This window comes from Zingiber officinale, chromosome 11B, assembly GCF_018446385.1.
Source record: "Zingiber officinale cultivar Zhangliang chromosome 11B, Zo_v1.1, whole genome shotgun sequence".
In the NCBI taxonomy this organism is placed as follows: Eukaryota; Viridiplantae; Streptophyta; class Magnoliopsida; order Zingiberales; family Zingiberaceae; genus Zingiber; species Zingiber officinale.
The window spans coordinates 56043622-56104569 of NC_056007.1; the positions used below are offsets into that span (position 1 = coordinate 56043622).

At 38.4% G+C, this 60948-nt stretch overlaps 1 protein-coding gene across 2 annotated transcripts; it reads right to left on the reverse strand.

Annotated features, from left to right (window-relative positions):
* Positions 1-36857: 36857 nt before the first annotated feature.
* On the reverse strand, positions 36858-49269 carry LOC122034387 (protein transport protein SEC16A homolog). 2 transcript variants are annotated; one of them, XM_042593621.1, is made up of 14 exons: positions 49058-49269; positions 47016-48980; positions 46600-46923; positions 42426-42554; positions 42210-42332; positions 41761-41925; positions 41400-41525; positions 41182-41316; positions 39099-39226; positions 38928-39039; positions 38522-38836; positions 38250-38366; positions 37822-38150; positions 36858-37737 (listed from the first exon to the last, which is right to left on the reverse strand). In XM_042593621.1, exons 2-14 carry the CDS (start codon positions 48657-48659, stop codon positions 37224-37226), a joined length of 4161 nt encoding a protein of 1386 aa, XP_042449555.1. In that variant the 5' UTR covers positions 48660-48980; positions 49058-49269; the 3' UTR covers positions 36858-37223. The 2 variants fall into 2 exon arrangements, with proteins under 2 accessions (XP_042449555.1, XP_042449556.1); XM_042593622.1 differs by having other exon boundaries at positions 47016-48998.
* Between the last annotated feature and the right edge of the window lie 11679 nt (positions 49270-60948).

Below are 60948 nucleotides of genomic sequence, written 5' to 3' on the forward strand. Positions count from 1 at the left end.
AGAAATATTCTCTAGTCCTTCGTAAGTACTTAAGAATATTCTTGACCGCTATCCATGACTTGGATCTGACTGGTATCTGCTCGTCATGCTCAAAGCATACGAGACATCAGGTCGAGTACACAGCATGGCGTACATGATCGATCCTATGGCTGAGGCATAAGGGATCTGATCCATGCGGTCTCTCTCCTCTCTAGAAGAGGGACCTTGAGTCTTCGAAAGACTCACGCCATGTGACATCAGCAGAAATCCCTTCTTGGAATTCTGCATGGCAAACCGAAGGAGTACCTTGTCAATGTATGTACTCTGACTTAGGCCAAGCAACCTCTTAGATCTATCTCTATAGATCTGTATCCCTAGAATGCGGGATGCCTCACCTAAGTCCTTCATTGAGAAGCAACTCCCTAGCCATGTCTTGACAGACTGAAGCATAGGGATGTCCTTCCCAATGAGTAGTATGTCATCCATATACAATATGAGGAAGACAACTATGTCCCCTACAAACTTCTTGTAGACACAAGGCTCATCTTCGTTCTTGATGAAACCAAACTGTTTGATCACATCATCGAATCGAAGATTTCAGCTCCGAGAAGCTTGCTTTAGTCCATAAATGGACCTATGCAGTTTGCATACTCTACTAGTATGCTGTGGATCTACAAAACCCTCAGGTTGTGTCATGTACACATCCTCGAGTAGGTTTCCATTTAGAAACGCGGTTTTGACATCCATCTGCCATATCTCATAGTCATGGTAGGCTGCAATAGCAAGCATGATCCGAATGGACTTAAACATCGCTACTGGAGAAAAGGTTTCATCATAGTCAATACCATGAATCTACTTGAAACCTTTAACTACCAAGCGACCCTTATAGATAGGTCCATCCATGTCAGTCTTTCTCTTAAAGACCCACTTGCACCCAATGGGTTTTACCCCTTCAGGTGGATCAACCAAAGTCCATACTTGGTTGGTGTACATGGATTTCATCTCGGATCTCATGGCTTCTAGCCATTTCTCGGAATCTGGTCTCATCACAGCTTCTTGATAGGTGGTAGGCTCATCCTCTATGAGCACAATGTCATCATGGTCAGACAAGAGAAATGAGTATCTCTCAGGCTGACGACGTACCCTATCAGACCTGCGAAGAGGTATGTCTACATGAACCGGTTGTTGTTCCTCAACTCCTTGTGGAACAACATCATCCACAACACTTTGTGGTTCCAGTTCAATTTCCATCGTGGCATTAGTGCTATTGTTTGCATCTTGAACTTCTTCAAGATCGAACGCGCTCCCACTAGTGTTTCTAGAAACAAAGTCCCTTTCTAGAAAGACCCCAGTCTTTGCCACAACTACCTTGTGCTGACTGGGAATATCCCTTAGTTTCCTTGGGATATCCGATGAAATAGCACTTGTCGGATTTGGGTCCTAATTTGTCTGAGACTTGACGTCGTACGTAAGCCTCACAACCCCAAATCGTCATGAAAGACACCTGGGCATCTCTCCCAGTCCATATCCTATATGGTGTCTTTATCACGGCCTTTGATGGAACTCGGTTGAGTGTGAAAGCTGCCGTGTCTAGAGCATATCCCCATAGATATGTCGGAAGATCTGTGTGACTCATCATAGATCGTACCATATCTAATAGGGTACGATTCCTCCTTTCGGATACACCATTCCACTGTGGTGTTCCAGGAGGAGTGAGTTGGGATAGAATCCCACACTCAGCTAGGTAGTCACGAAACTCATGGCTAAGGTATTCTCCACCTCGATCTGATCGAAGTATCTTTATACTCTTGCCAAGCTGGTTCTGTACTTCATTCTTGAATTCTTTGAACTTTTCAAAGGATTCAGACTTATGTGTCATCAAGTACACATAACCATATCTACTGAAGTCATCAGTAAATGTGATGAAGTATCTATAACCGCCTCTAGCAGCAACATTGAAAGGACCACATACATCACTATGTATGAGTCCTAACAAATCAGTTGCTCTCTCGCTGTGCCCACTAAAGGGAGTCTTGGTCATCTTGCCTCGTAGGCATGACTCGCATATCTCATATGATTCAAAATCAAATGAGTCCAGCAAACCCTCCTTATGGAGCTGGGATAAGCGCTTGTCATTTATATGACCTAAGCGACAGTGCCAGAGATAGGTGTGGTTCATATCGTTCGATTTGAACCTCTTAGTACTAACGTTATAGATAGAGCTCTCAAGGTCTAGAATATAGAGTTCGTTCATCAGAGGTGCACTACAATAGAACATATCGTTTAAATAGACAGAACAACATTTATTCTTTATTATAAACGAAAATCCTTTCTTGTCCAAACAAGAAACTGATATAATGTTCTTAGTCAATGTAGGCACATAACAACAATTGTCTAACTCTAGTATAAGCCCAGAGGGCAGAGATAGAAAATAAGTCCCTACAGCAACAGCAGCAACCCGTGCTCCATTGCCTACTCGTAGGTCTATCTTGCCCTTTGTCAATGCTCTGCTATTTCTCAGTGCTTATACATTAGTACAAATGTGCGAAGCACATCCGGTATCTAATACCCACGTCGAAGAAATAGAGAGGTTGACTTCTATAACATTTATACCTGAAGTAGAAATCTTATTTCTCTTCTTGTTAAGATCTTCCAGGTGTCCTGTGAAGTTCCTCTTCCAGTGCCCTGCTTGTCCTTGATATAGTTGACGAAGATGTGCAACCATATCGTAAGCACCCATCAACTCATGTTGCTTCTGAAGCTCAGAATTCATGGTTGCGAGCATTAGACAGGACACATCTAATGCATCATCTTGATGCTTCTTATAAGCATCCCGGTCAGCTCGCGTGGCAGTGGCAGGAGGAGCCTCCGGAATGGGCTAGTTTACGTTCCTGAGTGAGAACTATTCTCAGGTTCCTGTACCAGTCCAGGAAATTTACTCCGTTGAGCTTGTCCTTCTTAAGGACAAATCGCAGAGAGAAAGTGTTCGTATTCGACGTCATGGATATTCTACAACAGAAATAAATGCAGAAATAAATATCATATTCTTTTAAAATCATTTAATTAGGCTTTTAATTAAATGATGCTCCCACTGAATTCTATAATTCTTATGGGACAAGATCCACATCATACTAACCCTTGAGTTAGCTTTGGCTAATACGCCCAAGGCTTAGTATGATCGGTAGGTAACGATTACCAATTACATCTCTATGCAACTCTTGTTTATAGAATCAATATCCGCATTTATATTAAAACTCGAGTTAGCTTTGGCTAATACGCCCGAGAATTAATATAAACGTGATTTTGTCCTACCTTTCCAACTATTGGAAGAATGCATATAGTTGACTCGATCCAACCGAGTAACTAGGAATACTCAATCTAATTGAGTTTGTATTCACCCATGCGTTGATAGGCGGGACCAAGATTGTCCCTCCGTACCCTACCAAGATAATATGTATTGCTCTGCTTTGGCAGATTCAACAATACATGTGATTGAGGTAGTGATAGGTATCACGGCACGGTTAGGCATTTAGAGTTGGTTCGATCTAGATCTAATCTAATCGAGAAGGATGCATCTTGTGCACGACTTAGATCTAATCTAATCGCAAGGGTGCATCATGTGCACGACTTAGATCTAATCTAATCGTTAAGGCACTAATTAATTAATTAATTATTAAACATGCATCAGATACATAACAATTAATTAATTAATCTATTTGTGATTTAGTCATGGCCCTACTACGATCTTTTCAAGCCAATGAGAAGATCGATTGGTCAACCTAGGGTCAACAGCTTCTCCAAGCTCCTCCCTTTGACCACCTTGTGTTGCTCGTGCCCGCCTCGGAACTCCTTCTCGTGTGGACCCTCCACCGCTCCAATTTGTACATTACAATTTGAAACTCGAGTTACATTCGAGTCTAAATCTAATTTACAACCAGAATAAGAGAAAGACATGACGCGCAGGCCGTGGGAAAAAATAAAAATACAGCACACACAATCATATGACGGCACGCAGGCCGTATTATGAATTACAACACAAATCCAATCTTATTGGGTATTTTGGGCCATGACTATCACAAATTAATATATAATTCAAAATTATATATTTTTATAATTTTTCTATAATTTTAAAAATAATTTTTTACAATTTTTATAAGTAAAATTTCCCGGCGGTCCCGTTTAGCGGTTTCTGGCGCAATCGCGGAACGGATCCCCTTGCGGGGCCCAGGGGCAGCGCCCCTACCCGCGATCTAACCATCGCGAGGGTTCCTTTGCGATCCAACAGTGCCTAAACCCGCTTTCCCAAAACGATTTGGGTCGAGACATTGCCGTTTCGGAAAAATCTTCCCGGCGGGTTCGTTTTTAGCGATTTCGGGTGCAATCGCGGAGCAAATTCCCTTGCGGGGTTAGGGGCAATGCCCCTACCCATGATCTAATGGCACCCGACCCCGTTGTCCCAAACGAATTTGGGGCAAAACGAAGCCGTTTAAAAGAAAACTTTCCGGTAGCCGAAGCCTACAAGTGCCGAGACACTTGTGCTTCGCTTCTACGGAAAAATTACTCATAAAAACTCTAAAAACTCAATTTTTACAGAAAATCACAGAAGGTATATTTTTCATAAAAATACAAACGAACTCGTACAAGTCTTTGCACGTGGCTCTGATACCACAGTTAGGTTCGTCGGGCCGCGAAAACCGCTTTTTCGCGTCGCGGAAACCCCGAGTCACCCAAAGCCATGGATCTCGTGCAAAGATTCGTAAACAAAATTTTTCGAAAAACCTTTTTCTTGTACGAGTTTGTAAAAACTTTAGATCTACACTAAAGTTAAGATCATTACCCTTGATGCGCGCCCCACGCGAATCCCGCTCGTCCAAATGGTGCCGGATCTCAAGACCGTCAAGCGTACGGTCCTCTAGAAGTATCCACACGGACATACTAGATGGAGGTGACCAAAAACCAAGGTGTGCTAGCACCTATGTGGTTCGGCCAAGGAAGGAGGAGAGGGAGAGAGCAAGAAGAACTCTAGGAGGAAGAAGAAGGAATGAATGATGGAATAATTTTCAAAATGAAAATTATTCTCCTCATTCAAGTGGCCGGCCACCTTCTCATGTCTAACTCCCATTTCCACATTAAATGCAATTAATGTGGAGCCATTAAAGAGTTGTAACCCCCATGAGGTGGCACTCCAGGATGATGTGGATCAACACTATTGGTCCACATCTTGCCACCTCACTAAATGACATGGCAACAAGTGTAACCTCCTCATTTAATGTGGGCCGGCCACATTAAATGCTATGGAGGCTTGTAACCTCCATGAGGTGGCACACATTGATGATATGGAGCAATCCTATTGGTCCACATCTTGCCAACTCACTAGTGATGTGGCAAAAAGTCAAGTCAAACATGACTTTTTCTCTTCCTCTCAAATCAAGTCAAACTTGATCAAATCTCTCTCATGGTTGATCTAATCCAATCATATGATTCAAGCCAACTTAATATAATGAATCTAATTCATTAAATTAAGTTGATTTAATGAGTCATAATCTAAATTAGACTCATTGAATACATGAATCAACTTGAGTCCAACTCAATTAGCCCAATTTGGATTACTCTTAATCCAATATGATTCATCAAATAAATCTAATCCTCTTGGTTCATCATATGAACTAAATCTCCATCTAATTGTCCTTAGTGTGTGACCCTATAGGTTCTTGTAACGTTGGCAATGCCCTAAACCTATTTAGGAGCATAAGTAATGAGCGGTATCTAGCAACACATCATTACTACCCAAGTTACAAGAATGTCGAGATCCGACATCACCTTGTGACTACTAATTATGACTCCTCACAATATATGACAAGTGTCCTTCTATCCTAGACATCTAGATTGATCAATATGAGGCATAGACCGTGTCATCCTCTAATCAATCTAAATCTTGAACTCCAAGTAGACTCACTCGATCAAATGAGCTCAACATCTAATGTTGACTCATTTGGGCATGGCCATGCACTTAGTGGTCTCACTCTATCAAGAATACCGATGTCGCTCCCGTCATATGGGAGGGATAGATCCCATCTACATCACTCACATCCCTCTACATAATTCGTTATATACCCAGTAATCACCTTTATAGTCCACCCAGTTACGGGTGACGTTTGACGAAACCAAAGTACATAACTCCTTATGTAGGGATCCATGGTGACTTCAGGTCTAAGGACTAATAGTCATACTAATAGCCACATGAGAAAGTATATGACACTCATATAACGATCCATGATACTTTCTCATGGCGGGTCATTCAGTATACATTCTCTAATGCATACCCATGTGTCAGCTTGATATCTCTATATCCATGACTTGTGAGATCAAGTCATCGAACTAACCTACATGCTAGTCTTATTGTATTAACATTGTCCCTGAATGTTAATACTCGACTAGGAATGATTTAGAGTAGTGTTCCCTATATCATCTCACTATCGATTCAACCAATCGATTGATATAGGTAAGAACCTTCTACTCAAGGACGCTATTATACTTAGTCTATTTGGCACTAATATAAATAAGTATAATAACCAAACAAATGTCTTTATTAATATACAAGAATATGATATACATGAGTCCATACAATCATCAAATGATTGGCTCTAGGGCTCTAACTAACAGAGGAATATGGTAGAAGATCAAGAGGTCGTTGTATACAAAGAAAGGCATTACTAGTAATTATTTTCCGCATTATGCTAGTTTTTCTTTGTATGAATTCCAAACACAAGAGGCATATGATTCTAGATTTTCGGATTAGATATTCGAGTTTGTGTTTTTTTTTTTGTTGATTTTCGAATTTGTGATTCGATTGTTCTTTTTGGTTAAACCTAATGTTATTTTAGGAAATTAAATATTGAATTTCTATAAAAGGCTTTGTCGAGGTAGTGGTGGATGATCTCATTGTTGGTGCAACCTTAGGTCAAGGTTGACTTGGTTGACCTGACTCGAGTTGACCTGACTCGAGTTGTATTTTGATGTTTGACTTAGGAAGATTGTTGGTGCAACCTTAGGTCAAGGTTGACCTAGTTGAGTTGCATGTTGATGTTTGACACTCGTGAGAGAGTTCTATTCTTGATGTGAGACAAGAATAGATGGTTGGGAGATTATTGGTCCAACCCTAGGTCAAGGATTGACCTGGTTGACCTGAAAAGTCCAAGTATAGAGACTTGGCACTGGGAAAGTCCAAGCAGGGAGCTTGGCACGCAAAAAGTCCAAGTATGGAGACTTGGCACTGGAAAAGTCCAAGCAGGGAGCTTGGCACGGGAAAAGTCCAAGCAGGGAGCTTGGCAAATGGGAAAGTCCTAACTGGGATGTTAGGCAGTGTGGAAAGTCCTGGTGAGTGAAGCCAGGTGAAAATCCTAGTGAGTGAAGCTAGGTGAAAGTGGAAGTCCTGGTGAGTGAAGCCAGGCAGTGGGAAAGTCCTGGTGAGTGAAGCCAGGCAGTGAGAAAGTCCTGATGAGTGAAGCCAGGCGGTTGGAAAGTCTTGGTGAGTGAAGCCGGGCAGATTGGAAATCCTGGTGAGTGAAGCCAGGTAAAAACCCTAGTGAGTGAAGCTAGGTGAAAGTCCTGGTGAGTAAAGCCGGGCAAGGAAAAATCCAGATGGATCAAGGGTGATCGGACATCTGGTGTTGAGAAGGTCAAGTAGGTCAAGGGAGTGACCGGATACTTGACACGAAGAGAAAAGTCCAAGTAGGTCAAAGGGATTGACCGGACACTTGGTAGGGAGTCTTAGCAGGTCAAGAGAGTGACCAGATGCTAAGCATGAGATACCAATAGGTCAAGGTTGACCGGATATTGGTTTGGAAGACTTGGAACTTGGTTTGGGCAAAAACCCAAGCTCGGATCGATCGGTGGATCGATCCGATCTGTTGGTATCGATCGGTCGGTGACCGATCGAGATAACGATCGATGGCTTCGAGGTTCTTGATCGGTGCGGACCGATCGAGCAAAAGGCAAAGAGAAAGGAGGATCGGTCGTGGACGATCCATACCTCGATCGGTCCACGGACCGATCGAGACGATCGAAGAACTTGGGCGAGTTCTGCTGAAGAGAGCGATCGATGCGGGGACCGATCAGCCAGTCTGATCGGTCCCAAGACCGATCGAGAGATCTGGACCGATCATGCTTGACTGATCGGTCCACGCCTGCCGTTAGCAACGCAGCTAGTTCTCTCTTCTTCTTCGCGGTATAAAGAGGGCTACGGGACTTGGTGAAACTCTCTTTTAGCTACTTCTTCTTCCTTCCGAAAGTTCTCTCCTGCAAGCTTCTTCTTCTTCCTGCTGAGCTTTGTTGAGCTCGTTGGGTGCTAAAGCTTCACGTGAGCTTCTTCCTGTTGCTGGTTTTCTAGCTAGGCTTGGATCCGAGAAGCTGCTGCTTCACCAGGGTTCCTGCTGACTTCAAGAAGGCAAGCAAGTGTTGTTTACATTTCTGTTCTTGTTTTCTTGTTCCTATTTGTACTCCTATTGCTGTTGCAAAGATTGTGGTGAGGTTTCTCCACCCACAAGGAGTATCTATTAGCCGGGTTTCCGGGGACTCATCCACCGACGGATTGGTAGGCTTTGTCCACCTTACGGACACGCCGAGGAGTAGGAGTTCATCTCCGAACCTCGTTATATGGTTTGTCTTTCTTCTCCTGTTTTCTTTCTACGTTGTATTTCCGCTGCACTAACCTAATCGTAGGAAGAAACGCGAAAGATTGGGGTCGGCTATTCACACCCCCCTCTCTAGCCGTACAAAGGATCCTAACAAGTGGTATCAGAGCCAGGTCGCTCTTCGCCGGATTAACACCCGAGGGAGCACAAGCTAGAGATGGATCAACTCGGAGAGGACATCACCATTCCACCCTTCTACGATTGCGACGACTTCGCGTTTTGGAAGGTAAGAATGAAATATTATCTTATGACTAATCTTGAGAATTGGAGGTGTGTGCAAGTAGGTTTCACTCCTCCGGAGGATGAAGAAGGAAAACCTCTCAAGAAGAAGAAGTGGACGAAGGAGCAAATCCACAAATCAACCGTCAACGATGAGGTAACGAAAATCATTGAATTTTCTTTACCTAATGATGTTTTGTGTAGGATAGGTGGGTATAACGATGCCAAGGAGTTGTGGAATAACTTGGCAAAGCTCCATGAGGAGAACTCCACTTCAAGTCATGAAAAGGAGTCTAGTGAGCCAAGGAGCTCACTTCATGAAGGAATGGATTTAGAAGTTGAGGGCCACTCAACATCTAAAGAAGAAGAGGAGGAGAGTTCTTCTTCAAGTTCGGAGCAAGAAGAAGAAGAAGCGTCTACCACCGGAAGGGATGAAGAAGAGAGCTTTCATCCACCCTCAAACCTAGGTAACTCAAGCATTTTAATTTCTAGCAAATTACACATAATGTTCTTTGAGTGTAGGGAGTATGGACATTACAAGAGTAAATGTCCAAAGAGAGTTAGAAAGACTCCACCGGCGCCAAAGGTCAAGGAAGCCGGAGTCCCAACACGCAAGGGCAAGGAGCACGTGGTGTGCTTCCAATGCAAGCGAAGGGGACATTATCGGAGCCAATGTCCGAGAGGGAGGCAATCTCACAAGGACAAGAGATCGAGCACATGTATAGGGGGAGCTAGGGCAAACCCTAAGGTAATCTCTAAGGCACATTCTTGCAATTCTAGTAGGATGCATGCTAGTAGCCTTATTGCTATTGTCAAGAATGATAAGCATGTTAATTATAGAAATCGATACACATGCTTAGGTGCCAAACATGTGAGCCTAGATAAGGATAACACTAGGAAAGCCAACCCTAGAATTAACCCATCTAAGGCTAAGGAAAACCTAGGTAGGAATCCAAAATCATCTAGACATATGCCTAGGAATACCTCAAAGAAAAATGACAAATTAACACTTGAGGTATTAGAGAGGGAAAATCAAGTCTTGAGGTCAAGACTTGATAATTTAGAAAAGGCTCTTAAAAACATGGAGAAGTCATCTCTAGGGTTTAAGAGTCAAAAACCCAAGTCCAAGGACAAGAAAGGTTTGGGTCACAAACCTAAGTCCCAAGTGGTCAAGCCCACTTATCATAGTGTTCCATTCGATTACGGAACAAAACCTAGGGCTAGGAAGACCATTACCAAGGTCACAAGGGAAGTCACCCCTATAGTTGACCTTGATGAGACCTAAATGACCAAGGCTTTAAAGCCTAAGAGGGTCATTAGGAGGGTTGCTAGGGAAGTTATCCCTAGTGAATATTTAGTGAACCCAATGAGCTCTAATAGGTATTGGGTTCCTAGGAGCATCTTCTCTACCCCATAAATGGGTTAGAGAGTGTCAACTCCAATAAGAAGGGTAGTTAACCTAACTTTGAGGAATTGACACTCAAGGAGCATTTTCAAGGTTTTGTGAACCTTTGAAAATGAAATGGAATTATCATTTACTCTTTGGAAGAGTAAAATGTGCCATTATGGAAAAGAATGATTTTAATTGGCACAATTTGGGAAAATCTAGAGAACTCTCGAGGAAAAATGAAACATGCCAAGTTTTGAGGATAAATTTGATCTTTAAGTGGCATGAATTAATCTAGAGTTCAAGAAGTGTCAAAATTAGGATTTTGGCATTTTAGGGCAATCAAGGGTTAAATTCTAGGTTAGCAAAGTGGTTAAGGATACTTAGATAGATAATCTAGGTATATTTATTTATGCTAAATCTTGCCATAATTGTTTGCCCTCACATGTCATGACATCATGTTTAGTTTTATTATCATTTGAAATGTCATGATAATGCTTAGGCTAGTTTATATGTCATGTTTATTTAAGTTTCAAACTTTATGCCATGACATCATGACATTAGCACATATTTTCATTTATGATACCATTTTATGCCATGTCATCATCTCTTGCATTAATGATCAATGAAATTGATTTAAGGATGAAAAACACATTTTGATATTGAGATCAAATTTGTGTTTAGAAAATGCATGAGAACTTAGCCTAAGTTGACCTTAATCCATATCTCACATCAAATTGACTTGAATGTGGTTTGATACACCTTAGATGTGTGTGAGATATTAGGATCATGAGTTAGGATCAAGGTGCATAGTCCTTGTACCTAGATGACTCTAATTCAAGAAATTGAGGATCATAGGGAAAGCTTGTGTACAAGTCATGTACATCTAGCCCTAAGATTATGGTCCCAAATTCAAATAGTTTTAAAAGCATTTTAAAATTGATTTGAAAAACCTTGATGAAACTTTCCTAGTGATAGCATTCATCATTGAACATTGTGATACAAAGTTGAGTTAAACTTGAACTATTTCAAAGTTTTTGAACTTTGTATCAAGATTGAAAAATGGAAGTTATTTTCATAGAAAACTATTTTTCCATGATAGTATATGTTATGAGGAATGTATCCTCAAAATTTCACAATTTTTCGAATTTTCTGGAATTTTCTAGGAGTTTCTGAATTTCGGGAAGGAAATTTCAGAAATCTGCCTATCAGAGTCTGGATCGGTCTGGGGACCGATCCAGGTAAGTCCTGATCGGTCTGTGGACCGATCCAGTGAAGCATGGATCGGTCTGCAGACCGATCCAGTAAGAACCAGAGAGCTTGGTGCGATCTGGTGAAGGCCTGATCGGTCTGGGGACCGATCCATGGGGTTTCTGATCGGTCTGGGGACCGATCAGAGCGTGCCAGTTTCTGATTTTCAGCTGTTGTCTGAAATTTCAGTTATGGAAATGGTGTTTTTGGATTTCTAAAGGTTTGAAACTCACCAAGACATTGTTGGTGCAATGGTCAAGGGGGAGTTAACCTTTAGGGGGAGTTTTACCTATTAGTTAAGGGAGAGTTGACTTTTAGGGGGAGTTTTTACTCCTTAAGACTTTTGAGGATTAGTGATATGGGATTATCACTAAGTTGATTGTTGAGTTTAGTATAAAGGGGGAAATTAAGAGTTTCAATGAAAGGTATGGGACTTTCATTAGGAAGAATCTCTTGACCTTGATACCCTCCTTTTTCTTTTTGATGTGCATCAAAAAGGGGAGAGTGTTCATTGGAGAATTATTGGAGAACCCAAGTTAGGTTATCGGGTTAACCTAAGCTAGGGGGAGAATGTCAAGGAATGTTCAAGGAAGAACATTGGAATTCTTTTTGATGTGTGTCAAAAAGGGGGAGAATTATTGGAGAACCCAAGTTAGGTTATCGGGTTAACCTAAGGGGAGAATGTCCAGAGAATGTTCAAGGAAAGAACATTGGACATTGGAAGATGGTTGGAAAACCTAAGTTAGGTTATCGGGTTAACCTAACTTGATTATGGGTTTTGTCAAACATCAAAAAGGGGGAGATTGTTGGTGCAACCTTAGGTCAAGGTTGACTTGGTTGACCTGACTCGAGTTGACCTGACTCGAGTTGTATTTTGATATTTGACTTAGGAAGATGGTTGGAAAACCTAAGTTAGGTTATCGGGTTAACCTAACTTGATTATGGGTTTTGTCAAACATCAAAAAGGGGGAGATTGTTGGTGCAACCTTAGGTCAAGGTTGACTTGGTTGACCTGACTCGAGTTGACCTGACTCGAGTTGTATTTTGATGTTTGACTTAGGAAGATTGTTGGTGCAACCTTAGGTCAAGGTTGACCTAGTTGAGTTGCATGTTGATGTTTGACACTCGTGAGAGAGTTCTATTCTTGATGTGAGACAAGAATAGATGGTTGGGAGATTATTGGTCCAACCCTAGGTCAAGGATTGACCTGGTTGACCTGAAAAGTCCAAGTATGGAGACTTGGCACTGGGAAAGTCCAAGCAGGGAGCTTGGCACGCAAAAAGTCCAAGTATGGAGACTTGGCACTGGAAAAGTCCAAGCAGGGAGCTTGGCACAGGAAAAGTCCTGGTGAGTGAAGCTAGGCAGTGGGAAAGTCCTAACTGGGATGTTAGGCAGTGTGGAAAATCCTGGTGAGTGAAGCCAGGTGAAAATCCTAGTGAGTGAAGCTAGGTGAAAGTGGAAGTCCTGGTGAGTGAAGCCGGTGGGAAAGTCCTGAGTGAAGCCAGGCAGTGAGAAAGTCCCGATGAGTGAAGCCAGCGGTTGGAAAGTCTTGGTGAGTGAAGCCGGGCAGATTAAATCCTGGTGAGTGAAGCCAGGTAAAACCCTAGTGAGTGAAGCTAGGTGAGTAAAAGTGTAACAGGAAAAATCCAGATGGATCAAGGGTGATCGGACATCTGGTGTTGAGAAGGTCAAGTAGGTCAAGGGAGTGACCGGATACTTGACACGAAGAGAAAAGTCCAAGTAGGTCAAAGGGATTGACCGGACACTTGGTAGGGAGTCTTAGCAGGTCAAGAGAGTGACCGGATGCTAAGCATGAGATACCAATAGGTCAAGGTTGACCGGATATTGGTTTGGAAGACTTGAAACTTGGTTTGGGCAAAAACCTAAGCTCGGATCGATCGTGGATCGATCCGATCTGTTGGTATCGATCGGTGCGGTGACCGATCGAGATAACGATCGATGGCTTATCGAGGTTCTTCGATCGGTGCACCGATCGAAAGCAAAAGGCAAAGAGAAAGGAGGATCGGTGCGTGGACCGATCCAAATGATCGGTCCACGGACCGATCAGAGACGATCGAAGAACTTGGGCGAGTTCTGTGAAGAAGCTGATCGATCCGGGACCGATCGACAGTCTGATCGGTCCCCAAGACCGATCGAGAGATCTGACCGATCGGGCCACCGATCGGTCCTGCCGCGTAGCAGCTAGTTCTCTCTTCTTCTTCGCGGTATAAAAGAGGGCTGGGACTTGGTGAAACTCTCTCCTTTAGCTACTTCTTCTTCCTTCTAGAAGTTCTCTCCTGCCTGCTTCTTCTGCTTGAGCTTTGTTGAGCTCGTTGGGTGCTAAAGCTTCGCGTGAGCTTCTTCCTGTTGCTGGTTTTCTAGCTAGGCTTGGATCCGAGAAGCTGCTGCTTCACCAGGGTTCCTGCTGACTTCAAGAAGGCAAGCAAGTGTTGTTTACATTTCTGTTCTTGTTTTCTTGTTCCTATTTGTACTCCTATTGCTGTTGTAAAGATTGTGGTGAGGTTTCTCCACCCACAAGGAGTATCTATTTGCCGGGTTTCCGGGGACTCATCCACCGACGGATTGGTAGGCTTCGTCCACCTTACGGACACACCGAGGAGTAGGAGTTCATCTCCGAACCTCGTTATATGGTTTGTCTTTCTTCTCCTGTTTTCTTTCTACATTGTATTTCCGCTGCACTAACCTAATCGTAGGAAGAAACGCGAAAGATTGGGGTCGGCTATTCACACCCCCCTCTCTAGCCGTACAAAGGATCCTAACAGATCTCATACCCAAGAAGGCCTAGTGCCTCGCCATGTTTGACCTGGGAGTCAATTTTAGAAATAAATATTTAATCAACTTTATAACATAGGTCGAACTTGGAACAATAGTGTTAAGTTCCGCTTGCGATCTAAGTCTAAACCATTAAGAATAGATAAGTTAAATTTGGAATCAAGAATGTTAAGTTCCATTTGCGATTCCGAATTTAATTTCTAAAGAACACAATAGGTTGTTAGGAAAGGTTCGACACTTGTACAAAATTTTTGTACAGTTGGAACCAGTACGATCTTCCTAGGACCAACCAACAGGAGGAAAGGAGATGAATAATGCATAGGGACATTAACCAACATCATAATGAAACTGAAATCCTAGAATTGCTTCCCAAACTATTTCTCACATCCTCTTAAGCTCAACCCCTCTCAAGATCAATTCTCTCTCAACCTCCTCTCCCTCTCTTCAATCACTCTCGTTAGTTTGCAAGCACCAAAGCCAACTTTCGACCATTTAGATAACTTACTTTATGACATATCCAGTGCTTAATCAACAGTCCTCATAGGATCAATATTTTTTATCACTTGATAATATCCATGTACTTGTGGGCACACATCAAGTTTTTGGCGTTGTTGCTAGGGATTATTTTCGATTAACATTAGTTGATTAACATATGAGTTACTCTAGGAATTTTTTTCCTTTTGCTTTTTGCATTCTCCTTCTTATTTTCATTATACATTTTATTTCTTGTGTTTAATTTTGCATTTTTATTTTTTTCATAATTTTTTTAGATATCATGAGCATTAATATGTCAAGCAGGCCTTTAAGAGAATTTTTCACACCCATGAGTGCAAGATCAAGATCTCCCATTGATGAAAATTATAATTCAGAAGATGATTAATTTGAGTTTCTTTGTACAGTGTGTGGCAGTACATCTCATCCATCTGCTATTTGTCACTTCTTTCAAAAAGCTGCTAATACTCTGGAACTTTAGTATTTGGTAGATACATATGAGCAAGTTCTTGATACTTCTGGCTATGACTGGGGAGATTATCAAATTCAGAACCTTTAACCCCAGCTAATTCTAGAGTAGAGTGAGCAATCACTATCCCAGTAGCAAAACCCTAACCTGCCTCAACATGACAATCAATTTTGGATGGACCATCAAAATTTGGACTACAACTGCATATGAAATGTTGAGCATACTTCCCAAGTAAATCAGAGTCTGTCAGAGTTTCTGGATGATTCATCATTAAATGGAACACATCATTCACAACTAGATAAGCCGACTGACTGGGAGAACTCCCACCGCCCAAATACTCTTGCTCTCAGTCAGATGAAGACCACAACACAAGCATTTGAAGAGCTAATGGTACAATAGGGGATCCTAGTTCTACGGATATTACAACAAATTTTTGATAATGTTGTTGATCCTTCTATTGATGATATTGATGTTAGTAGACTCTTCACTACTTATGATGGTGATGTGGTGGATAAAAGTGTAGGGACATCGTCCCAAGAATCACCTCCTTTGATCACACAACCAATTGATACTATGGAATTTATAAGAATAGAATTGGTTGATGATAAATATCTAGAGACTTGTGCAATGGAAGCAAAGTCCTAAGAATCACCACTTTCAGAGGCACCACCACTTGAGCGAGAGCTAGAGCCACTATTAGATCTAGAAGTAGTCACATCCACTGGTTTGGAACTTTCTGGTACCTTTCAGCAATGCAAGATTAGTTGTCACGCCCCCAAAGGAGTCTCTGCCAGACAAAAATCCGGCAACATCTCCCCTGTACCGGTGACAATCTGAAGCATCACTACAAGCAAAATACATCAGCCACATGCGGCTGGAATATTTATATACACAACCACGCAGTTATAATAACAGCCCACACGGCTGGAATGAAACAATCACAACCACGCAGTTATATATATAACAGCCCACACGGCTGTACCAAAACACAGCGGAAAAACGAAGGAAAGCCCACACAACACAAATACATACAATGCATGTCGGCACGGCTTAAACACAAATACAACACCAAAACCATAGGATAGCCACATGGCTATACACAAATACAATGCCAAAAATAAGAAAAGAACATACAAAAGAAAACAAGCACGGTCTTCGGATGTGACGTAGGACCCGGCAGACAGGATACTCCAAGCGACACACCAACCATCTACCTGCTACTTGAAAACATAAATGTACAAATGCGGTGGTGAGTATAGGTAACTCAGCGGGTAATAGACAAGATAGTGCATGGTCCATAAACAAACATGGAGATCACAAGTATACAGTCTCAGTAGGGAATAAAGAACATGATCATACTATCATAATCAATGCACCTAAACATATCTGACATAATAACCTGACATATAAACTGTACAAACCACAACCGACATAATGATAGATACATACCCAATCTGGAATCAACACCTGGTACAATGGTCAGTAAACTCACCATATCTGCAACAGATATACCCGTGACACCTGTGCAATATAAATACGACTGCATATACATGTAAAATAAATGACATGTATGCAGCATGGCAACCAAATGCAACAATCATATCGCAAACAAATGCAACATACCACAAACACATGCAACTAGTATCTACTAGGCATGTATGCAAATATATCTCCAACGATGCACCGCGCATCAAATGCAAATGTGCATGCATGCTCCATGGTCACCCCCGCCACCTCTCTAGACACCACGACCCCTGTATGGCCGAGAGGCTTGGGTCCGTGACAAACCGTACTAGCCTCCAGTACATGCACCGCTATAGGCGGCCGAAGAGGGCGGTCAGCTAAGTAGTTATATAACTACATAGCTAAGGGTCCCTGACCACTCATAACTCAAACCCTCTGCCTACTGTACCCTCAAGACCCACTACTCCAGAGTGGTCGAGGCTGACAGAATACTGAGCGGCTGAATGAGCACGACAGGACTAGCTCCACTCCTAGCTACCACTCTCCAACAGTGGCCGAATGGGCAGCTATAAACAACCAACAACTCTCTCACCACAAGGGAGACAATAGTCATCAGTATGCAATGAATGATAACATGATATATATACATATATAATCATGATACCGACACTGTCATCATCAATGCAATCCCCAAACCACATGAGTACACCACAATATGAGTAAAATCGTCATGATAAATCCACACATCCCACCGAACACATGTACACAACTACACAAGTATAATCAACCAAAAATCTCCAATAATCCCCCTGAACACATATGCACAGATCGTAAATACAATCAACATGTATCCTCCAATAATAACACAACGGACATGTGTATAAACCACAAACATACAATCTACATAACTCCTCCAAAAGTACATAACCAAACACGTATGTACATACAACATGCAAATGTAGGGTCAACATGATGACTCCTAAAACACATACCAAGCTACATACAATCCGCATTATGTACCCAATCAGCATGGTAATACTAACGCCCGACAGTCCCTACAAGACCTACTCTACACGTGTAATCACAATAGAGTAGATATCAAGAGCTGAGACTATATATGAATTAAATAGATCATCTCTAAGCTCAAGCAAAAGAAACAAGCAGGAAAAACAACAACCGAACACGATATAAGGTAAAGTAACCTAATCCGTCAAATAACAACCATGCACTAAGCTCAAAGAAAATCTACATAGAGGCAAAGGAAGAAATACCCGCCTTTAAAAGTCTCGTATCCAACAGAACCACCCCATGTCACGCTGCTCGTCCAGATCAAAGTCCTGCGATCACATGATATATACATATATTATTTAGCTAATCACATAATCAACAACTAGCTAAACTCATAACCTAATCCTACGTCGATTAGGTAACCCCGTTTAATTCCACCTAAAGATCCAATTAGATAATGAGTTCATTCTTAATTCACCAATAAATTCCTCAATTCTCACCAATCAAGCCTATCATAAATCCTTCAATTTTTCCACTCATTATCTACAATCCATTAATCAATCCAAAATAACTTGATTTATTCCCACAATCCATTAAACCATCTACTAGACATTATGAATCAATCCTACAATATTCATCCACCCAATCAATCCAAGATTCAACCAAATCAATATATCACATAAATGCAACCAAAACTCCATAGTTACCTCACCTTGATCCAAAACAAAATCCACACCCTTTGATGAAGAAATCCAAAGTTTGCTGTGGAGAAAAATGGAGCTTCTCCACCCATTTACAGCTGGTCCAACACAAATAGGTGCCCAAAATCAACACCTAGCATAAATCCAATACACAATCCTCAATCAATACATTCTCAATTAAGATTAAACCCAATAATTCATCCATTCTCTTAATTACCAATCCACTATATAGTCACTGCCATCCAAACAAAACAACCTAAATCAGTAGAAACCTAATCTAGCAATATACCAGCGAAACCAACAGAATTACCCTACTGGACATCACTTACCTTAAGGTTTGGTAGCAAAATCCAAATCCCACAACCCAACAAGACCTCTGCCGGCAGCTACCCAAGAAGCCCTACACCAATTCCTTCCAAAATCAATCCACAACCTAGCTGTAGAGCAATTAGTTTACTAAAACCCCAAAAATACAGAGTCTTACTCACCTCAAACAGGCCTCCACCTCTACACCGGAACCTTCACAGTCGCAAGAATTGAAGAAGATGAAGATCTGCTCACGGGAGGTCCATCACTAGGTTGATCCGAAGCTTTCCCCTAATCCAGGTCAAGATCAGAAACCACTCCCTCAATAATGCTTGAATCCACAACATTCCTCGTCACTGCCTTACCTCAACCGATCGCCTCCACTTGGTATCACGCGATCAATCTCATCTGGTGGAGATCCGGAATGCACTCCAGAGAACCGATTGAGGAAGGGAATCAGACAGGACTCGATCAGCCGGGAATGATGAGAATCGACCCCTCACCGCCGTGCCCTAGACGCCGACCAACAGTCGATCGCGAGCAAGAAACCACCGAGAAGACGACCTCTCAGGTGAAGATGGCCGGTACTGTCGAGATCCGGCGACATACCACAGGTGATGCGGAGAGAATGAGATCGCCGAGGAAAAACTCGCCCTCTGTCGACGTCGGGTCGCCTGCGTGAGAGAAGTCGAGAGAGAGGAAAATGAGAGGAGAAGAAGAATTGGTGGCTTGCTCCCTCAATGCTCCGGGGTTTGCTTTGTGCTGGCGACGCCGAGAGGAGAAGAGGAAGATCGCCGTTCGCTGGTGAGGCTCGGGACGAAATGAATGGGGGAAGAAGTTAGGGGAAGAATCGGTAGAAGATAGCAAATTTAGGTTTAATTAACATATATAACTTAACTTAGGTTTAGGTAATTAGAACCTAAGTTAATTCCTCAATCAAATCCTACTTTAATTGGGTATTTCAACTAGGCCTCCACTGTACCCAGAATCCATCCCCTCAAAACGGGTCATACGAACTCCGTTTAAATCCCAAAAAATTTCTAAAAATTTCGAAAAAAATCCAATAAGATTTTCCGTCCAATAATATTTATTATTTAATTTTACGGTATCTTACATTAGTAATTATTATGATCTTTTAGAAAACTTCATAGGGGTACCCATGATTGATTTTATTGGATATGATTCCATTTCTTATAACTTCTTAACTATACTTGATATGGTTTTATTTCTATCTTGTATAACATGCTTGTGGGAGATTTGTTTTTCTTTTGGGTGTACAGAGTTCACTTGGGTTAGAAATTGGAAGCTCAGTTTGAACCGTCTTCGACCACCTGAAAGAACTTTTAAAAAGACAAAGATGGAGAGAGAGAGTTACTTCACAATATAGCTCCTATGTTGAAAGCTCTCTCCATATTAAGAGCCCTTGTTATGAGGGTATTGAAATATATTACCCCTTCAGAGTGAGATTTCAATGAATATAATGAGATGGTCGAGCTAATGACCTTAAACAAGCACTTCTTGGGAGGCAACCCAAGTTCTTCATTCTTGTTTTCTTTATGTCTTTTGTTCTTTCTTGTTTTCATTTCTTTCTTCATAATAAGCTCAAATCCTCTACTTAATTTTTCTTGTCTATCTTTGTTTTATAGGTTTTAAAGTTATGGAGGAATGTGAATATCAGATAAAGGAGTATTTTCAGAACATGAATGTGAACCATTTGGAACTCAACACTTGGTAACTTCTCTAACTTCAAAAATCTCCTCCATATTTCATTTCTAGTTTTCATTGGGACAATGAAAAGTTTAAGTTTGGGGGGATGTGTTAGGTTATAGTTTAGTTTTTACACACTTCTTTTTACATAATAAAATGTTTAGTTACATCATTCATCACATCATGATTGTTTGTTCCTTAATGCAAAATACTAGCATGCTTATTCTAGATTTCATGTGGTTTATTGGATATTTATGGTGCTAGTATGTTTAGTGATTATCTTTTCCTATCTATGTTAGCATGAAGTGAGTAATATTTTTACTGTAAAAGTTTAAGTATTGACCTTATTTTAGGATATCTATACACTATTCTAGTTTTGATGGTAGATAACTCTGAAAATAGTCATGATTCATAGAACTAAATTAGTACTTATATTTCTAAGGTGACCTCTTAATTACATTTTGATTACTGGATGATCTTGAACCATGGCAACTCACTTGGAAAAATCAAAATCCCTGTTTTGCATTTGTATTAGTTCTACACTTTTAAAGAACCAAAAAAACATATGAATAAGGGATAGAAAATAGTTATCATGAGTGGAAACTAACAATTTACCCCTTTAAGACCGAGTTAGGTTACTGAAAAAATAAATGTTATGTTTCTCTTGATTTTGAGTAGTCCTTTGAGACCTTGTGTAGTTTTAGAGATATGAACCATGCGTGTGGTAGGTAAGTGTCTATCGCCAGAAACATAAGAAATATAGTTTTATGATGACTTGACTAGACTTAATGATTGATACTTGATAAATTTAGGTTACTATTGTACTGAGCACATAGAACTATTACTTAGGTCGTACACAAATAACTTTTGTATCCTGCTCATCAATGAAATCATTTGATATGATTAGATTGACTTGCTAGAGATTATAATGCACTATTTAACCACATGAGTTTAGATGCAATTTTTGTTTGAGGGCAAGCAAAGATTTAATTCTGGGGGTGTGATGTGTATAAATTATATACACTTTTATGCATATTTTGACACACATCTACTTATATTTCATAAGCATAGTCTATGTTTATTGCACTCTATTTCATTGTAATATCATATTTCCACTTTTTTGTCAAAGATCTGTTCTTTATGTGTTTTCTTATTGATAAGATGCTATTTAGAGCAAAAATGGAGCAAAAATGCACACGGGAGCAACTCTGAAAGAAATCAAGCTCAGGTCATGTGAAAGCACATGGTCATGTGGCTATCCCGAAGTAAAGCAGACTTTGACCATGACAAATTTCCAAAGGCGAAGCAAGGCGTGGTCGTGCCAAAAATTTCTAGAGGCGAAGTAAGGCATGGTCGTGTGGTTCACAAGGTCATGCCTCTCTGGCCGAGGCCATGGATGCCACGGCTGAGTCTTTTGACACGGCCGTATGGCAAAGAAGCTGAGGCTGTGTCATGCAAAAACAAAATCATGCTGAATTCTAGATAGATTGTAGACTAATCATAAAACGGCCATAACTTTATGCTCAGTTAGAGTTATGGCTATTCTTTATACTGAAACGTAGCTAACTTCAAGACCTACAATTTTATTTAGGTTCAATAGAGAGAAAGAAGAGTCTAGCTATGCTAAAAGGTACAGTCGTGCCTCCCAACCGTGGCTTCATCGGAACCTCCACCCAGACTGCAAACCAAACTTTCAACCACCATAACTTTCAACTCATTTAGATCCAGGGCTTGATCCAAATATCAGATTGTATATAATTTCAAGGGTTACAACTTTGGTTCAGGATAAATTATGAGAAAACTAGGTTTAATGAGTGAAAACATGGTTTACCAAACCCCTATAATCCTGGTTTTCTTGAGCAGTTTGGAGGAGGTCAAGAACCTCATTCTTTGACTCATCTTGGGATTGAGGACTTCGTCCCTATCCTTGGGAAATGGTTCTCCCCTTAGGAGGAAACCCTAGGTCTTCATCTACCTCCATTCCTTCAAGATTCGTCCATCTCTAGAGAAAGGGAGTGCTTCTAAGGACCCTATGATTCAAAGATAAGAATCTCTTCTCTCTATCTCCATGTATTGAGTTGTATTTTTCTTCTTTCTTCATCTTTGAATTGTAATCCCTTGTAGTAGAGTAGATTCTCCAAATCTAGAATATAGGAAGTAACTATGATGTGATGTGATATATGAACTATGTATTTGTAAGGGAATAGGTTGCTAAACACGCAAACGCGCAGCGGAAAAACCTATTTCCTCCAGAAGATCTATGCGAAGGGAAACATAATCTTATACTAAGTTAGATCTAAAGACATGATAGAGTTATACCTTTGAAGCATGCTCACAATTTTCTGATAGCTCGAATCACAGCACGATCAATTGTTCACGCCTCTACGGTATCTACACGAACAAGCCTTGCCTTCGTTTGTCTCACAAACTCAACAACATGGAGATCAAAACACCTAAGGTTATGCTAGCAACCTCTACTAGGAGTTTCGGTCAAGAAGAGGGAAGGAGGAAGAAGAAGATCAAGGAGACCTTTCACCTTCTCAAGTGATCAAATCTTATGAAAAATATCATCCAAATGATATTTATAGCCATCCCATGGAATACCAAGAGTCTCCACCCTTTCATCTTCTAATCCAATGGCTCAAAATCAACCATTCAATCCAATGGTTGAATTTTGACCAATCAACTTCCTTGGTGAACTCAAGTTCACCCAATGAGTCTAACCCATTGATTCCCATGCAATTCAACTCAATCCAACAATTAGATCTATTTGAGTCTAACTCAATGAGTCTAATTCGGATTACACTTAATCCAATGAGTGGGTTCATTCGAGTCTAACTCAATGATTAATCCAAAAAGCCTAATCATCTCATGATTGGCTCTTAGGGCTAATTACTAATGGTATTTGGATATTTTCTTATTCAATGAAGTGTTTTTGTCATGTTCTATGTATATTGTACCTTCTATATGTTTGATGAAATGTGTTAATGGTGTAAATATATAAATGTGTATTGATTGTTCACCCCGTAGGGGGAATACCCTAGATCATTTGACCGCGGGGCCCTAGAGACAAGGGTATCCCATTTCGGGACATCTAGGGCATTGCCTTGAAAAGGAGGACAATTCTCCACAAGGAAGTAGAGAATTGGACATAATTGTTATTTTTATCTTTATGTTATTGAGTGTTAGTATGTTCTTATAATTTATGACCGAGGGGCACTAGTGACGGGTGTATCCCATTACCAGACTTCATAGGAATCATTACCATTTAATAGCATAGGATATGGATCAAGATATCATTCCGTCTTGACCTCCGTGGAGAAGAGCCGGTAATGAATCTAGCTTCCTACATTTTTTTTTTATATTTTATTATAATAATATTAGCCTTACATTGACCATCTGGGGTGATCGACCCGACCAACAAAGTTTTCCCTACCACCAGGGTAAATCGGTAAGCGCATGTAGCGGCGAGCTCAGAAACCCAGCATCCTTTGATTACACTCTCCATTTGGAGAAAAAATTCCTACAAATACACCATAGCTGGGGTTTAAACTGCGGGTACCTGAGTGACAACATGGATGCCCTACCGTGGCACCATGGCCCCGGGGATGAATCTAACTTCCTACATGTACATATGGATGGAGGTAAGGAGATGAATAATGCATAGAAATATTAACCAGCATCATAGAGAAATTGAAATCCTAGAATTACTTCCCAAACCATTTCTCACATCCTCTTAAACTCATCCCCTCTCAAGATCAATTCTCTCTCAACCTCCTCTCCCTCTGTTCAATCACTCTCATTAGTTTGCAAGCGGCAAAGCTAACTTTCGACCATTTAGATAACTTACTTTGCGACATCTCTAGTGCTTAATCAATAGTGTTCATGGGATTGATATCCTTTATCACTTGATGACACCCATGCACCTGCGGGCACACATCACAGGTCAAGGACATCGGCGAAATCCTAGGGTCAAGGACACTAGGTGAAAGTTTTGGGGGGCGTGGACACCAGATGAGAAATCCTCGGGTTGAGGACACTAGGTGAAAGTTCTAAAGTCTTGAATGTTGAGAAAAAGTCCAAACGGTCTGAAGGACCAGTTTGGCAAAAGGTAATCTCTCCTGAGAGGAGTAGGTGAGGGTGTGTTCCCTATAGAAGGAATAGTATGTTGGGATATATACTATAAGCCTAGCTTTTGTATGAACATCTGGTTAGAAATACTTTGAGATGAGAATCACTTTGGTCAAATTTCTGCATTTTATATTTTTATATATGTCAATGCAGTTGTCCATTTAATTTATATTGTAGATAACATAGTGTGTGGTGCCACACAGAAGATCATGTTATCGGTTCCTTATAAATTATAAATAGTAGCTCACAACCAAAATGGATTGGGACAAACCATTGGAATGGTTGTAGTGTAATTTGGTATTAGTTTATCTTGACTATAAAATTACACTAGTACACTATGTGTGTATTGAGCAGGACCGTTTAAAGTTGTTCGATTTGTATTGATTATATAAAATAACAAAACCTCTGTTATTATGGATGTGTGTCCTCTTAATCCCTATATAATAACAAGCACGTATACTTAGTATTTATTTCTTTAACTTATCAATGGATGAGATTTATTCGTTAAATCAATAGGCCCGATAAGTTGGGATATAGTACTATTTATATGGTGTGTTGTTGATTATAGAAGGAATCTGTGTCCTAATTATTTAGGCTGATGATGTCCCCTTCAGGAGCTCATAAGGATGATCATGTAAACCCTGCAGGTGAATTTACTCCAGCATGATAATAAAGTTGAGTGGTACTACTCTTAGAATTAGATGTTAATTAATTGAGTTGTCAGTAACTCATTTAATTAACAAGCATACGATATCTTAAACACAGGGAGTTTAACGCACTCATAATAAGAAGGAGTCCATATTGTAATATGGGATTGGTGCGGTAGTTCAATAATAACCCTTTAGTGGTATGGGTTATTATTGATGGACTTGAGTTGGGTGTTCGGGGCGAACACGGGAAACTCAAGCCCATCAGGAGACCTAAACCAATTCCTCCTCTAGGTCCCTGTTATAGCCTCTATATATAAAGACTCGCATCCACTCATCCATAACCAGGTTTGGTTTAACTTGATTTGGTTTAACTTAACTTGGTTTGGTTTAACTTAACTTGGTTTGGTTTAACTTAACTTGGTTTGGTTTAACTTAACTTTGTTTAGTTTAACTTAACTTGGTTTGGTTTAACATAGTTTGTTTAGATTTTTTCTAAACAAAATTTTTTTAATTTTTCTTTCCTTGTAACTAACGGCAAGTCTATAAAAAGGAGTAGGATGTGGCCCCTAAAACCTAACTTTCTAATTTTCTCTCTTCTCCTTCTTGTGGTCGGCGCCCCTCCCTTTCCTCCTCACCTAGGGTCGGCGCCTCTCCTCACCTTGCTAGGGCCGCCCCTTCCTCACCTTGCAAAGGGCGCCCCCCCCCTTCCTCTCCTAGCTAGGGTCGGCGCCCCTTCCTAGAACTCCATTGGTGGCCGGCGGCAAGAAGAAGAGGAAGAAGATTAGAATATGCCCCATCCTAGAACCTCCTTTTGTAGCCGGCGGTTTGGAAACCGAAAAGAGAAGGAGGGTGGTGTTGTCCTGGTAGATCATTACCTACACGACATCCAAGAAGAGGAGAGGAATACGGTAGAAGATCAAGAGGTCTTTATCTACAAAGAAAATGTACAACTAGTTCTTTAATTCCGCTGCATAATTAGTTAGTTTTCTTTGTATCATTTTTGGAATACCGACACAAGAGACCAGCGATCTTGTACTTCGATCAAGGTGTGCTTTGATCATTCAAGAACTTGCTTGATTGATCAAACACATGTTTGATCGAACATGCGAGTTGCTAGGAAAAGTTCTGTTCTTGTACAATTTTGTGTACAGGGAAATTGAAACAGAACGGAATTCTAGCGCCTTCATAGTAGGTGTCGGTCCGACCTGCAATTTCAGTAAAACTCAAAGTCAGAATTGGACAGTCCGGAGACTATCAAATATTATTTTTTTTACATATTATCTGTTGTATTAACTCTATTTTATAGAAAGAAAAAGGCTAGAAATTGAGCATCCAGGTGCCCGGAAGGGCTCTAAGCGCCCGGACGTCTGGGAGCCCGGAGGTAGTACGGGAGCCCAGGATGGGACCTAGTGGATGACCTCAAGTGCAGAGGTGGTGCATGCTGATTTACTAGCCTATGTCATAGTCCAAGCACCTGGACGAGTCCAGGCACCCTGAGTTGTGTAACACCCCTAGGGTACTTAGCAAGATTTTAGATATTTTTTTATCATGAATAAAAATAAGTCTTATGTGTGAATTTGCAAAAATAATAATATTGGAACCAAAAAGAGATGACCAAGGTTTGAACCTTGGATCTCTTACTAGATACATGTATGTGTTAACCAATAGACCAAGAGAAGATATTGTTAAAGAGAGAAGTGACAATATAGTTAAGAGTAAGAAAAGAACTCCTTTCATTTAGAAGGAGAAGTTAGAGTTGTCTTCTTCCTCTCAAAAGAAAAGAGGATTCTTGCTTCCTCTTTTCATTAAGGAGGAATAAAAGAAAGGAGAATGAAAAGTGCATTTTCCCTTCCTCCTCTCATGAAGAATAAAAGAGGAAATTAAAGAAGAGATTTCATTTTCTCCTCTTCCTCCTCCCTCCTTCTCCTCACCGTGACCAAGCCCTCTCCCCACCTCCATTGCCGAAATCCAAAAACAAAGGAGGACTCCTCTTTAGGAAGGCTCCACAATCAAGATTACTCTCTAAGGAAATCAACCACAAGGATGTAAGTATCCCCTCACCTGTGGTACAAGTCGCTTATGAAATTTCTGTGAGGTTAGAATGCTTAAAAATAAAAATAAAAGGAAGAAACCTATGCTCATGGATTTCACGATGTTATGATATGAACTTAGTTAAAGATTTATGTCGGATGTTGTGTAAAGCATGATTTTCTTCTTGAAATGTTTCGGCCATGAATGTTTTAGGGCTTTAAGAAGCGTAAAAATCTAATCGAACATGTTTATAGATGCCTTTATGATATGATATGAACTTGATTAAATATCCATGTCTATATGTTGCTTGGAGATTTTATTTTCCTTTATGTAAAGTTTCGGCCATGATAGATTCTAGGGCTTCAAAATCTCAAAACCTAAATTTAACTTGCTTATAGATGCCTTTATGATATGATATGAACTTGACTAAATATCCATGTTTGTATGTTGCTTCGAAATTTTAATTCCTTTATAGTAAAGGTTCGGCCATGATGGGTTTAGGGTTTCAAGAAGCTTAGAACCTAATCTAACATGCTTAAAGACTCCTTCATGATATGATAAGAACTTGGTTAGGTATTCATGTTTGTATATTGCTTAGGAATTTTATTTTCCTTTATGTAAAGGTTCGGCCATGATGGATCTAGGGTTTCAAGAAGCTCAAAACCTAATTTAACTTGCTTATAGATTCCTTTATGATAGGATATGAACTTGACTAAATATCCATGTCTATATATTGCTTGGAAATTTTATTTTCCTCTATGTAAAGTTTTGGCCATGATAGATTTTAGGGTTTCATGAAGCTTAAAACCTAATTTAACATGCTTATAGACTTCTTTATGATATGATATGAACTTGGCTAGGTATTCATGTTTGTATGTTGCTTAGAAGTTTATTTTTTTCTATGTAAAGTTTCGGCCATGATAGATTTTAGGGGTTCATGAAGCTTAAAACCTAATTTAACATGCTCATAGACTTCTTTATGAGATGATATGAACTTGGCTAGGTATTCATGTTTGTATGTTGCTTAGAAGTTTATTTCTTTTTATGAAGTTTCGGCCATGATAGATTTTAGGGTTTCATGAAGCTTAAAACCTAATTTAACATGCTCATAGACTTCTTTATGATATGACATGAACTTGGCTAGGTATTCATGTTTGTATGTTGCTTAGAAGTTTATTTTCCTTTTCATGAACTTTCGGCCATGACTATATTCTAGGGTTCAATGAAGGTTAAATTTAAACTTAGCAAGCTCATGGATTTCCCTTATGATATAATATGAAGTTAGCTTGGTATTCTTATGCTTGTATAGAACCTAGTTTCATGCTCTTAAAGGTTCGGCCACAACCAAGTTAAAAGGCCTAGGAAGCTTAGAACCTACTACCTATGCTCATGATATTCTTTATAATTTATGATATGAAATTAATTAAGGTTCACATGCTTATATGTTGTTGTAACCTAAAACTAGGCATGGTAACTTTCGGCCACTATATGGAATTAGGGTTAGAGACCTAATTATGATTTTGCTAGGTGTCTCACATACTAGGATATGAATTAGGAGATGCTAGTAAATGTTTTCCATGTATGATTATGTTTTCCTATGATGCTTTATATGCTTATTTAAGTATGCTTATGAACTATGTATGATGATGACTCTTATGATGTGTTTTATGCTTAAGTATGCATGCTTTATGATAAGACAAGTAACATGCCTATTTATGTATGAACTATGCATGAAATGATTCCTATGATGACTATGTACCCAAGCATGTATGATTTCAAATATGTTGCATGCTCATTTACGTAAGCTTATGAATCAGGCATGAAAATTATTTTTATGATGGCTATGTGCCCAAGTATGTATGCCTTATGATATGATAAGAAAATGGCTAAGAGTTGCTTCTCTTAAGTTGGGATTAAGAGCACTCTTCATGTTAAGACAAGAGCATGACATTATGATGATATGGTATGACAGTTATGATGATATGATATGCACGACATGTATTTTACTTTGTATGGCTTGTACCAAGGGTGGGCTCCATAAGCGCCCCTAGGCCGACGGACTATGAACGGGTCTAGTAAAAAAGGGATGGGCTCCTTAGTACGCCCCTAGGCCGACGGACTATGAACGGGTCTAGATCCCTAGTAGGTTTGGGGCTAGCTACCCTGTCCTAGGGATTGCGCGCATTTATGTATGTATGTGGTACAAGCCGGGCCCTCATGATGATGTTATTATGTTTAAGTATTAAAAGATATGTTTAAAGACATCTTGCACTTGACATGGCATATGTTTTTAAAAAAAAAAAGGCATTTTGCATAATGCACCCATTCATGATATGATATGTTTTTTTTTATGAATTATATGACATGATGTTATGCTATGCTCTTATGAATTATAGGACATGATGTTACGAGATGTTTTGTTTATGATTCGTATAACCTGACGATATGTTATGCTACCATGATTTACATCACATGATGCCTTCATTTATGATATGTTAGAGTATGATGTTTCTTAATGATATGATATGATAGGAGGCTATGTTCACATGATATAATGTTAGATGATTATGTCTCCATTGTTATATGCTTATATGACCATGCTATGAAATACGATTTTTGTGAGTAGGAAAGGATCTTACTGAGCATGTGTGCTCATAGCTTACTTTCCTTGTACCACAGATAAAGGCAAGAAATGGATGATCTAAGGGAGCTGCAAGAGAGGCAAGGAGATGTGTGTGGCAGTGGCTCGGCTAAGACAAATAAAGACATGCTATGTTATTTTTGTTATGTCTGACATGAACCAAGTGTATTGTGTTACATTCCAGTATAACTTCATGACATTTCCGCTGCTTTATGTTACTAGAAAGAAATTTTAAATATGCATGTATATCCTAAAATAGTTAAGTAAGTAAGTAGCCCCGTCCCTTTAGTAGCAGGGAGGGCGGGCGTTACAAGTTGGATAGAATTTTAGAGATCAAGTTTTGACAAGGTGCAACGACGTTGACATCAGTCCAGGCGCCTGGGGGCGGTCCAAGTGCCCATAGGGGGCCTATATAAAGCCCCTCGATCAACAGTTGAACAACATTAATCTGAACAACTTGCTCTCCTGTGTGCTACTCTGAAAATGACCCTACAACACTAAAATACTGCTCTAGCGGCCGAAAGCTTGAGTCTACAAATCTTTCGTTGTCGATAACTTTTACACATTCGCACTTACATTGTAATTAAGATATATTGTGTAATACTTTGAATTAATAGTGAATTTCCTAATAAAAGTGATTAATGATCACGGACCTTAGAGTAGGAGTCGTCACAGGCTCTGAATTAAGTAAAATAAACTTATTAGTGATTGTTTGTTTTCTGTCTCTTTCTTTCCACTACGTTTATAATGATAGATTGTTTTACGTGAAAAAGCCACGAGCGCTATTCCCCCCCCCCCCCCCCCCCTCCCCTTTAGCGCTTTCGATCCAGCAATTAGTATTAGAGCAGGGTCACTCTGAATCAATACAACTATCTTTCGAACAATCTTTTTTGTTGCTTTTTCATCTTTTTTTTAGTATACTTTTTTTCATTTTCAAATTTTCATCATAAGTTAGAATTGGTGTAATCACCTCTTTTGACAAATTTGTCATCTCTTTAAATTTTCTTAAAATTGGTGCAACATCACTCGAATCAATTTTTCGCCTTATTCTCTTCCCACACTACTAATCCAAAATCAAGTCTTGGTACACTTTGGTTTTTTTTTTGTTGCGTGAGATTATTTTATGGCCCATCAAGAAGGTTGCAATGCAGCACGTCTGCCTCATTTCTACGGCAAGCATTTTGAATACTGAAAAGGTCGGATGGAGTACTATCTAAAGACCCAGGTAGAAATATGGATAATATTTCAAGCGGGCTTCTCCCTACCAGTCGACAACATCAGAGCACTTGTGTCATGAGAAAACTAGGGCACACACATGATGAAATGGATCAAGGCTGATGCCAAGGCGACTCGAGCCCTACAATGCAGACTAACCAAAGATGAGCTGAATTGAGTTGGACCATTCAGCAGCGCAAAGGATCTCTGGTAAAAGTTAATTGAACTTCACAAAGGAACCTCTGACGCTAAGGTATGTAAGAAAGATTTGTTGTTAAATAAATTATATAACATCAAAATGCAAAATGAAGAATTAGTAAATCAACTACACGTTTGGATCCAAGATATGCTCAACAGACTCTACTTGATTGGACATAAAGTGGAAAATCATGACATTATAAGGTATATGCTACAAGCCTTTCCTAAGAATACCTTATGGGCATCTATGGTAGATGTCTACAAAGTTTCTAAGGATCTTTCAATTATTAGATTAGATGAAGTATTTTCCCAATTTTGAGTTATGTGAATAGACTAATGCATGCCCGGCCAAGAAAGATATTGCTTTACTTGTAGGAAAATTCAAGACTTAGAAGTCGAAACCCAGATTCCAACCTAAACTAGAATTCAAAGTGGACTTAGAAGATGACAAAGAGATCACCTTCGAACTAGTTAGCTGAGTTCAAAATTGCTAAAGAAGCAAAGAAAAAGGAAGGCCCTGAAAGCAACATGGTCCGAGTCAGTAAAAGACTCTGATGAAGAACACGAGCAAGCAAGCTTCCTTGCTCTACCAGTGCAAGTTCACGTTGCTAAAATTGAGTCTAAGTCTGAAACTAAAGTTAAATCTAAAGTTGAGTCCAAGAGAAGCCACGGATTTGTATCCATTTCTGAAGATCCCAACTCCACTGTAAGTCCATAAGTAGTTAGATTAGAAAATTTAATTTCTCATTTATTTAGGAAATTAGCCAAATCCAATATCCAGGTTGAGTCCCTCCAAAAGGAGGTCAAAGACTTTAAGGAAGTAACTAACCTAAGTTCATTGACTGACCAAGTCCAAGATGGAACCTCAACTCAAGTCCAACAACTTGAGGAAGAGAATTCCACATTGAAAAATCAAGTCAAAGAACTAAATGCATGACACATTAGAATGGTTCACTTTAGATTCCAAGAACCTTGATCTAATTTTTAGAAAACAAAGGGTCATATAGAACTGATCCGTACTTGGATATAAGACTAAACATCGATTTAAATCTTACTTGTCATTAGTAAATCAAATAAATAGAAATCTAGTCCATGCATGGGTCCCTAAGTCTAACTTGACTAATTAAGTTGGACTTAATCAATATTAGATTTCCAAGGATCAAATCCATTACTCTGGTAGATTCTATCAAGGTTATAATCTAGGGGAAGACAATAGAAAGATCATTTTTATTATTAGATAGATTTGCTTGATTACTTAATTTACTGCTTTCTTTATTTCTACATAGATTTGGATGGTTAGATAAGGACTTAGGCTTGATCAGTACTTTACTAGTTAGACCTAGGATTTTCATAAAGAAAATTAAATATTTAATTTTCTTAAAAGGATTTGTCTAAAAGTGGTCGTTGCGTCGATAACCAAGAAGGCCCCTGTGTCTCACCATAGCTTGGAAGTCAATTATTGAAATAGATATTTAATCGACTAACTATTAAACCTAAGTTTAATTCAAATGTAAAACAATCCTTAGATTTTAATTGAAGATAAAATTAACCATCTCACAAAACTTATGAAGTTCCTTGATTGATAATCTAGAAAAGAGAGACGGATTTAGATTAAAATTGAGAATTAACTTAAACAAACATAACTTAAACCTTATCAAACTTAACTCAAACCTAATTAATTTACTCAATCAAACCTAAAAACTAATTAATTCAATTGATCAAATTCAAAATTAATTTTTTAAAAAAACTTAAATATTTTTATAAAAAAAAAACTTAATTAATTTTCAAAACATAATTAATTTTTCAAAATCTTAAATTAATTTTCAAATCTTAATTAATTCTCATAACTTAAATTTTCAAAACCTAATTAATTTTCAAAACTTAATTGATCTTCAAAACATAAATGAATTTCAAAACCTTAATTAATTTTCAAAACCTCAATTAATTTTCAAAACTTAAATTAATTTTAAAATCTTAATTAATTTTTCAAAACATAATTAATTTTTAAAACTTAAATTATTTTTCAAAACCTTAATTAATTTTTAAAACTTAAATTATTTTCAAAACTTAATTAATTTTCAAAACCTTAATTGATTTTCAAATCTTAAATTACTTTACAAATCTTAATTAATCTTTCAAAAACTTAATTAATTTTCAAACTTAATAATTTTCAAAATCTTAATTAATTTTTCAAAATCTTAATCAATTTTAAAACTTAAATTAATCTTCAAATTATAATTAATTTACAACACTTAAGAATTTTCAAAAGTTAAATTAATTTTAAAATCTTAGTTATTTTTTACACTTAATAATTTTCAAATTCAAACATAATTATTTTTCAAAAAAAACTTAATATTTTTCAAAAAATTCAAACTTAAAATCAATTTAAAAGGTTAAATATTTCTTTAAAAAAAATATATGATTATTTTTAATATTTTATTTAACTTTATTTTTTATATGCTTGGACTCTAGGATTGTAATCATGTCCTTAAGTTTACCTAATTTTAATGTCCCCTCAAACTTAAAGCACTTATTTAAAAATATTTTTATTTTTTTTAAATATTAATCAAGGGAGAGAAAAAAGAGGTTAAAACTTAAGTAGTTTTCAAAAGTTAGGTATTTTAAAAAGTATTATATTGATTTTTCATAAGAATTGATTTCAAAATTAAGTGATGTTTTAAAAGTGAAATCTTTCAAAATCAAGTAATTTTTTAAAATTTAAAGTCAAGTTCTTATTTAAAGAGATTCTTTTTAAAGATAAGGAATTAGCTAAGTATTTTTTAAAAGAGATTCTTTTCAAAACTAAATATTTGGCTAAGTAGGTTTTCAAAAGTATCATTCTTTTTTAAAACTAAGTATTTTTTTTTAAAAAGAAAGTTAAGTGATTGGAGCTTAAAGTTATTTTTTTTTGAAAAAAAAAAATTAAATGTTAGTTTTTTTAATTTAAGTACTATTTTTATAAGTTAAACAACTTTTTTCTCTACTTTTTTTTTTTTTTTTTTTGATATATGTCAAAGGGGGAGAAAAAGATGTTAAAAGTAAAGAATAACATTTAAAGGGGAGTGAGTAACATTTACATTTACTTAATTTATTTTCTAACTTGAAAAATATTACTAAAGGCTTACTTGTTATTTGTTCTACATATCTTACTTTATTATTTTGAATATTTTTACTTAACTTTGAACTAAATTGTCATAAATCAAAAAGGGGAAGATTGTTGGTACAGAAGCATTAGCGAATCAAACTTGTGTTTGATATTTGACAAAGGTTAAAAGTTAAGCTGTATTGTGATCTAACAAGTTTAACTGAGTACGCAGGAAAGTTTTAAGTGATCTTAGGCAAGGTGAAAGTCCTAGTTGAGGCTAGATAAAGAAGTCCTAGTGGATACTAGGTAGGTGGGAAGTCCTAGTTGCGACTAGGAAATAAAGTCCTAGTTCATGGGACTGGGCAAAGTCTTGACAATCGAGGACGTCGGTCAAAATCCTAGGGTCGAGAATACTAAGTGAAAGCCTTAGGGGTCGCGGACACCAGTGGAAAAATCCTAAGGTTGAGAACACTAGGTGAAAGTCCTGAAATCTCATATGCTGAGCAAAAGCTCAAATGCCCTGGAGGACCAGTTTGATAAAAGGTAATCTCAACTGAGAGGAGTAGGTAAGGATGTGTCCCCCATAGAAGGAACAGTAGGCATGATCCGACCTAGAGTTTCAGCAAAACTCAAAGTCAAGGACCAAATAGTCCAGAAACTGTCAAATATTATTTTACTTTACATATTATCTGTTGGACTACTCTATTTTCCAGAAAGACAAAAGCTAGAAAATGAGCATCCAGGCGCCGGGAGGGCTTCAAGCGCTCGGACATTCGGTCACCCGAAGGTGGTACAAGCGCCCTAGATGGGACCCAGCAGGCGACCTTAGGAGCTGAAGTGACGCATGCTGATTAGTCGGCTTACATCACAGTTCAGGTGCTCGAAAGGATCTAGGCACCCAGAGTTGGATAGAATTTTAGAGATCAAGTTTCGGCGAGGTGCAACAACGTTGACATCAATCCAGGCACCCAGGGGCAGTCCAAGCGCCCGGTGGGGGCCTATATAAAGCCCCTCGACCAGCAGTTGCACAACATATATTCGAACAACTTTCTCTATGGTAAAATGTTATTCCAACGACCAAAAGCTCGAGTCTATAAATCTTTAGTTGTCGGTAACTTTTACACATTCACACTTACATTGTAATTAAGATATATTGTGTAATACTTCGAATTGATAGTGAATTGCCAAACAAAAGCGATCGATGATCGTCGGCATTAGAGTAGGAGTCGTTATAAGCTCTTAACCAAGTAAAATAAACTTGTTAGCAATTGTTTGTTTTCTATCTCTTTCTTTCCGCTGTGTTTAGTTTAATTGATTGTTTTACGCAAAAAAGTGAAAAAGTCATGAGCACTATTCATCCTCCCACACCCCACCCAATGGCGGATCTAGGAATTTAAGCATGGAGGGGCGATTTTTACACGGAACAAGGGGTGATATCCTCTATCTCCATCGGTAAAATCCTATAATACTAGGGTTCCATCGCCGGCAAGGGGGGCGACCGCCGATGCCCCCGCTGGATCCGCCCCTGACCCCACCTTTTAGCGCTTTCGATCCAACCCAATTTATTCACGTTGACCAAGTCCTAGTGATATGCTTGACTAGTACTGAGCTTGGAAGAACTAGTCCAACTGAATTTGAATTCATCCCCCATCAGTTAGATATCTTTTATGCATGTTATTTAAATATCTTATATTGATTTAAATTTAATTTTTCTAAAATTATATATATCATATTTTAGCATTTAAGTAAAACTTGGACAAAACTCATTTCAATGTACAAATAGAACTAGTTGATAATGACTTTTAAAACATGACTATTAAACTAAATTTTAGATTTAAGCGTCTCGTAAAACTTTCAAACATTCGCCCATATTTAAACATTCAACTTGTGTCTAGTAAATATCTGTAAACATTCCACCATATTCGAACACTAGATCTTTTAATGACATCTAAAGCAAAAAAAAAATTCAAATTGTTCCATTTTCATCTCTATATTCTGTTCATTTTTCTTCACTATACTTGATATATGATTTTATTAATTTAAGACTATTGTTTTACACATCATCAATTTTATTATCTGTGAAAAAAAATTCCTTTCACCTCTAATCATTTGTTTAACAACTAATCGTTTAATCTAATCATTTGTTTAACGATGTGCTATAAGTTGATCCCATAATTTACTTGTCTCTACATAACCTTAAAACAGCTAGAGTGAGCATAATCATTTTTACTACCATCAATTTTATTTTGTCAATCAATTTGGTCAATAGAAATTATTTTAGAAGTTAAAGACCATGGTGGACAATTTATTAAAATAGAACTTTAGTGCAATTGCCCAAAATAAAAACCGTTAGCAAAACACTGAAAAATGTACAGTTCAATGTCGTCCAAACAAAAACAAGATGCTATTTCAAAAAACAATAAAATGCCACTAAATATTGGGCGTAAAAGATGAAAATTTTGGCTACTTCATCTGTTTCAAAATCGTTTTTCTTACAATAAAATGAGAGAAAAACACTACGTTTCCTAGGCCAGCCATCTGTTTTAATATATTTGTTGTGTGCAAATCAGTATGAGAAGAATAAATCAACAAATCATCTATACATCGGCGTCAACATGGTTTCATGTAGGACACCACATCATGTGACCTCAAGCATCCCCCATGGTCTCAACAAGTAAATGAAACATTTGGGAAAGATCACATATTTCTCATTTGCAGTCCCTCAAATTCAGCGTCCTCTTAGGTTTTGCAGGACAGACAGAATTGAAGAGCCCAAGCTACTTGTTCCGGATGCAGCTATGCGCTAGAGTTCGACCTCTTGAAGGTCATCCCCAAGGGAAGTACCATTCTGCTGAAAAGATGAGCTGCTGACCAAGCTAGTCTGCTTACTGTGAGTGGGTGAGAATATAGTGGGACCATGGCCTAAGTTTGCACCTGTCGTGGTCTGATTGAATGACTCGTAATTCCCGCTCCAAGATGCTGCTCTTGATCTGGATATATGAGCATTATTGCTTCGAGTGGAAATATTGTTCATGCTTGGAAATCGCTGGATGGATGATGAAGCTGATGGCGTTGAGGAAAAGGATGCCTCTCCTATTGCTGTTTCTGCTGGATCTTCACCAGTGGTGACATCTTTGTTGTTTTCGCCAGCTGCATCAGTTGGTTTTTCATTTGTGCTTGCAGGTTCTGCGGGCATAAAGAATTTTGCACCAACCAATGGATTTGCCGATGGAACTGCAGGTGACTGAAAAGTTTTTCTGAAAGCACCACTGCCATCACCAGCACCACCGCCACCCTTGTTGAATGTATCAACATACCTGCGTGAAAACTATATTATCATCCCTAGCCTACAGAATTTTCCAGACAAAATATAAATAAGAAAAAATGATGAGCGTGCTTACCTCGACCGAACTCCCATTCTGCCACGGGCTGAGAACTGATTTTGGCTAGGTGGAGTTGGTGGGATTGCAGAGTTATGTTCCAATGGAGTCATAGGTTTATCTGCTTTTCTGCCCTTATCAGCAAGACTTTCCGGTTTCAAAGTATCATTCTCTATGTTGTCACTCTTGAAAGCACTACTAATCTTGTAATTTGGCATACCATTCTGAAATGGCGTTGTTGTTGGAGGCGGGGGAAGGGGGGACTCCTCTGCTGGAGGATCAGCTCCTTCCTCCACCCATCTCTTGAGCTTTTCATCATAATAGAACTTGTTACTTTCACCCAGTTTTGCCTTCACGTTGAGAGAAGCAGAAGCAAACAGTGAGCCCGAGTAACATGAGGTGAGTGAAGAATATATATGTTCACAAACAAATCATGTCAAGGAAAATACCTGGCGGTGGGATCTGGACACCCACCCCATGGTTTTCTGAAGAAGTTGTGAGCCAATGCGTCCAAAGCGTGAGCCACCAGTTGTAGCTTTGCTTTGTGCATTGTCTGGGCTTGAATCCTTTGATAATGTTCCAAAAAAGTTAGTAAAAACACAACGAAGGTTCCTTCACCAAAATAAAAAAAATAAAAAACAAAACTTGAAATGGAATCAACTAAAAGGAATCATATTCCCTAACCAACTGCTTTCATTTTCATGTAAGAGGAAAATTTTACCTGTTTTGGGGTTCGACCAAAATCAGGCTCTGAAACACTTCTATTGTGCCTAATGGCTTTACTATTATTATTACTATTACTTGACCACTCAGTCATTGTCTCCACTGATGCTGACGGAACTAAAGAAGCCATGGCCATTGTTGATTGGCTGTTTGATACTTTAGGGGCAATAGAATAGATTTCTTTGTCATTTACATTCCCTGATGGCACAGGTGGAAGGGGCGGTGCACCAATCATGCGATGAATAGATCTATCAAAGGTAGTAAACAACTTGCCAACTATATTTGCGGGAGCCAAACTTGAACCATAGCCACCCTGAACAAGAATAGTGAAAAAAACCATCAGAAAAAAAAATGTAAAGGCTGTAAAAATTGGAAAGAATTATTGGGTTCCCCTTGAGAACTACCTGTTGGTGGGTACGCAATCTGTCCTCTAGAGAGGTTAACACCGGTTTCCACATTTCAAGCTCAGAAGTACGAGCAGAACTCTTCAACAATTTTGAAGTAGCTTGACAGTACCTGCATAGCTAATATGTTAGGCAAGAAGGATGGCAGAAACACACAATCTCACTACTCACTTCAATGAATCTGAAATCTTTCCCACTTCTGCCAGCATGTAGGCATAAATTATCTTGTATGGCTGGAAAGGTAGTAGGATGAACTGAGAATTTCCTTGCACCTTTGAATACTCATAAAGTTCTGTTCTCTGTACAAAGGATTGAAAAAAAAAATTAACTGTTTATCTGGTTTCAGCATATGTAGACCCTGATGGCAGGAACTAGAGCATGTATAGTTGAATTTCATTTCAGATTAAGCAATAAGGAATTGTGTACCCGTGGGACCAAAAAATGACAAATTGTATAAAAGTAGTCTTTATGATTCATTATTGCAAGCACAGAAGTTTCTCCTAATATTTCTACATCAGAAAAGAATTAACTAGCAAACATTGAACAATCACAATGCAATATAAGTGCTTCTATGACAAATTCAGCAAGTAACAATAAGAATTATTCAATTCATAGGTATCATTGATCTTAATATCATATTTTACTTGACCTATAAATACAAAGAAACTAGAATATGTTCCCAAGTAACATATGATAGTTCTTCTTGAACATCTGACTTTTGTATAAGCGCTTCTGTGACAAATTCAGCAAGCAACCTAAGAATTATTCAATTCATAGGTCTCATTGATCTTAACATCATATTTGATGTTCCCAAGTAATGTATGATGGTTGTTCATGAACATTTGACTTTCGTACAAGTGCTTATGTGACAAAGTCAGGGAAGCAACATTAAGAATTATTCAATTCATAGGTCTCATTGATCTTAACATCACATTTTGTAGCTACAAGTATAAAGAAACCAAAAGATGTTCCCAAGTAATTATGATGGTTGTTCATGAACATCTGACTTTCGAATGAGTGCTTCCATGACAAATTCAGCAAGCAACATTAAGAATTATTCAATTCATAGGTCTCATTAATCTTAACATCATATTTTACTTGTAGCTATAAATATAAAGAAACAAGGGGATGTTCCCAAGAAATGTATGATGGTTGCTCATGAACATCTAACTTTCGTATAAGCAGCTGAAAAAGAAATGAACCAAAACTCAGAAGGTTTTTAATATAAATCAAGAATTTACAGCAAGAGTTGTAGAAACCATAAACTAGTTTGTTTTGTGTTTAAAAGTTACAATGAAGGGTAAGATGCCAAAACACTAGGGATATCTTCCATTGTGTTTTAACCAAGGTTCAAAATTTTGAGGCGTGCTAGAGTTTCAATTTATTTATGATCAGAATGATAGGATTTGGATACCATATCGTGTTATACCAACACAATTTTAGTATTTTTTTAAAATATAAAATATATTAACTTAAAAATATTTTTATTAATATTTAATTACTATAGATGCTTTTCCCAATAATTTGTTTCCATATTCATCCTTAAAAAGGTTTTTTCCTTAATCTTTTTAACAATCCTATGTCTTTGTTGTTTATTTTATAAATGAATGAAGGGGGAGAAGAAACAAACAAAAGAGAAAGAAATTAGCGAAGGGAAAGGAATTGGCGGTAAAAAACTAAATAAAAAAGATGAAAGAGAGAAAGAAATTAACTGCCTAAACCCTAAAGCCCTCTTAACCCTAAACCATAAAATAGAGGGAAAAGGAGAAAGGAATGAAAATAGAATAAAAATAGGGGCCTGCCTGCAGCCAGGCGAGCCTGCCAAGATCTCGTGGTGGCCTCGCAACATGACTTCGCAGAGACCTCCAGGAGGCCATTGTCGCCTTGTGGCTAAGTGTCAACTGTGGGACCGAATGGTAAATTCCACCCGTGTCAACCAACATGGCTCGGTATCACGAACCTTGGTCTCAACTCTCAAGAAAGCAAGTAACATAAGTGAAGTAACCATACTTGAGTGCGAATATGCAACAATGAACCTAGGTTAACCATTATGACAGTGATGCACAAAGGTTGGAAGCCAACATGGACTTAAAAAAAGACCCCTTGATTAAATACATGCAGTTGATGTTTCAGTCTTAGAGAGGGGAGAAAAGAAACATGAACCATTCAACTTCAAACATCATATAAAAAACTGAAACCAGCAAGCACAATACAATGAAAAACAGAAACTGAAATAGTTACAACATAAAAACACCTGAATTGCATCAGGTGTGGCATATGTCCTCGGATATCTCAAGTGATCAGCACCAATAAGACAGAGTCTTGCAGTCTCAGTATATGGTTCAATATTTGCTTCAGCAACCAAGTAACAAGTATGAGCTGCAGTTACCTGTGTCAATATAAATTAGGGGAGTAAACCAGATTAAATATCTATAATCAGACAAAAATAATAATAAGCAAAAGCATACCAACCTCTCCTCTGTCCTTCCATAGGCAGTCTCCCAAATGAATAATTACCAGTTCATCATCTTTTGTTCTATTTGCGGTTATAATTGCTAGATTCTCTTCCCATTTATCCAACATCCCACTGGGCTGAACCTGTCAAGTGCTAGAGAAGCAAATGAGAACCAAAACTGAATGCTGAAACATGCTAAAATGGAATTTCATATTACAAATCAACCATAAACAAAGCTATAAAAAAATAATTAATTGAGAAAGAAAAACACACAAATCAACCATGCTCTTACCTTGAAGAAGGGAAGAATAACAGAACATACATCTTGAAGCAAAATTAGAAGTTAATTTCTAAATACAGATTGAGTTATTCAATCACCTTTGCCTGATGCATAGGTGAAGCCAAAGATAAGCTATTAATTGCATTCTCCATTGGTAAAAACACATCTGCAGGTTGTCCAGCAATAAGCAGACACAGTGATCGTAAAGGTGACCCGAATGCAAGCTGATGTTGTGCCATCTTCTTTACTGTGTCAACATAAAACTGCATCCAAAATTATTAGACCTATCAGAGCTGAAGAAGAATAAAAAATTCTCATTATAAAAATGAAAAGAAAACAAATATTATTTAAAAGATCAAATTCAATCCAACTAAACGAGCCATCTTTTCACTGTTGAAGCCAGGAACTATAACCAAATTACAAGATCCATCAAAAGAATCAAGAATTTTTCCCATCAGAAACATGAATAAGAAACAAATATTATCTACAACCAAATCAAAATCAACTAATTTTGCAAGTGTAGAGAAGAGAGCACAATTATACACACCTTGTCTCCAAGCTGTGCAGCAAGAACAAGAGCAGGGCCCCATAATTGACCTTCTTGAGCAGATTGAAGAGCCTCCCTCCTCTTACCAGAAACAAGAAGGCTTTGCACTATAGCAGCAGTTGCCTGAAAGAAATTGACAGAACAGAGACTTACACAACAAGTTCACTAGATTATATGAAATTATGGGGGGGATAAACTCGGATGAACTCAAGGTACCTGAAGTTGGCTCTCCGATGGAATATTATTCAAACAATAAGCATATGAATCATACCCTCCCAGAGGAGCACTGCTTACTTTTGACGATGCAAAAAGATTGCATACTTCCATTTCTGGACCATTAACATCCTACAAGCAAGAGAATTATACTGAAGGTACAAGAAAATTGCTAAAACCTGAGGAATTCTAAGACAAAATTTAATGAGGAAGTACAGTTCACACTTAATAGCAAGGACTTTTTGGTATCTTTCTTCAATGTATGCATTGCACAGATAGAAATGACAGAACAGCTTGAAAAATTAGCTCTTCACACAAGGAACAAATGACAACTAATACTTATAGTCAACAAGAGATGTACTCCTTAAATAAGACCTCGGTTTGTACTTGTCTACTAACCTACAACATCCTCCTACACAAGGGTACTGATACAGACCCCCGAGCAAGCAGTAAATTCAAGTTGACTAGTTGACGTGGGGATCAAAGTCCAAGAAAGGTTATCTTAAGCACCCTAGTCCCAAGATGGCTCCTGAAGGCCAATCGGAGGAACGAGATAAACTCCCCAGGGGATGTAGAAAAAGGCCCCCAAAAGCCAAGCGGATAGCACCAACCGGATATTGGCTAAGGCCACGAAACCCAGATTGAATAGCCAAGCGTCCCAAGTTTTTTAATGAACACACGAGATGGTTCCCTCTGCAACCCCGATCGGATGGTTCAGATCGGACATTTGAGGGGCCTAGCTTCCCAGGTCCGATCGAACGTGGCACGGAACAGATTCCTGAGCCTTCAAGTAAGTAAGACCTACCAGGTAGTTGAGTCTTCAAGCATGCTCTAAGTATGCTAAGAGTCCTACCTCCCCATAACGAATTCCCAAACACTCAGCCTCCCGATGTCAATCGGATATGAGAGCACACTCGATCCGATCGGACTCCAACAAGGATGATTTCGCTGAAGGAGAAGCACTAGGGGCCCATTAAGGCCTCAAACCCCTTGGAGGCCCAGCCAAGTTCAAATTCCTCATTTACGGGCCAACAAGTTCTTCTCTTAAGAGACAAGTGTACACTACTAAAGTATAACAACTAAAGGTTCGTTAATCCGTTTAGCCCATCAGCCCATTGTCTCATTTAATGTCATGCAGGCGCTTGTCAGAAGATCCATGAAATGTATCTTTACAATTTATACTTAAGACATCCCTACGAGGAGACGGCCCGGTACCGTTTAAGCATGGTGGTAAGACAAGTTACATTAGAGGTTGCATTGTCATGATGAGACACTTTGTTACATGGGTCAAAGGCCAAAGTGTTATATAAGGGGTCCCTTCTCCATGCACAGGTAAGCTCTGGAACATTTTTTTACTGCTTATCACCACCGTTTTTAGAGTTACTCAGATTTAGCCCCAAAACTGACTTGAGAGTCGGAGTAACTACGCCGGGGACCCATCCCTGGCCCTTTTCCTTCTCTCTTGGTCTTCTATGGCTTGGCAGGCTAGCTCGAGACTTTGGACTCCCCCACTTCAAGGTCCTCCTACAGTCAGCACGTCGTCCACCTAACCAGCTGTGCATCTTCACCGATTTCAGACAGGAACAGATACCTTAAATATAGTACAGTCCAAAAAGCTCTCATCAACTGTAGATGCTACGCAATAGATTGAAAAAAACACTACTAAATCAGCCAAACTTTGGTTAAGGTGATAGTTAAATGGTATCTGCCAATCCAAGTGCTACTACTAATTTATCTTAAAATCATAATCTAATGCAGAGCATCCAGGACACAATCATCTCATATCATCCAACACGGATATGTTCCCCTTCAAGATGTTACGAAAAGAAAATGAGGCTACCAACCTCCCTTTTGGATCTTGAAGATGGACAATCGAGGCTACTTACAAGAAAGATGATGACTTCGTGGCCTCCTGACGTGGTTGCACTCTATTCAGAGCCCAGATGAGATGGAATCGGCTAACTAAGTCGTTAAAACTCTAGATTTGGTCTTTTGACTTTTCATTTATTTGTTTCAAATTTTTAGGATTAGTTTTCATTTCTAAAACTTCATATAGATTTTATCTCTTTTTTTTTAGGATTAATTTTCTTTTCTTAAAGTTAGTTTAGATTTTATCTTTTCTCTAATATTAGTTCTTTTTCCTTTTTCTTTTTTTTCCGTTGCAACTTTTCTGTTGCATCTTTTGCTTATTTTTTAGGTTATTTAAACAAGGACTAGGGCTCTTGTAAAGGAAGGTGGCTGATATTAATTTTGGTTTTGATTTGAATAAAGTTTATTTTCGTTTAAATTTAAAAGCGGCTCCTCTTTGTTTATGGATCATCTTTCGATGTCTTTATCTGCAAACCTCTAATTCGAACGTCGCACTCGGATTTTCTTCCCCTGCATCAATTAGTATCAGAGCCTTAGATCCATGGATGACCATCATAGTCGAGGTTGTGGTCGTGAAAGACAAGTTCCGGCTAAGGAAGTCTCGCACCATGATCGAAGCGCACCCTATAAGCTCATCGAAGATCTACAAAGATAAGTCACGGAGTTACGTCTAGTGGCGCAAGATCTTGAAGATAGTGAAGTGCATGGTCAAGGTCGTGATAGACAAGTTCGAGGAAATCTCACAATGATCGTAGTGCCCGAAATCTTCAAGGTCGTAAGTTTTTTATTTTAATTTGGATAAAACTTTTCTTAAGAAAGATATGGACAAGAAGATTGAAATAGTCAATGATCCAACTTACGATGAAGACGAGATTGAGACACTTAGTGAACCGGTATTTGATGATGAAGTTGACGAGATACTTTATGGTGATGACCGTGAGATTTTAATCTTATTTGAAGATGCAGTTCATGCCGTATCGGAAGACAATGCAAAGAAAAGGGAGACTATGAAGGGCGAGTTCTTTTCAACCTGGGGCATTTGATGTAAGAGCATCTAGGGACACAATCATCTCATATCATCCAACACGGCTATGTTCCCCTTCGAGCTGTTACGAAAAGAAAATGAGGTTACCAACCTCCTTTTGGATCTAGAAAAAGGGTAATCAAGGCTACTTACAAGTTAGATGATGACTTCGTGGTCTCCTGACATGGTTGCACTCTATTCAGAGTCCAGACGAGATGGAATCAGCTAACTAGGTCATCAAAACTCTAGATTTGGTCTTTTGACTTTTCTTTTATTTGTTTAGAATTTTTAGAATTAGTTTTCTTTTCTAAAAATTAATATAGATTTTATCTTCTTTTTTTGTAGGATTAATTTTCTTTTCTTAAAGTTAGTTTAGATTTTACCTTTTTTTAAAAAATTAATTCTTTTCCTACTCATAAAAGGTGGTGATGATAAAATATACCGAACAACTATGAAACACTGTTTGGTTTATCTTAAAAACCAATCAGATTGGCAAAAGCTAATAATCAGAGGGGGAGATGCAGCTCAAGAGGAGAAATTGCCTAAATCCTCATCCTTCAGATATGTCACACAAATCTGTCTAAAAATGTGAGCACAATCACCATCATAATAAAAAAATTTTAAAAATATATATATATATATATAGTCACTCTTGTTAGCCTTAGGAGAAATCAATAAAGAATCTTACAACCAGTAGATTGGTTCCTAATTCAAATATCAATAACTGGAAGTGCTAAAACAGATGGACAGTGTGTCTTTGTTGTTCCAACAACAACATTCTTTGAAGAGAAAAGACCCTGCATTAGGAAAACCAATAACAATGATGTCTTTAAGGTGGAATCCATATTCTTGTGGCAATCGTCAACCAGAATGACCGCCACCAGAAGCATTATCAGGCCAACCTACACCATGTTTGTTGATGATTTAGCTTCCCATATTACTTACTGAAATAATGATGGAATAAAACTAAGAGGTCAGGATAGAATTTCCATATGAATCAAGTTGCGCCATGGTATGGTGAAAAGTTGTTATTATCAAGATATGAGAACTCCAACAGAACCAAATATTAATTCCATAAAAAGGAAATGCAAGACTTCAAAATGACAATGGAGTTCAGAACATAATGATTATATAACCATTAGGAAGAAAAATTGCAGTCAAGAACTTAAGAGTGAGAGGAACTCAAGCATTATCTTTTTGATTCTGTGAAACGAAACAATCATAAAACTGTAACAAGAAAAATATATGTACAATAATTTAATTTGAGACTAATGTTATAAAAACCTCTTGTGATGGATCAGAGCCGAAAGGTGATCGAAGTTTTCCATAATTTTGCAATGATATTTTGAGCAACGAAACAAGCAACTTCAAAAGTTTCCCCTTCTGAAACTCCTTGACAGGTGCATCGTAGCTTGAGATCCTCTCATCTAACCATTTATTTATATCCTTTGTAGAAGCACTCCCACCAACAAGAGGACCCGGAAAATTTTGACGGCACAAAGAATGGAAGTAATCCAATGCAGTGCTTGAATCAATACTCGAAGTGTCAAGTTTATTCGTCACAACTTCAGACAAGCTAAGAATAGAAATCACAGCAGCCGGAGTTCCCTTCCAGATGAAATGAATTTTCAGATGCAAGACAAAAAAAAAGATGAAAACTAAATGTACCTACAAAACCAATGTAGGTTTTTAAAGTTTACCTGACTTCCATAATTTATGTTTGCATCAAAAGAAGTGGCAATTTTCACAACTAAGAGCTTCCCTCCAAACCCAAAAGCAACCAAAGCATGTGCAGGGCGTCCAGCTGACGATCTTCCTTCATTAGAAGAATAAGCAAACTGGGAATAAGAAGCTTTTGTATCTTGAAATGAATGTTGTGAATAGTCAACTGAATTTTGATTGCCTAAGAAGCTGCTGGGCATACTTTTCTGAATGCTATGTGGCATATTTTGAGAATAATGTGGATATCTGCTTTCCCCATTAACAGAGTTGTGTGATGTCATAATCCCATTAGAGCTGCCAAAATCATGATTAACAATTGGTTTAAACATCTGAATACCCACACTACTTTCTGCCTCAGTTCCAGTAGCTATGTTCGGATTGTAAAAGCTCTGTACCTCCTGCTTTCCAGATAAACCTCCAGCCTGTAGCATGTTCTGCTGAGAATAGCTAATTGATAGAGGAGCCCAGTGATGCCCAAACTCTTGGGTGTCCAGGGTTCCCTTAGAACTTTGTTCAGTTTGGCCAACTTGATTATATACATTGTAGTTCCCACTTGAGAAGCCATTTGAAGTTACTACCTCATTCTGAACTTCTGTAAGTATCGAGGTAGTGTATGACTCAAGGGAATACCAGTTTTGGGTGTTGGTGTCATAGTACCATCCTGGATACTGAGGATCAAATACCATATTAGGAGGGAATTCTGTGTTCTCCTTATAACCAAGGTTCCAATTGGTAGTTGTAGCATTTGTAGCTGTTGTACTTTCTTCAGCTATGGTCTCCAAGACTGACTGTGAAGTTTGCTGAAGGTATAGATTATCTGAACTACCCAAATTGGAGTTGAAAGCAGGACCTTCTGCACTGTCATTAAAGTTTCCTTGTAAATCCATTCTTGATGAATCATGTTGATTTTGTGCATTCGTGCCAGCTTCATAGCCATCTAATTGATACCATTGCCCGGTAGTTGCGTCATACTTCCAACCTGGGTAGAGACTCTCCCAGTACTGTGCATCAATACTTGTGTTCTGATCAGTAGATGAGCTTGAGAGTTGGGAGTCTTGCATATTCGAGGAATTTGTATGTGCGTCCAAGTTTTCAACTTGATTTTCCACAGGGGAGAAATTAAGGTCAGCATTATATTTCAATCTATCTGATGATGGATCAACATTCTTGGCAAAGAAATCTGAATAACTTTCCAACCCAACATTGTCAAACGGCTGGGGGCTGACACTGAAGGCACTCCACTGAATCTCTTTTACACTAGTTCCCTTAGATCCAGAATGCTGAGTGCATAATGAACTTTGTTGTTCAATCACAGAAGCACACACAACTGAACTTTCCAATGAGGCTACCTGGTCTAAAGAAGAATCTAAAGGTGCATTCGGAGAATCCGAAGACTGCAAGGTCTCACCTTGTTGCAGTCCATTTGATTCGAAAATCAATCCAGCATCATCAGGATCCTCCACAGAGGTACCAATATCATCATCAAGGCTGAGGTTAGATAAATCTCTCACGATTTCGTTGGGACGAGGATGGGAACCCGCTCCACCAAAATCATCATCTACTAGATTGTTGAAAAAATCCTCATCAGTCTGATCTTCCACATGGAAAGGAGAAGATTCCATCTGATTCTCAACAAAGCGAAGCTACCAAGGCAAAAGAAAAATCGCTCCCTTCTTCCCACAATTATCAGACCAGCAATTTTTTTGATCCACCGGGCCACCGACTTATTTCAAGCTGGATCCCTCAAAAGATATCAAAAAAAATATCAAAGATCGAGCTGACAGGGGATCCTCGCTCGTAACCGCCGATTGCGATTCGACAGAAATCGTATCCAAAACCCTAAAGGATCTCCATTATCCCAAAATTACAACTTCCCAAATGATACTAGAATCACAGGAATCCACGGAGAGCAAGATCGAGTAAATCTTCCGATCTCCACCGATCTGACACAAAAAACAACACTGAAAGATACAAATGACGACCAGAGAAGACGAATCAACCTTTAGAAATCAAAAGTTACCAAGCAAGACGCCGGAATCGAAGAGCGATCAGGAGCGCCAAGATCTGAGAAGACGAAGGCGAAGAGGAGACGAACCCTCGTTCGCGATCTAGCCGACAACTCGCCCCAAGTTCTCCCCCTTTTCTGGTCGTTAATTTGTTTGCATTTCCCCTATTTTCCCCCAAATTCCCCGGTTTAACATTCGGCCGTTTGCAAAACCAAGCCGAGAACTACGAACGAAATGGTAGAAAATATAAATTAAGCAGACCCTAACTGGAAGTTTATAATGAAAAGGCTACGGATACTACAGTGCTTGAGTGGGCCGGTCACCACATGCTTTCTGAGCCGCTCAACGCCTGGGCTCCACGTCTCTGAGTGCCTTAGCGCATCCGGGTTGACTTGCCTCGGTGGTTGACCGGACAATCAAATCCGGCCGGCTCAATCAGATCGTTAGATGAACCGGATCCCACGGTCCAACAGACGAACAAGATTAATTAAAGGGAAAAATATCTTTAACGTCCTTTATTATTTATCAACTAATATTTTATTTCTTATATTTTAAAAATAATATTTAATCCTCTTTAAATAAAGTTAAATATGAAAAAAAAATTATATAAAAATAATTAGATACTTTTCTGATAAGTTTTAAAAAAAATTATATTAAATTTATTGATAATTTAGGTCTATTCCTATTTTCTTTGTTCATGTGAATTAATTCTAGATAAATTCTAGATAATTTAAGATCTTAATTGATATTTTCAATATATGCATGATTATTATTTTATTAATTAAAATCAATAAATTATATGTAACTTCTAATAATATATAAAAATTAATATTTAGTATATGAATAAAATAAAATTAAGCAGTTTAAAATATATATTTTCATCGTCCTAACGATGTCACCTTCGAATATAATGTATAATAATTATTTTCTTCGCTTCTCTATATATTTAAAATTTTAGATCTGCCCCTATCCAGGATTATATAAGGTTCTGTGAAAATGGGTGAAGATATAATTTCTTTTCTTACATGGAGACAAATTTTCTTCGTCTTTTTCAAACTCGTTTGCTTTCTCATGCATGCACGTGAGTCTTACATTTCAGTTCATCACTGACTTGACCGTCAAAGAGAGTAACACCGACAATATCAACCCCTCAACTGACAAGATTTACTTTGTAGGACATCGAGAGAGGATGCATCGATAAACCGACATCAACCACATATCCGAGCCACCGACGAAGGGCACCATCAATGAATGATTCTATATTGTTTATCCTTTTATATATATTTTTCAATCAATCAATAATTAAAGAGCTGACGTTGAAGATATATGTAATTATTTTCCACATCAATTTAATATGTTTTTTCCCTCTTAATATTATAAAAAAATATCAAAAATATAAAGACATAATTATCTTTTATAAATTTTTTCACATTTGATTTTAGTATAATTAAGTGTTATTTTTTAAATACAGTGAATTCAAATACAACTTGATAAAACATAAAAGGGGTTAAAGATTTTTTCCTTTAATTAAATTGAAGAATCTAAACTTGTACAAGATGTATTAAAATTAGTCATGCATGTTTGGAATTAATATGTCCCCTCGGATAGGTCTAGTGGCTAGCGCATGAGGTGTTGCCAAAATGAGGTCTGGGGTTCGAATCTCGGTAAAGCCGAGGTAAATACCTCCCTTATGTGGTAGTCACTATTCCAAAGGCTAGTAGTCGTCCGTGATTTACCTCCTCCATGTTGGTCTTGGGACGGGTTGGCGGGGGGGCACTGGGGGCGAGCGTATTCGCCTTTTTACCACAATGTTTGGAATTAATATATAATAAGTGTAGGGAACTTAGACTAGACTCGGACTAAGCCTAACCTCGGCTCAAATTGAAGCATGCTTGCATGACCTAAGTTGATTGGCCTAAATTTGATTGGATCATCAAAATTATTGGATCGAGAAGCGCTAGAGGGGGGTGAATAGCGCTCGCGGCTATTTTGTTCGATTCGTAAAACTATCGGAGTTAAAAACACGCAGCGGAATAAAAAAACACAAACACAGAGACACAGGGGAATTTACTTCGTTCGGATCCTAGATCGACTCCTACTCGAAGGCCCGCGATCCTTGATCGCTTTCCATGGGCAACAACTATAAGCTCGTAAAAATGTACAATAAGATATTACAATTGAAAGCACTAAAACAAATTATACCGACAACAATAAAGTAGCAGAATCTGAAGCTCCGGGTTGTCGGGGGGCTTGTAACAGCACTTATGGACGTTTCTTAAGCAACTTGTAGCGTAAGGATTGCTTGGAATCAGATATTTTGAGCTGCTGGTCAAAACCCTCTTATAAAGGGTGTTCAAGGCGCCTCCATCAGGCTCCAAGGCGCCTTGAATCCCTAAGTATTATCCCGTAAATAATTCTGCGATGAAGCTTTGACCGCTGCCTCTTATCCATCTTAAGGCGCCTTCATCACTGTCCAAGGCGCCTTAAACCACCTGTTCAAGGCGCCTTGAGCTTCCTTCAAGGCGCCTCCAACCATTCTGGACAGCTGGCTTCGACTCACACCCGAGGCGCCTCCAAGCCCCATGGAGGCGCCTCGGACACTGTTCATCCGAGGTTAACTTGTGCTCCTTTAGTCCTGCAAAAGTGTTAGTCCCAAACACATACCCTGCACACCAAAGTTAGCACAAAACAACAGTAAATATGATAACATAATATACTGACAGTCTCCGGACTGTCCGGGTCTGACTTCGGATTTCCAACCGGAAACCCTAGGTCGACCTGACGCCTACTGTTCCCTCCACGGGGAACGTGTCCTCACCTACTCCACTCAGGAGATTTACCTGATGCCAGTGCGATCCTCCAGATCGACTGGACTTTTGCCCGGTGCTCGATGCTTCCGGACTTTCTGCTGGACTTCCGCTTCCCGGCTGGTCCAGTCTTTCACCTGGTTCGCGACACCAGGACTTTCCACCTAGGGTTACCCCCTAGGACTTTTGCCTGAAGCACTCGACCCACCAAGACTTTCCACATAGGGTTACCACCCCCTAGGGTTTTTCCTTTGCCTAACCACAGTTAGGTCTTTTCCTGAAACACTCAACAGACTTGTTAGATCACAACACACCTTAACTTTGAATCCTTTGTCATTATCAAAACTCAGGTTTAATCGTCGGATGTTTCCCGCACCAACAAAAATTAGTGATAATAAGGATCACAATCAAAGATGAACTTACACAAACGATACTAATCCGATGATAAGGTGGGATCCGTCCGGTAGAAGGTCAAGATGGTCAGCGCCCCGGGAGTTAGTCCGATCAGGCGACTCATCTGCCAGATCGACGCAGGGGATACTCGACCCGACACTACGACAGCTCGACCAGATACCGATCTTCTGATGCTCAAAAGGTTCAAGTATGAAGGAACGGAGGCCGAGCGGTCGTCCCGCTCGGTCGAACAACGGACACATCCCCGACCAAGTAGGCATGGCTCCTTCGCTCCTTCGCTCGACGCGATATCAGCCGGACGACAGACTGGCCGAGCGGCTCCCTCGCTCGATCTAGTAACGGGCAAAAGGAGTAGCTGGTGATATCCTTTTGGGAACTCGCGCTATTGCCAGATGGCGTGATCGGCGGCATGGTCAAGTGGAGGATCGTACTGTAGAAGTTTCCGCTGTCTTTTCAGAGATATACTCGGGTTGTTAAGGTATGGTGTCAAGGACGCTTTACTAACACGCCCTTTCATGGTAAGCTTTGAGAAGCGTGCACGCCTCGACAAGTGCGCACGTGCGCTCCCGGGGGCCCTATATAAGGAGTCCTAGAGCTTCATCGGAGGTATGTTCACTACTATGGCTACAGTTACGCTGCTGCTCTTTTATCTTTTCTACTTCATTCGCTTGCCGCCAGTGACTGACTTGAGCGTCGGAGGGTCGTCGCCGGGGAACCCTTTCCCGGCTCTGCACTAACGACTTGTGGTTGCAGGCTTAGCTCGTTGAAGGTCCACGTCATCTTCAGTCTACATCAAGTCAACGTGAGCGTCATCTCCCCAACGTCCGTCGATTCGACTCTCAGACAGGATTAGATACTTAGACTAAGTTTTACTTGGACTCAAACTGACCTCATATAGTTAAATCAATTGGTTTGCATTTGACCAGACCATCATCAAAACTAGAGATGAAGTTACACAAATAATTACTAAGATGAACATCTTTAGGTGATCATCAAAATATTTTCAAATGAGGATAAAAAATCTTGAAAATTTTATTATTAATTCTAAGAAATGATTTTTATTAGCTAATTCAAGTAACTTTTAATATTTTTTGACAACTTGTCTACAAAATATTTAAAAATACAATACATTTTAATACAATAAACATATTTAATGAGAACAAATAAGTAATATTTTTCATCCCATAAGAATAAATAACGCTAAATTGTTAATGTTTGAATTATTCTAAGTATATATTGCATTACATATTTATGGACAACTATTATCGAAAAATGAATATTTAATTTTAGAGGTTTAAAATTTTTCCATATTTCTATCGAGTTTTTTAGTGTTGCTATTTTTTTTAATGATATGCATGGTAATATTTTGCAATAATAATAGTTCGACAATAATTAGTTTAAAATATAAAAAAATGCTACTATGTTTGGTAGATTTTCTACATTTGTTTTGTTTGTTAAGTCTTGAATTTCTTGCATACCAGAGAAGCTTAAAATAATTTACAAAAATATTGCGTTAATTAGGAATACAATTATATAACGTTTGATCCTGATTCAGCGATCCTGATTCAGCAAGCTCTTGATCAAGTTTGAGTTTGTTCAAGTTGGATTTCTACGTTTGATTAATAAATTTAAGATTAAGTAATATGTCAAGTAAGTTAAACTTCATCAGATATTTGATAAATAATCAATATATTTGGTGATTTCACGAGATTGAGTAAAAGGAGAAATTATTAAAAGAAGATTATTAGTATAACCGATCACTAATTAAGGTTGACTAAAATTGATCTCAATGGTTGAAAGTTAAGTAAATCAAAATTGATTTGATATTCAATAATAAAAAAGTCTAAGTTGATCATGATTGACTAAACACTTAACAGTTAAAAGTCTAATAGGGAATTGACAAGGGTGAAAACCAACTGGGTCATGGACTACTAGACAATTGACATAATAAACAAAGTCCAAATGAGTTATGGAGAACTTGACACTTGGTTTGAGAGATGAGTCTGAGTGAGTTAGGGAGAGTTTTACACTTATCACTAGAGATGAGTCCGAGTGAGTTAGGAAGGATTGTACATTTGTCATGAGATATTAAATCTAAATGAGTCAGGATTGACTGAGCATTTGACAATTTGTGGGAATCCTAATAGATCATGAAAGATCAGATGTTAGACATGAGAAGTAAAGTCCTAACAAATCATTAATGTGCGTAGATTATATACATTTTTATGCATATTTTGACACACATCTACATATATTTCATGAGCATATTTTGACACACATCTACATATATTGCACTCTATTTCATTATAATATCATATTTCTATTTTTTTATCAGAGATATGCTCTTTGTATATTTTCTTATTGACAGTACGCTATTTAGAGCAAAAATGACGTTGATAGATAATTTGGAGAACAAACGAATACAAACGGCTTGGCTGTATGAAATCCAAACAGCGGTGTGGATTCCACACAACCGTGCAATAAAGCAGAGAAGAAGATAGCCCTGGTCGTGTGGATTCACACGGTCGTGTGGGTTTCCAGAGGCAAAATAGACTTTAGCCATGTGGATCCACACGACCGTGCGGATTTTCCAGAGCCGGAGATGACCTTGGTTGTGTGAATCCACACGGTTATGCCGCAGGACCATGCTAGACCCATGCCCAGCACTATATAATGGGGTTTCTCCCATTTTCACAAATCTTGGAATCTTGGACCATGGGGAAGGGTTCTCCCCCTCGAAGGAGCCCTAGGCTTCATCCTCACTGATCTTCACGAATTCGTCCACCTCCGAAGCAAGGGAGCGCCTCCAAGGAAGCCATGCTTCAAGGATAAGCATTCTCTTCTCTTTCAATCCATGTTTTGAGTTGTAAATGCTATATTTATTGTCTCTTAGATGTATCTCCCTTGTAATAGAGTAGATCTCTAGATCTAGGATGTAGAAAGTAGTTATGATGTGATGTATGAACTATGTATTTAGACATTTTCCTATGCAATGATGTATTTACTAGTTGTTTTATGTGTTATACCTTTTATGTGTTTGACAAAATGTGTGAATGATGTATACATGTAGACATGAGAGGTTTGTCTTTATATTAAGATTGTTATTAGATTGGATAACCGAGGGATCCTTAGTGACAAAGGATACTCATTCAATCGGACATATTATGCCCTTAGTGATAGAGGGCATCGATACTTGCCTATTTTCTAGAGTCAAAAGATCTTAACATATGGACTAATTCTTGTTAGGGCATTCTAATTGAAGTGGATACTCCAGTGCTACCATTAGGAAGTAACTATGTAATATAGGAACATATGATCGGGGGGTCCTAGTGATAAGGATTCCCTTTTAACTGAACTTCCTAGGTTATCTCTCTACTTAATGGTGTTAGAACTTAGGTAGACTCTTCAGTGCAATCTAGTGGGGATTGTGTTAAGCTTTAGTTAGAATCCCTACACGAGTGTAAGTATAGAGTTAGGTAGATGAACAATACATAGGGACATTAACTAGCATAGTAATGAAATCAAAATCTTAGCATTTATCATCCATTCCCTTCCAAGATCATCTCTTATTCCTTCTCTCTCTCCTTCTCCTTAATCTTTCTCTCACTCTTTTTTTTTCCAACCAACCTTTCGTTTGTCTAGAGAATTCGCTATGCGAACTCAACTAGTGCTTAATCAACAGTTCATATGGGATTGATATTTTTATTACTGATGACGTAACTGTGCACTTGCATCTTCGTAACAAATTTTTAGAGCCGTTGTCAAGGACTATTTTCGATTACCATTAGTTGATTAGCATATGAGTTACTCTAGACATTTTTCTTTTTCTTTTACCTTTTACATTTTTTTCTTGTTTTCATTATGCACTTTCTTTCTTGTCTTTAAATTCTATATTTATTTTTTTTATTAAAAAAAATTAGTTGAGTACCTTAATTATTTTAGATCTTTTATATATCTATGTGTTATGTCATGATTACTCCCTATATCTTGTGAATTTAATTCTATTATTTTAGGCCAGACTAAACATTTTCTTTAGCCATGGATAAATATCTTTCTTAATAACCTTAAGGCTTAAATGCAAAGTATAATTTTGATGATGAACAAATATCGAACATCTACAGTATATGTGATAGTTTGTGGCAGTTCATCCCATCCAGCTGCTATATGTCACTTCTTCCAAAAGTCTACTACTTCTTTCATAAAACTTCAAAATCTATTTCAATATATACATCAGACATGTATGATTCAGTTTCTAGTATTTCTAGCTATGATTGGGGTGATTATCAAACTCAGAACTTTGAAACCCAACTAATTCCAGAGTAGAGTGAGCAGTTAATTCCACAGTAGCATATCCTTGGCTCACCTCAACACTACAATCAAGATATGATAGATTATTAGAATTTTAAATACAATAACATTCAAAGTGTTGAATAGTCTTCTCAAGAAAATCAGAGTCTCATAGAATTTTAAGATGATTCACTATTAAATTAACCACAACAGTTGCAATATTATGAGTTGACTGACTGAAGAACTCCTAAGACTTAGATACTCCTGCTCTCAGTCAGATGAAGACAAAAAATATAAGAATTAGAAGAGCTCTTAATGCAAGAGGGGATCTTATTTCTCCAATCCCTACAATAAGTTGATGTGTTAAATCCAAATTTGGCATCTCGGTTGAAGGATAATTTATAGGGGATGGAATGTAAAGCTGAAGGCGACAGTGATCATGATTTTACAGCTCTACAGGACTCTTCTACTGCTTTGCATGGTGTTGATATATTTACTGATAGTCCAAATACTGATAGGACCATTGATGCTTGTTCAACCAATCTTGCTGTTGTTCTTGCTATAACTTCTGATAGAACATGCTTGAGTGATGATGGAATTATAGAGGAAGTAAATGTTAATATTTGTATGCATCCCTTTGGGTGGAAAGTGGTGGAAATCCGGAGACCCTAAGGTTGGACACTTCCACCTTTGCCTATACTTCACTTTCATCAAAACCAGGCCTCAATATCAACTGTGATCACCACGCTCTTGGCTTGGGTACTTCAAGTGAACCTTCTCCAACCATCAAGAAGAATCTTTAAGGAGAAGAAGAAGGAGAGAGCAATTTCTCAAGATGTGATTCCCACGATGAAAGCTCCCTCCGTAGTTTAGGCCATAAGCCAGAAAGTCCAGAGGTATCTGTAACGACCACCCTTCTTACTACTACTACTCTCTAAGGATGACCGTTACTTATCTACTAACTCTACTTAACCGGTGTGATTAAAAACCACATGGAAATCCTACCGAAAAATTCCGACAGAGTCTCCCCCGTACCGGTGACCTTAAACTGACATACATAACATAATATACATGGAACACATATCAATCAACCATGTAGTTAAATGAAATCAAATCATGCAAGTAATGAATAGCGGAAACAAAATAAAAACATACAATTAACTAACAGCGGAAGACTAAATGACTCATCTAATACATTCTTAATAAATGACAATCTTAATAAATTCTTAAAACTAAGTCCCAAGGCTTCCATAGTCCTGGCATCACACACCATCCGCGCCACCTTGTCGCCTTCCTTGCTAAATCTTTTCTTTTCCTTTATCTGCAGTAAGAGAAAGTGTAGTCTATAAGCAAAATTTGCTTAGTAAGCGCTATCTAACTCACAAAATCACGAATGTGCATGTATACGAAAAGAACTAGAAACTATATGCTCTAAAAAGAAATAAAGCATAAACATAACTGCTCATGTCAAACTAAAAGCAAAGAAAGCTAAGGAATCTACTCATGTAATTCTAATGGCTAATCATGCTACTTATCTAATAGGTAAACATGAAATCTACTCATCTACTAGATAAACATGGTAGAATAAAGAACTAAACTTACTGAATTCTAAACACTTTCTGAATCTTATTTCACTTGTTTAAAGACTTATTCTTTAATACTTTATACTTATGTAAAAACTTGCTTTACTTGTTCAAAAACTTATACTTATAATACTTCAAAATAATAATCAACTTCTTCTTGGGCCCAGACGTAGTACCATCTTATGCGCGTTCCCTAATAGGTTGGGGTAGCGAGCCACCAATCCTAAAAGAGCAGACCTCGGTCTACCAGGGCCAAGACCTCGGAATTGGACACCTGGATTTGTTTAACGACAAGCTCTTGGATGTCGGGTACTAGCCTCTTCTTAAAAGTAAAATATTTATAATCTTATTTACTTCTTCTTTAAATGCTTTGGCATTTTAATAGGCACCTTGTGTGTCAAAAATCCCTAAAGTCTCGACTTTGGGATCTACTTAAGGCCTCGGCCTTTTCTTTTCTTTTCTTTATCTCTTTTTACTCTTATCTTTTGGTACTTTAGTAGGAAACCGCAACTAAAGCCGAAATAAATCTGTCCATGCTAAATGAGGTAGTAATGAAACAACAAGATCTACTAACTGGAATTTAAACTTGCTGAAATTGAAGTGTAACACAAAACTAAACTTGCTGAACTTAACATAAACTGTTCATGCTCGTAATTTGAGTTCACATGCTTCAATTAAGGAATTAACAAGGAGAAACCAACCTTAAACTGAACATGTGCATAGAATTAGCAAGGAAAAACTAACCTACAATGACAAATTCTGCATACATAACCAATACAAAAGAAACCAGAAACTGATTGCTTTAAAGGAATGTCACTCATGCACATTTAATTACATAAGGAACTAGAACTCTAAATCTACTCATGCTTAAACCTATAGCCACGAAATAGAAAATGAAATCTAATCACGCATATTCAATAGCAAATGGGAAAGCCCAAACAGCATGCTAGAATAAACCAAAAAACTCTGCAATGCTAATCTACAATGCTAATCTACAATGCTAACCATTTAAAATCTGCTATGCTAGACAATCAAATATCAGCAATGCAAGCTCTAAAGCTAGGATAGGTTTAATGGGCTGTTCTTGTTCAACTTATAGCACAAAAGGAATGGGCTGTTCTTCACAATTTCATAAAGATAGGACTGCAATTCAAGTAATGCAGGGTTAACTTAACAAAGCATACTATTCTGCCGTGAGCTACAAAACAAACCTACCTTCCCAGCAAACCCCAAACAATCCGAATTGAATTCACAATAGTTAGCCTCAAGAACATACTTCTTACAGTATGCTTCGGAAGGACCTCATGAAGGAAACAAAATCCAAAACCTCATAGGAACACGAAACGAATCAAGATCATCACAGAATCCCTCAATCGAAAACAAGAACCTCACGGCACATTCACAAAACAAGAAAACTCTAATCAAAAGGCTCGAAGCTATCTTACCGCAGGTGAGTGAGCAACTTACCTATCCTTGGACTCAAACCGAGAAGAAAGGAAGGTTCTAGGGTTCGGGCAGCTCAAATTCCTGCTCTTCTTCGTGCTTACAGCTTCTCCTCGACGAGAAGTGGAGAAAACCCCTCGGAGAACTTTGGCCGGCCGCCGGAAAACAAAGCCTGGCTCGGCTGCGATTTCGCCCAAGCAGGAATCGCCCGCACAGCGCCGTCGCGAGAGGAGAAGGAGAGAAAGGTTTCGGTCACGGGATAATTAATCCCTAACTTATCCCTCTTTTATAACCTAAAGTTTATGGCTTAAGACTATTTCGCTATTAATTTGTTCACGAAATAATCGTGGGACAGTTGGTTAGCCCGCTCCGCTTAAAGCTTCGGTTTGGCCGAAGTTGTGGGTTCGAAACTCGGCCGACTCCTATTTCTTCCTTCGTTTCTACTTATAACTTAAATAAATTTTTCATAAATTTAATTATGAAAACTTTTCTGGTCTGTTGGTTAAGCGAATCTCTATTTAACCCGAGGTTCACAATTCGAATCTCGGCTTAATTTCTTATTCTTTTGCAACTTGTTCCTTTTGGTAAAAATACCAAACGAAATCCAAAAATTACATAAAAATACTCTATAAATTCCTAAAAATCCCTAGAATTTTTCTAAAACATTTCTAGATTTTAATAAGATCTTTTAGGACTCCAAATCATGAAATTTGGGGTGTTACAGTATCTCACTCTAGTAAGATCACGATTTAAGTGAATCAAATAAGGGGTCAAGCTAATGACATAAAACAAGCGTTTCTTGGGAGACAACCCAAGTTCTTCTTCTTTCTTGTTTTTATTTAAGTTCTAGTTTCTTTTTAGTTTACTTTTCTTTCTTTATAATAACCCTAATCCCTCTACTTAGTTTTTCATGTTTACTTTCTTTTTGTAGGATTCAAAGCTATGGAGGACTGCAAATCACATATAGAGAAGTATCTTCAAAACATGAATGTCTCAACCATTTGGAGCTCATCACTTGATGACTTCTCTAAGTTCAAAAATCTCCTTCATATTTTTTTTTTCTAGTTTTTATTAGGACAATGAAAAGTTTAGGTTTGGGGAGATGTGTTGGGTTTAGTTTAGTTTCTGCTTATTTCTTTTTACTTAATAAAATTTTTTCTAGTTATATCATTCATCACATTATGATTGTTTGTTCCTTAATGTAAAATAATAGCACACTTGTTCTAAATTTTATGTGATTTATTGGTTACTTATGGTGTTATGCTAGTATGCTTAGTGATCTATCTTTTTCTATCTATGATAGCATGAAGTGAGCAATATTTTTATTGTAAGAGTTTAAGTATTGGCCTTGTTTTAGGATCTCTTCATACT

Excerpts from the sequence above, each read along its gene's own strand:
- LOC122034387 (XM_042593621.1), bottom strand. The coding sequence starts at position 48,659 with ATGGAATCTTCTCCTTTCCATGTGGAAGATCAGACTGATGAGGATTTT. Across the intron at positions 42,333-42,425 it reads CATCGGAGAGCCAACTTCAG|GCAACTGCTGCTATAGTGCA; the intron begins GTACCTTGAGTT and ends AATTTCTTTCAG. Across the intron at positions 38,367-38,521 it reads TTGGTCGAACCCCAAAACAG|GATTCAAGCCCAGACAATGC; the intron begins GTAAAATTTTCC and ends ACATTATCAAAG.